This window comes from Grampus griseus (genome assembly GCF_964374135.1).
Source record: "Grampus griseus genome assembly, chromosome: 7".
Lineage (NCBI taxonomy): Eukaryota > Metazoa > Chordata > Mammalia > Artiodactyla > Delphinidae > Grampus > Grampus griseus.
Genome location: NC_139001.1, coordinates 47264476 through 47336564, shown reverse-complemented (window position 1 = coordinate 47336564; position 72089 = coordinate 47264476).

Below are 72089 nucleotides of genomic sequence, written 5' to 3'. Positions count from 1 at the left end.
ACGGATCCAATTTTTGCTCATATAGATAACCAATTTTGCCAGAACCATATATTGTAAAAATCTACCTGCCCTCATCTGTTACAGATATAACCAAATAAGTCTCTATTTATGTCTGTTTTCAAGCTTTCCATTCTGTCCTATGGGTGTATTTGTCTATTTCTTGTGCCAATATCATACCATTTTAATTACAACTGTAGCTTTATAATGAATCTGGATATCTGCTACAGCAAATCCTACCACATTGTTCTTCCAATTCAAGAGAGTTACTTTGCACTTTTATTTAAACCTTACAATCAGCTTACCAAATACTATCACACCCCCCCCCAAAAAAAAATATCAATATTTTGAGTGGATTTTAATGATTCTCTGGCTCAGGGGGAGTGAAATGGATATCAATCCAATATTATGTCTCCCTATCCATGGATAATATTTTTACAATCCATTTATTAATATTTTCACTTTTTGTAGATAATTTGTATTAGGTTTTCAAAATTTTCTCTTAAAAAGAAAAAGTGTTAACGCTTTCTCCTTTTAACCTACAGATATTGTTATATTGCTTTTTGGAGTTAATGTTTCTTCAGATTTATCCACAGATTTACCATTTTACTTGCTGTTCATATATGTTTGGAAACTCATAATTTCTATCAAGTATCACTAACTTCTGTATATATATATAAGCTTCAGAATTTTTATTTTTGAAGGTCTATTGGTAACAAACTCTGTTTTTATATTTCTGTCTTTATTTTGCTCACATTCTTGAAGGATATTTTTTCTTGGTACATAATTGTAGGTTGGCACGTATTTTCATTCAGCACATAAAAGATATAAAGAAAATACTTGTTTCTTGTGAAAATTTAAAAGCATAGAGATGAAATTTGTTAAAAGGCCCCAAATCAAACTGCCCAGCCATCATTACTATTAACATTTTAGGGTTTACCTACCCAAACTTTTCAGGAATAGACAGGTAATTCATTTACAAAAGTTAGATCTTAGTTTTTGAAAACTGAATTTTTTTACTTGACAGTATATCGTTACTTTTCTTTGCATAGTGTAATTTTTAAGAGTCTAGGTTTTGGAGTCAGCCACCTAGGTTCAAACCTGACTCAATTACATACTAATTGTTTAACCTTGGCACTTACTTAGCCTCAGTACCTGAGTTTCTTCATAGGTAATCCAGCTGAGACTTCTGTTGTCTACTTACACAACTCAAAGTGTATCATCCTAGCCAAGCTAAAATCACTTTCACACCTTATATGATTTCTCCTCTACCTCAAATACAACTCAGACACAAATACTAAATAAATATTAAAAGTTGACTACATTATTTCCCTCATCTCTCTGATTTGCCCTATCCTTTGGATCAATGCTAAATTCCTATTCACATGCCTAAGCATCTTTATAAACTACAAATGCTCATCAGTATTTTCAGTCCTCCTCTCCCTTCCTGACACATAGATTGATAGAAGGGCTGGGAGGGTCTTGAACACATCTAATCAGTTTTTTTCTAGTAACAGTGGTCCCAATATTTAAAGAGGCCTCTTAGATTCTGCCTTTGTCTTTGCTACTCCTGGCTAAATATCTCTAGTTTCTTCACTTATTTCACAAGAGAAGTAATTCCCCATTACTTTGCACATTGGTTGTTACCTTATGACCATTTAATTTTGTTTACAACCCTTTTAAAGTATAGCACTAAGCGCTGACTACAGTACTCTAAGTATTTATAAACTGTGGGTCTGAGGGAGAAACATAAGCAAGTATTTATTAGAAGGATGGTCCAAAATACATAAAAGTAAAACAAACTACAGCAATAAATTTTTATTGTGTGCAAAGATTCTAGTGTTGTGGGAAAAAGGAAGAAAGCAAAGTTTAACAAAACTCTGTATAGTTTTATAAATAAGGAAGAAAAAATCAAATATAAAGGGAGTGATCAGATATTAATTAGAAGGTCTGCCATGGGGATGGGCATTTTGGGGATGGAGGGGAGTAATACTCCAGAGAGCTAAACTCCACCCAAAGGAGTTTAGATGATGCTCCAGAGAGCTAAACTCTGCCCGAAGGGTGAAATTTAAAAGGAAGTCTATAATAGCTTAATATTTAGACCAAACTTAATTTTAACTGATGCTTTTCATCAGTGTAAATAGCTGCCTCTGAGGAGATAAAGTAACTGTTAGCTTTATTTTGAAGTCTTTCATAACCTTTCAATAAAAATAAGGCACTCACCTTCTCTGGTTTCCCCTGGGTCTTCATTCACACCTTGATTATTCTATTGTCTCTCTCTGATGGATTGCATAAAATCTGCTCATCTAAGGATAGAAACCTGTGGTGTTTTTAAATCTTGGTACCATCCCTGGTGTCTGACACACTGCTTGACACAAGACAGGCCCTCTGTGACTCTTTGTTGAATGAATGAGTGAATGAATGCTTTAGAAAATATTCATTTATTTGAAAGAAGGCATAAAGCAAATCATCTCCCAGTTTCTTTACAACTCCAAAAAGCCAGGCATCCATAAAGTTATGTTCAGTTTTCAAAGGTACAAAGAGTTTGGAAAGAACTGATGGCAGATGGTCTTTTCAAGAATGTGGAAATATCAGTAAGTCAACTTTATCTGAAAAATAATTTAGGCATATAAAAAAAAATAGAGCCACGGCCAGTGTCTTTGATATATCAGGATTTATCAGGATTATACATTTGAATGTAAAAAAAACAATCTTTGGGGTACAAAATCATGGGCTTCAAAATCATGAAATATTCCTTTCTCTCATGGGTAAGATAATTATGTAAGGGAACATCGTGATTTGAACATATTTAAATGTAGCCAATATCTTCGATTTTCTCATTTATAAAATATATATATACATATACGCATAGAGTTCTATATACACATAAATTAAATTCATATAGAAATAGATTTGCTTGAGAAAAATTTAATCACACAATATGAATACATAATAAAATCTGAAGAAGTATAAATAATTTCAAACCCACCACATACATATGTGTGCATTTATTTTTTGGAAACAACTCTTCTTACAGATAATTAGCTAAACTTTTCTAACCAGAGATTCACGGATTGGTTTTTAATACAAAGCCATGGCTAGAGAGCCCTTCAAGTCCTGGTCCCTGTGTACCCTTCAGATCTCCTCTTCTACACATTGTTCCCATCTCACTACACTCTACCCACACTGACCTTCTTTTCCTCCCTCAAACATGCCAGGCTTGTGTGTCTCTCTGTACCTCTTGTCTGGAAAGCTTTCAACCCACATCTTTGCTTGGCTGTGCTCTGTTGACAGACAATTCTCCATGGGTTTCTCACAGTTATATACATTCATGACTATTTTTTCAAGGATATTTATAAACTGTCTCCCTCCAGGGCAAAGAACAGGTTTATTTACTGTCCAGTATACTAAAGATAATGTCTCCCCCTGGGGAGTTTGGGCAGGCTGGGTTGCAGTCCATTGTAAAAGACTGAAGTGGTCTAAGCTGTGGTTCCTCAGCTGAAATGTAAGCTCACAGCCTGTGTAGCACCCACTGGAGCCCCTCTGCTTCCCCAGCAGGACTCAGGAGTCAAAGAGGACAGACACAAACATGCAATTTATGCTGCTTGTTCTGGTACGAGTAATAAAGTCCTTGTCTCTGACCCATGAAAGTTCCCTTCCTGCACCACGTACTATAAAATTGTGACTTCCCTGAAAAAAACAAGCTATTTGGTGTTCCAAAAAGCTATTTCCAACTCATAACAGGTAATCCATTTATTTGACAACATTCATTGAGCATCTTCGTGAATGAGGTATACTAAACCAGACTGGTAGAAAACAGTAAATTGGAACACAATCCTAGCCTCAAGGCGAAGAGACAGACAAACAAAAAAATTACTAAACAGTGTGATGCACACATTTATAGAGTTATGAACAAGATAGTGAGGACCACAGAGAAGCAGATTAGGTTAATTTAAGCAAATCGAAGTGGAGCTGGCTACCCAGGAACGGAAAGATAAGCATTCCAGCAGAGACAGACAGTAGCAAAGAATTTTGAGAGGGCATGGAGAGTTTGGCAAATGGTGTGACTGAATTAGAGGGTGCTTTAGGTATGGAATTAGAGCTTGATCAGGGCTGCACTTTTCTCATGTTGAAGATGATGAATTATGCCATGTCTCTCCCTCAGAAATTTATTATTTGGGAGGGAAAATTTGATTTAGTTTCATAACACTGCTAGAAAATCCTGGAGAAAAAAAATAGTGGCATATTTGGATGTTTACACATTAAACTCTCTCTTTCAACTCATGAATTTGGCAGAGTTCACATTTTCTTTTGACTATTTTAATTTTTGAATTTTATTTATTTTTTTATACAGCAGGTTCTCATTAGTCATCAATTTTATACACATCAGTGTACACATGTCAATCCCAATCGCCCAATTCATCACACCGCCACCACAACCCCGCTGCCACTTTCCCCACTTGGTGTCCATACGTTTGTTCTCTACATCTGTGTCTCATTTTCTGCCCTGCAAACCGGTTCATCTGTACCATTTTTCTAGGTTCCACATATATGCGTTAATATATGATATTTGTTTTTCTTTTTCTGACTTACTTCACTCTGTATGACAGTCTCCAGATCCATCCACGTCTCTACAAATGACCCAATTTCATTCCTATTTACGGCTGAGTAATATTCCATTGTATATATGTACCACACCTTCTTTATCCACTTGTCTGTCAATGGACATTTAGGTTGCTTCCATGACCTGGATATTGTAAACAGTGCTGCAATGAACATTGGGGTGCATGTTTGACTCTTTATTACCTCTTAGGCATTTATTAAACTATAGTAACTACTGTGGATTGAATCATGTCTCCCCAGAATTCATATGTTGAAAACCTAAACCCCAATGTGATTTTAGAGATAGGTCTTTTAAAGAGGTTATTAAAAGATTGAGTGAGGTCATAAGGGTGTGGCACTAATCCAATAGGACTGGTATCCTTGTAAGAAGAGGAAGTGTACATAGAGAAATGGCAATGTGAGGACACAGCAAGAAGGCAGCCGTATGTAAGCCAAGGAGAGAGGAAGACTTCAGGAGAAACTAAACCTACCAACAACTTGATCTTGGATTTCCAATTTCAGAACTGTGAGAAATTCACTTCTCCTTAAGACATCCAATCTGTAGTATTTTGTTATGACAGCTCTAGCAAACTAACACAGTAACCCATATAATGAAGACTAAGTTGCTTTTTAAATATAATTCAATTTTGGTCAGAGAATGTATACCAGGAAGTGAAAATAGATTTTCATTTATATGAAATTTAATTCAACAGTTATTAAGCACCTGGTTCCAGGAATTATGTTAGAACTTGAAACAACTGCCAATTTTAAAATAATTTATAGTTTACAATATAGTATTTCTGTAATTATCTTCTCACAATTATCTGTAAAGAATTATAGCTTCACATTAAAGATTTTTTTAAATTAAGTCTTAGAGAAGTTAAAGAATGTAGCAAGATCATTAATTTTGGTATGGAAAAGCCAGACCCAAATTCTGGCCCTCTTTAAAAAAACAACCAATCAAACACAAACTCTTACCACCATTCTCGAGTTCAGTCTACCTCACACCAATTAAGGATTTTGTTTTCAAAGCAAAGAGCTAGATTTTAGTCAAGTTTCAGGCTCTAGTCCAAATGTTTATAAGACCAAGCATGTAATATAAATAAGTGGAATACTCAATGCTGAAAAGCTGAAAGCTTTTCCTCTAAAATCAGAAACAAGAGAAGGATGCCCATTACTGTCACTTTTATTCAACATACTACTGGAAGTCCTAGCCACAGCAATCAGACAAGAAAAAGAAATAAAAGGCATCCAAAAAGATGTAAAACAATCACTATTTGCAGATGACATGATACTATATATAGAAAAATCCTAAAGTCTCCACCAAAAAACAGAATAAATGAATTCAGTAAAGTTGTAGGATACAAGCTTAATATACAGAAATCTCTTGCTTTTCTACACACTAATAATGAACTATCAGAAAGACAATTCAAGAATACAAGCCTATTTACAACTGCATCAAAAAGAATAAAACATCTAGGAATAAATTTAATTAAGAAAGTGAAAGACCTATACTCTGAAAACTATGACATTGATAAAGAAAACTAAAGACAATACAAATAAATAGAAAGATATCTCATGTTCATGGATTGAAAAAATTAATATTTTTAAATATCCATACTACCCAAAGCAATCTACAGACTCAATGCAAGCCTAATCAAAATACTCATGACATTTTCCACAAAACTACAACAAATAATTCTCAAATTTATATGGAACCACAAAAGACCCCAAATAGCCAGAGCAATCTTGAGAAAAAAGAACAAAGCTGGAGGTATAACCCTTCCAGACTTCAAACTATACTATAAAGTTATAGTAATCAAAACCGTATGAGACCGGCACAAAAACAAAGATCAATGGAACAAATAGAAAGCCCAGAAATAAATCCACACACCTATGGCCAATTAATCTATGACAAAGGAGGCAAGAATTTACAATGGAGAAAAGACAGTCTCTTCCATAAGTGCTGCTGGGAAAACTGGGCAGCTACATGTAAAAGAATGAAATTAAGAACATTTTCTCTCACCATATACAAAAATAAGCCCCAAATGGATTAAAGACCTAAATGTAAGACCAGAAACCATAAAACCCACAGAAGAAAACATAGGCAGAACACTCTTTTACATAAAGCAATATTTTGGTGGGTCTGTCTCCTAAGGCAAAGGAAACAAAAGCATAATTAAATGAAGGAGACCTAATTAAACTTAAAATCTTTTGCACAGCAAAGGAAATCATTGACAAAACAAAAAAAATCCTAGTGAATGGGAGAAGATATTTACAAATAATATGATCACTAAGGGGTTAATATCCAATACATATAAACAGCCCACACAACTTAATATCAAAAAACAAACAATCCAATTTAAAAGTGGGCAGAAGACCTGAATAGACATTTTTCCAAAGAAGATATACAGATGACCAAAAGGTACATGGAAATATGTTCAACATCACTAATCATCAGAGAAGTACAAATCAAAACCCCAATGAGATATCATTTCACACCTGTCAGAATGGCTATCATCAAAAAAGTCTACAAATAACAAATACTGGTGAGCATGTAGAGAAAAGGTTGATGGGATTGTAAATTTGTGCAACCACTATGGAAAACAGTATGGAGGTTCCTCAAAAAACTAAAACAGGACTACCATATGATCCAGCAATTCCAATCCTGGGTATATACCCAAAAAAAACAAAAACACTAATTTGAAAAGATATATGCACCTCAATGCTCACAGCAGCATTATTTACAACAGCCAGGAAACAGAAGCAACCTAAATGTCATCCATCAACAGATGAATGGAAAAAGAAGATGTGGTATATATATAATGAAATTACTCAGCCACAAAAAAGAATGAAATTTGCAACAACATGGATGGACCTATAGGGTATTATGCTTAGTGAAATGTCAGACAGGACATTTCAAGGGCAAATACTGTACATTATCACTTATATGTGGAATCTAAAAAATAAAACAAACAAATATAACAAAACAGAAACCGACTCAGATGTAGAGAACAAACTAGTGGTTACAAGTGAGGAGAGGGAAGGGGAGAGGAGCAAGATAGGTGCAGGGGAGTAAGAGGCACAAACTACAATGTACAAAATGAATAAGCTGCAAGGATATGTTGTACAGCACAGGGAATGTGGCCAATATCTTATAGTAACTTTAAATGAAGTATAATCTATAAAAATTTTGAATCACTATGCTGTACACTGGACACAAATATAATATTGTAAATCAACTATACTTCAATTTTTAAAAATGAGTGGAAAAGTCTAGATGTAACATAACAGGAGGTGATGTAATCTGTGGTTGAATTGGAGGCTACATGCACAGTCAGAATGCCTTCTTTACAAACTGGGTTTTAAACATTGTGCCAGCAAACAAATCATAACCCGAATGTAAATTCAGGCCTCAAGATGACAATTTGTGCATCTTTCAATAGGGTTAAAGTCAAAGATCATTTTCTTGCTATTCTGTTCTATAATGACAAAGCTAAACTTTTTTTTTTTTTTTTTTTTTTTGCGGTACGCGGGCCTCTCCCTGCTGTGGCCTCTCTCGTTCCGGAGCACAGGCTCCGGACGCGCAGGCTCAGCGGCCATGGCTCACGGGCCTAGACGCTCCACGGCATGTGGGATCTTCCCAGACCGGGGCACGAACCCGTGTCCCCTGCATCGGCAGGCGGACTCTCAACCACTACGCCACCAGGGAAGCCTGACAAAGCTAAACTTTTATAAATGTATTCTATTTTGTGAAATAGGCAAACAGAACATATGTTTTATTTATTTGTTTCCGTGATTTTATTTATTGTTTGCTTAATACACTCATGCACTTCTCTGCATGTGAGAAATCACAAGGTTTTCAGATAAGTAATCTAAAATTTGGAAAGAAATCTAGATTTATTGCCATGCACTCTAGTCTTCTCCTGTAATAAAATATTATTTCCTCCTAAAAACACCATGACAGATATTTTTGAGGAAAAGTTCAACTATATCCCAATTTCAAAAAATTTCTTGTGTGCTATGTATTTGCTGTCCACTGGCCTTGACCCATCTCTATTCCCACCCAACTTATTAGAGTTCATCAGTGTTTTAGCACTGTTTTTACTTTTGCACTTATATTTACATTTTCTTTATGAAACAGACTGTTAAAAATGAAATGAAGAGCAAAGCAGAAGAATAAGTTTACTAACAAAATTTTAGAGGATTTTTAACCTTACACCTAATTTAATTCTTTAAAATATGTTATAAAATTTGATCAAAATATGTGGAGGCAACTTAAACTAGACGAGTTCTGAAATAACCTTAATCACTCATTCATTCAAAAAATATTTTAGTGCCTTGTGGAAGCACACTAGCCCTGGAGGGAAATGTAAAATAAACATGATTCTTACCCTTAAATATCTGGTCTATCAATTATTACGTATCGGTTGGTAAATGCTAGGAATGTACTGGAAACAGACAGGAGGGGTGTGTAAATTATAATGGGAGGTCAAGCCTACCAGAAGCGATATATGAACTGAGCTTCGAAGAATGAACAGACATTAGCTAGTTAACAAGGAAAAGACATTCCAGGTAGAGAAAATAGCATATTAGAACGAGGGAAGGAAATGTGAAGTGGCATTAAGGATTCAGGGATTCCTTAGGACTCAGTATGTCTGGGGGAGAATGTATGCCACAATAAAAAACTGAAGGTAACGTTACAGACATGCACAGGAATCACATCATCAAAGACTATGTTTGAACTTTATCTTGGAAGCAATGGGATTCTTTGGAGGTTCTAATCATGCTGTGATTTCTTTTCTTCAAATTTCACCAGATTTTAGAAGCTTCTCTGTGAAGTAGGGTAGAGCCTAGGTTAGACTTAGTTCTGACAGTGCAGAGAGATGCCAACTACCAAGCTGATTAAGAGCTTGGACACTAATGCATTTACTGATCCAACATGAAATCCTGGGTTTGCCATTTACTTGACAAACTTACTTGTGTGATCTTGGACCAAGTACATAACTTCTTTGAGGCTCAGCTTTTTTATTTTGTACAACAGAAATAGTAATAGTACCTACACCATAAGGTTATCATGAAACTTAAAGGAAATAATACATGTAAAGTTTTCCAAATACAGTTCTTGTTCACTAAATATCATTGTTATTATGAGAGTATTATTAATAATGTGAGCAGCAGGAAGGCAGTGGCAGTGGGAATGGAGCAAGATTAAGAACGTAGAATCAAAATGGCTTGGTGACCCTCTGGATTTGGTTGAATGGGGTTCTGGATTACCATCAGTGTTCTCTCTTGGGTAGTTGGTACATCTCCACATCATTCACCAAGACAGGGAATACAAAGAGATGAGCAAGTTCAGAAGAAGATAATAAGTTCAGTTTGGGATATGAGAAATTTGAGACACCAGAGGGATGATCATATGTAGATATTCAGAAAGCAGCTGGGTGGAGGTCTGCTGTTCTAGATTGCAGACATAAATATAGGACTCAGCATCAAGTAGCAAGTCGCTAGGAGCATGAGTATTCCAAATGAGGCCACACAGGAAGAGTACATGGATTCAAAGGAGCATAATGCCAAGGACAGAGGCCACAAGAATACAGACACTTAAAAGGATGATTTTTGTAAAAGATACAAAGAATACTAAAAAGGAATTATGAGACAAGTATTATTTTAAAAAACAGTTACACAGAGAGTTTAAATGAATTAGTAGTAAAATTTGCCAGCTGTCACAGAATGATCTGGTAAGAAAAGGATGAACACAAATGAACTGCCTTTGGCAGTGTGGAGGTGACTGATGGTCTCCTTAGTGGGAAATAAATTGGTTTACAATATCCATTCTCACATTTGCTCCTCTATAAATTGAAAATTAGAAGTCCTATCTTACAAGTATTTCCCAAGGATTAGAATTTAACAATATATAAATCTGAACTCCTGAGAGACAGTTATTATACAAACAAAATAAATAAATGTATATTTACATCATTTAACAGCATTATTTATTTACTTCTAATTCACAGCCACCTTCCCAAAAGCATTATAAAAATGCCCCCATATTTTTCAAGGTGCAATTAAGCTTTAGCTTAGAGGTAGTTCTTTTAAAATTAGGAATGAGAGAAGCTTATATCTAGTCCATAAATCAAGATCACTGGTAAGGAAAATCATTTAAATGCACTAATTTGACTCAACACAAAAAAGGCACCTTAACACAATACCATATTTTAAGCACAGTCTGTGAAGAAATGTGAGAAATTGACTATTGATGACTTCATGTGTGGAACTGGAAAATCTCCCACTGTATCATCAGGAAACACATGCAGATTGATTTCCATTATCCCACTATTCAGCATGTACAAAAAGGATACACAGAAAATAACAAGAGTAAGACTTCAATTACAAGTAAGATTTCTAAGCTTTCCTCTGTATCCTACCCACATATGTATACCTCTTTTAAATATTCCTCATGACTAAGTAGGAAGTATGTATAAGGCACTTCTACTACACACCAAAGTATAATGTTGGCCTTAAGAGAAAGTACTTGTGTGACTGTTTGAGTTGTGAACTGAATTACTGTTCTTTTCATGGAACAAATAGTAACAAGAGTTATTCTGACTTCAGTATCTGGCAGACATCTTCTCAAAAGTGAACCAAGTAAACCTTCACTTCAAGAAAAACAACAGTATCAGGACTTCCCTGGTGGTTCAGGGGTTAACACTCCATGCTCCCAATGCAGGGGGACTGGGTTCAATCTCTGGTCAGGGAACTAGATCCCACATGCCGCAACTAAGAGCCCGCACGTAGCAACGAAGATACCGCGTGCTGCAACTAAGACCAGGCACAGCCAAGAAAAACAACAGTATTTGTTACCAATAATAAAATGCAGGATTTCAAGAGAAAGTTAGATTCCTAATAATCTGACAAGATTAGTAGTGATAGTAATAAATCAATTTTGGACATCTTATAATTAATAGATGAACATTTGGGTGACCCACATTTTTCGGGTCTCCGTGTACCAATATTTTGCAAGTGATCAATAAATTATGTCACAAAATCATGCACTGGGTAAAAGACCAATTCTAAGTGCAAGATAAATCAATGAATTTTAATAAAATAGAGTACAAAATGTTCTTTAGTATGGTTTCATATTTCACAAAACAACTGATCCTATCTATGAAACAGAAACAGAATCATGGACATAGAGAACAGACTGATAGTTGCCAAGGGGGAGGGGGCTGGGGGAGGGATAGAGTGGGAGGTTGGGGTTAGCAGATGTAAGTGTTTATATATAAAATGGATGAACAACCAGGTCCTACTATATAGCACAGGGAACTATATTCAGTATCCTATAATAAACCATAAAGGAAAAGAATATAAAAAAAGAATGTGTATATATATATATATATATATATATATATATATACACATACATACACAAAATATATATGTATAACTGAATCACTTTGCTGTATAGCAGTAATTAATACAACATTGTAAATCAACTATACTTCAATAAACAATAATATAATGTTGGCCTCAAGAAAAAGTACTTGTGTGACTGTTTGAGCTGTGAGCTGAATTATTGTTCTTTTCATGGAACAAATAGTAACTATAGTTATTCTGACTTCAGAGAACAAGAATGCTCATCTTTTCATTTGAAAATGTTGCTTTTAACAATTATTCATAAGAACACACCTTCAAGCCAAGGTGGGTGGGGTGGGGATTGTGACAATATTTCATTTCATATAGTCAAATTTTAGGAAGATTTTCAAGTGCATCCCCCCAAAAATAACTACCTAAGGCCAATCACAATTACTAAAAGAGATTGAAATTTGTGCCAAATATCTGTGATGTAACAAAAGACAGAGGAAGATGGTCCAAAATTACTTCAAAACGCCAGATACTTTGAGGTATGAACTATCAGTGATATATGACTTAGGTTACCTAAGGATTTTACTAAAATTTTAACAGCTATGAGCTATATATGTTTCAAGGGACTGGAACAGGTGATGTATACCTCTTCTTTTCTAAGGGACTGAGAAAGTTAAAAGGTGAGAAGTTGATGAGAGGTAGGCTATGACAACACTTTTGAAATTAGAGATCAGTTTGTTTTAACTTCAATATCTTTCCTGATATTGGAACAAATCCCCCAGCAAGCAATTTGCAAAGCTCTAGAAAGTACAGGAGGCAGGGTAATAACCAACATGACTTGGTGGACAACAAATCATGTCAGTCCAATTGAATCCCCTTTTACCCAGTGACAGCCTTATAAATGTGGGGGAACAAATGAAGTCATATATCTTGGTTTCACAAGGCTTTGGACTGTAACACTCAGAAGATACACAGGGTAGTAAACTACGGTTTAGAGCATAATCTTGGAGGAGTAATTAGTTATTGCTCATTTTTCAGAGATTACTCTTTGCAGTGATGTATATCAAGGAAATTACCCAGGTATATCCCTAGGAAATATTTTTATTAATGACTTAAATATTAAAATACATGGCATTTTCATAAAATTCATATGTTAAAAAGCAGCATATATAAAGAAAAATTCAAGTTATTACATTTAGAATACTTGTAAGAAGTCATTTCCATTTGGTGCCCCTTAGAGCCTATTTCTGAATCATTCGCATGGGATATAATATTCATAGAATGTGCAGGTTTTCCCATTTTCCATTCTATCTATCTCTATTGCAGTTATACTACCTAGTGAAATTCAAGATAAAGGCACTGTTCTTGGATCAGTGTGAAGCTGTGGAATTGCCTTCCGGGAAAGATCATTTTCCTTTTGTTTTTACATTTCCCTTTTGTGTTATGTCTTCAAGTGCCATGCTTTTATTATGAATCGACCGTAGCTACTGTTAAGAAGGGCACCCCTCAAAATCAAGGTGGATTACATTTCAGAAATGTAAGCAGATGATCTTAAAACTGGAAATCTATTTAATACAGAATAATAAGAAAATAAAATAAGAACTGACATAACCTAAATAGAGGAGAGAAAGTGTAACATTTGGTACTGGCAATTAATTTAAATGTAAAGTTGAACATAATTTGAAAATATTTCATTTAGGACACTTGTGGCTACATTCATAAAACAGTCTACCACTGTTATATGATATCAGCTTTGGACAGCAGGATTATGGTAACATAACATAAATTAAGTGGCTTTGTGAATAGATTATCTGTTTCTATAATAACTCACTAATAAAATCATCTGATTCCATAGTCTTTTTGGAAGTAATATTTTAGTAACTTCAAATTTCACAATTATTAGTCTAAGTTTTCCTTTCCTCTTTTTTTTTTTTTTTTTTGTGGTACACGGGCCTCTCACTGTTGTGGCCTCTCCCGTTGCGGAGCCTCCGGATACGCAGGCTCAGCGGCCATGGCTCACAGGTCCAGCCGCTCCGCTGCATGTGGGATCTTCCCAGACCGGGGCACGAACCCGTGTCCCCTGCATCGGCAGGCGGACTCTGAACCACTGCACCACCAGGGAAGCCCTCCTTTCCTCTTGAATTGATTTTGGCAATATAAATAATCCAAGAACATTTCTCAATTCACCAAGAATTTCAGAGTATTTTTGTTAAATTACACATAATAAAATATGGGTTCTGTTGCCATGACTTATATAAGTAACTACACTTCTTTTTGCCTCATAATCTTCATTATTCAAATAAGCATTAAAATGGTGCTTACTTTATAGTGTTTTTTTAAAAGGCTAAAAGAGTTAAAACACACAAAACTCTTAGAACAGCAAACACAGTATGCACTTAAACTTTGTTATTATTATTGCTATTATTATCCTTTCCTAAGATACAAATGCCTCTGCATTTATCATATCACCTTTCTTATTATTTTTCTCATTTTTTGTTGATCCATTGATTTACATTATGGTTGGTTGATTGACTGACTGATCGATTGATTTTCCCTTGAGTAGCCACAACTATGCCCAACCTTTTATTTCATCCTTTTCGGGTCATTTTTTTAAAGCTGTGTCTATCTATTAGAATGCTTTCTCAGGGCTTCCCTGGTGGCGCAGTGGTTGAGAATCTGCCTGCCAATGCAGGGGACACCGGTTTGAGCCCTGGTCTGGGAAGATCCCACATGCCGTGGAGCAGCTAGGCCCGTGAGCCACAACTACTGAGCCTGTGCATCTGGAGCTTGTGCTCCGCAACAAGAGAGGCCACGACAGTGAGAGGCCCGCGCACCGTGATGAAGACTGGCCCCCGCTCGCCGCAACTAGAGAAAGCCCTCGCACAGAAACAAAGACCCAACACAGCCAAAACTAAATAAATTAATTTTTTTTTAAAAAGTGCTTTCTCTTGCAAGTGTCAGAAAATCTAACCCACACTAGTTTAAACAAATGAGTGGGTTTAGTGGCTCATTTTTGTTCCTGAAATGTTTAGAGATAGGGGAGATTCAGGCAATGTTTGATACGGGCTCCAGCTCCATTTCTCTGTAATTCCTTCAGCTCTACACTTGTCTCTTGGTTGGCTCCCTACTTAGACTGGCTTCCCTAGTGACTGTGAGATGTTTAGGATCACCAAACAAAAGCTCCAAAGAGAAGTATAGCAGATTGTTTCCTACAACAATCAAATAAAAGTACTCAAAGTCACTTTTATTAAACCATCCCTCAACTAGTCACCATGATCAATGGGGAAGCCATGAACTAACTGGCTCAGGCTTAAACCAATCACTGGCAAGGGAGAAAGGCCCTCCTATGAAACCAGGAGTGGGATCAAGCCACCAAATTCGTAGAATTACTGTACAGGCAGGGAGAAAGTAGTTAGCATCGATTGCCAAGCATGTGAGTGAACCATCTTCAATGTTCAAGCCCAGTCAAGCCCCTAGGTGGAGTCAGCCCCAGACAACACACAGGGTGCAGAGTCTAGTCAACAATAGATCACAAGAAATAATAAAATTGTGGTTTTTTTAAGTTACTAAGCTTTGGGAGTGGTTTGTTATACAGCAATACATAACCAAACCAGTTGTCAGTACATTTTCATGTGCACTTGAATGAGGAGACTTCTATTTGTATTCAGGGTTTGCTAATGAACAGTGTGTACATTGTCTCTGGCCCTAATCATTGATAATTTGAGGTATGGTTGAATCATACTTCACAAATCTATAGCAGGATGACAGGATATGCTCAGCTTTCAACCTAAGTCCCACTATCTCTTGGAGCATTCACCGAGAGTGGTGATGTAGCTCTAAACTGGGATCATCTCCTATACCCACCTACTGGTTATCCAGTACTTAGAATAAACATGGCATATACAAAGACACAATTCTAAACCTCAGCTCCCACCTACACCACATTACTTGAGGAGACTTCATCTCCAGTAAGTCTACAAATCACTGCTGCTCTCACACATCCCAATTTCCTGTAGTCTTTCTTGAAACTTCGGTGTCTCTGACAAGATGCAGATTTTTTTTAAAGCATTAATATCAAATGGGGCATCACAGCTTTTAGTTCTCTATCTCAGAAAAATAACATTCATGCAGGAGAAAGAAGTTTTCATTTAATATAAACTTTGGATTTTTCTACCAGAATCAGAAAAAGCATAGTGCCACTCTCCTTTGAAGTGGCAGATTTGCTCTGTCCTGGCAGTAAAGTACAGATAACATGGATAAATTCCACTAGTCATGCCATTAATGACAAGTGTTCCCAAAATCTTGTCATAGGTTTACTGCAAATTTTGTTTTTTCTTTGTATAATATTTAGTATTATCTGTGACTTCTTAAGTTATTTCATTGAAGTTGTGAATAACTATTACACAATTGATCAGATAAAATTTCATCACAGCCTTTACAGATCCATGGCATTTTTAAATTTCCAATTGTCTCTATTCCCCTTTTGTATTCGGCAAAATTAAAAAATAATACATTAACAGAAAAAAAAGTATATGGAAGGAAGGAAGGGCAGACAAGAGGAAGAGGAAAGAGAAGGGAAGGAGGAAGAAAAGAAAAGATAACAGGTAAAAAGGAAGAGAGTTTTGAAAAAAACAAAGGATTCCTATTATCATGAGTACCAAAATTTCATATTTCCTTGTCTTCACTATAGTCACCCCTATATAAGTTACTACTTTACTCTTTCATCAGGCTTGGTTCTGGAAACAAATCTGTAATAGATCTGTTTTCAATAATTTATGGTATTTTTATCTTCCACTCTTCTTTTCAGTTTTCCTGAATCTCTGGAATTATCCTCCTCCCTCAACCATCTTCAACTCCACAATATATTGTACTGGCCCCATCTTAAGTTTCTGACATTCACTCCACCTCCCTTGACTGTCTCCTAGGAAAACCTTGACCTCTCAGAAATGGGAACTAGTGAGCCTGTCGTTCTGTTTTGCTCATGCTAGCACATTAACTAGCTAATCCTGAACATGCATATAATGAAATTACATTTATAAGAATGTACTTTAAAATGATAAGCATATGTACTTTAATATAAACCAATTAATGGTTTAATACAAACCATTTCCTTTTGATGAAATATAAGGAAAAGTTATCTTCTTTGAATTTTATCACTTTTTATTAATAATTCCTAAATTATAAGATACTTGTAAGACATTTAAGATGTTTTTAATAAGTTCTAAATTATAAGATACTCATGAGAGTTTTAAGCAACTTGGAGGGACTGAGGAAGAAGATATTTGAGATTAAAATAGGCGTTTCAGTATTCTTCCTATAATTGGATACTCCATTATACTTGAGGCCAGTTCTAACTGCAGGTGTCAATGACAGAAAAATGAAACTGAAACTGTGATAGTCTTCATATTTCTTTACTCTTCTTATTTTTACTCCTTTCTATTTCACATGTGTGGATACATATATATATATGTATATCAGTACTGAATACATGTGTATATATTTATGAGTATATGGACACATATATAAAATTTTGAAAAGGTTTAAAGAAAATATATTTTGCCAGTAATACACATCACACTTTCTTTCTCACTGAGAAGAAATAAAAATATCTACGGTCCCATCTAATGAGTCAAATACTCCAAAAACAGAACAAATAAGGATAAAATAGTCAGTATCAAAAGAAGTCTACTATTAGAACAAAATCTGAAAGGGGAATAATAAGCAGGAACTAGAGAAACGAATCCATATATATATATATATATATATACACACATAATCTTGAAAAGTAATAAAGTCAGCTTTATTATTTCAGAAATCAAGATAGTTGTCCCCTCCATTCTGGCACTTGCCTGAGACAGAAATACGGCGGGGGCAACAGAATGTTAAGTGATACTTTATCTTTGCTGACTGTTGGCCCTTCAGAGACAGTCATTTTTCAATTTGCCAAAGGCAAGAAGAAGCCTTGAGTCAGATAATGAAAAATATTTTTTTGCAAAGAAAGCCAACAGAACGTCTCATTTCTAAATTGTTCTACTAAATAACAGTCAAAATAAAAAACACCTGGAAAGAGAAATACCAAAACTTTATAGCTTAAATATCTTAGTGTGGGTTTCCAAAAGCAGAGTCTTAGATAGGATGTAAGTTGCAAATGGTTTCTTTGGGAAATGATCCCAATGAACAAGGTATAGGAACGGGCAAGTGAGAAAGACAAAAGAGAAAGTTAATAAAGAATGTTAGTTGCTAATGTGACAACTGGGGCTCAGTTCCTGTGGGGACCTCTCTGAGGGCTATGTAGAATGCACCTCAGAATTTGCCTACTGAGATGCTGAGGCTTTTATTCACCAATTCCCATTCCTCTTTGACTACAGTAACTCCTTATCATGACAACTCCCACCTCCTGGGGAGAAGAATGCAGGAAGCAGCAGTATTTAGCATGTTTGTTTCCCTGTGAACTCTCAGGTGGGCTGAAGGGCTTTGAGCAGGGCACTGACAATTTCTGCTACAAATAGGCTTAATTCATTATGGCTTAAAATAGACCTGTTCTAGAAGATATGCATTCTCTATAATATAACAGAGTTTTCCATTTTGACAATGACTATTTGAATATTTGTGTATTACCAGTGTTTCACACAGGTCTCAGCACATGCTAAATATTTTTAGATAGTTGCTGGACGAATAATGCATCTTTTGATGGAGAGCACAACTTGAATGAAGAATGCCACAATAAACAGGAAAAAAATGGATTTACATTTTTTAAATAGAAGCCAAAGAAACATATCCAGAATGTTGGCTGAAGAGGGGCCTTTGCAGCAATCCTCTCAAGAGTTCAAAAAAAAAGGTGCCATGCACTAAATAGCTCAAAGGAAGCACACAAAATGTTGAATTCCATAAGAACCAACACACAAACAAACATAGTGCAATTAGATAATCCAGCAGAAATAAATATTGCAAAATACTAAAAGAGGAAAAAAAGAGTATGGAGTTAGAATTTGTTTTTATACTTCAACTTTGGGTGAGCCGAGTGGGACTAAGCTCAAATATAACATAAAACATGCTGTCCTACAAACAAATAACATCCTCTTCAGATTCATACATTTAAAAATAATACATGCCCATGATGCCAAGGCACTTTAAGCTGTATGAATCAAAGGAATCTCTCCCTCCCTTCCTCCCTACCCTCCCTCTCTCTGTCTCCCTCTCTCTTTCCCTCTTTATCTCCCTCTCTCTCTCCCTCTCCTCTCTCAATCTCTCTCATCAATTAAAGAAATCTGGTTTCATAATCAAAAAGCACTTATTTCTCTTGGTTTTGAAAGAGGTTTCATTATATTCCCTTCAAATGACTAAGACTCCCAGTTTTAAAATATCAGACCTGTTAAATGTACACATTAAATGTAAGGTCTAAAACAGCCCTAATAGACTTCATTATTATTTGGGGAATGTTGTATACAACATATGGAAATATAAGTTCTAATCTAAACCATTAAAAACCTGAACAGTACAAGAAATGAATGGAGCTCTGTTTTTCTAACCTCATGTGCATTACGATGCCACCAAACTGGGACCAGTTCCTCCCCTCCAAATAAGAAAATGGCCCAGAAATCTCTTGTTCCCATGAAAATTTATGAAAGAGCAGAATACAACTGGATTCTTATTTTGTATCAGTATCTATAACAATTGTGAGGAGAAAAAATCCTTTTAAAGAATTCCAGGACTTCCTTGGTGGTCCAGTGGCTGAGACTCTGTGCTCCCAATGCAAGAGGGCCAGGTTCGACCCCTGGTCAGGGAATTAGATCCCACATGCCGTAACTAAAGAACCCGCATGCCGCAACTAAGACCTGGCACAGCCAAATAAATAAATGCGTGTATTAAAAAAAAAAAAAAAAGGGGGGGGGGAATGTTTTGTCTAGCAACATTGAAGGGACTTCCCTGGTGGCGCAGTGGTTAAGAATCCGCCTGCCAATGCAGGGGACATGGGTTTGATCCCTGGTCTGGGAAGGTCCCACATGCCACAGAACAACCAAGCTCGTGTGCCACAACTACTGAACCTGCGTGCCACAACTACTGAAGCCCACATGCCTAGAGCCCATGCTCCACAACAAAGAGAAGCCACCGCAATGAGAAGCCCACACACTGCAACGAAGAGTAGCCCCCACTCGCCACAACTAGAGAAAGCCTGTGCGCAGCAACGAAGACCCAACACAGCCAAAAATAAATAAATAAATTTAATAAATTAGGAGGAAGTCATTTGATGCCTAAAAAACAAGGTAAATTTAAAAAAAACAAAAAAAAGAATTCCAATTTGTGTCTGTGGCATGTGGTCTGCCATCAAAACTTGATCTAAGATAGGACTAACTGCAAGTGGTTTATTTAGGAAGAGATCTCAGTTAGCAAAGAATAGGAACGGGGAAGTGAGAAAGAGAAAGGAGAAAAGTTAATAAAGCATCAGTTAAACAAAAGAAATATTTTAGAAGTGACAATCCTAGTTTCCCTTTCCATGTTTCTTACCTTTCATGATTCATTATCCTCTTACTTCTTTGCATAATCCATATGTGTTTCTTTTCTTTTTTGCTGTTTTTTTTTTTAAACTAAGCTGAAATGTTGCTTTGTTCTGCTGAGAACAAAGCAGAAAGCATTCTTTTTTCCTTCAATTTTGAAACATTTTCTTTAAGCTAATTGGAGTTTATTCATTTTGCTGATTATAGACGATAGATGATAATCTTCCTCAGCATAAAAAAATTGGCCATATTTGAAAATGCAAACTGACACGGCACAAGAACACATGCACAAGGTTACTCTACTGCAACACTGTTTGACAGTGTGAAATACTGGAAACACACATAAGAGAGTGAACAAGTGGGATGCTATTTTTTGAATCCTAAACACTCCCTTGACTTGACTTTGCTTTTTGCCCCACCTACCACCATTTTTCTGCTCCCTTAAAAGCAAAATTCTTGGAAATATTTGTCTATATTTGCCATCTCAAATTCTTATTTTTCCATCTTCTTTCAAAACAACTCCAATAACTTTCTACCCAACCAGCCACTGAAATTCAATTCAAAGATGCTGGTGATTCCCCATATGGCTAATTCAATTATCTGTTCCCAGTTCCCTTCTTACTTGACCTGTGAGCATCATTTGACAGTTAATCACTCCCTCCTCCTGCAAATACTTTATTCATTTGGGTTCCAGGTCTTCACACTGCCCATGTTCCTCTACATCACTAGATGCTCTTCTCCATATCTATTGTGCCTTCATTCTCTTCTCTCTCTTCTTTACATTACAGTCTTTGGGCTCAGTTCTTGGAGCTCTTCCCTATTTCCCTTTATTGCCTTATGATTTCATTTAGTTTCGTAGCTTCAAATCCTGCCTAAACCCCAACAACTTTTAAGCTTCTGTTTACCCTTCCAGATTCACTCTATACTTTTCTTGCTTTTTCTGTGCCCTAGAAAGCTGATATTTCCTTTTAACCCCCATCAGGGAATCCTCCTCATAAAACCCTTTCTCCAGGTTCTAGTAACCACTCCCCCCTGGTACCTTTAAAGGCTCACTGCTGCTACTAGCTTCAGTATACTGCACCATACGTTGTTGCTTTCTCTAAAAGGTAAATATTTTCTTTATTACATGTTCCTTAATTATCCAGCCTGAGTGTGGCATCTGTCTAAAGCATAATAATAAAACCCATATTACTTTGAAATGCAAGAGGTAAAGAATGAGAAATAAATCTAGCATCCTCATTACTATTGGCCACATGTGTACCAAACACAGTGGTTAGAGGCATACGATACAAGGTAAATAGATTCCTGATACAGAAATCCCAGAATCAAACCTTCAAAATCGCCCCTATTTACGGAAATGTAACATAAGCATGAATAGATGCTCTGGTAGGACCTAGATAATAAATTAAATTCCAAATATATCTGACTGGTTAAATACTAGAAGAAAAGACACTGATATACTAGAGATGGAGTCCATATTTGTAGAAGTGAATAAACAGTAAGACAAAATAATGATCCAAAAATGAGCCAAATACCCATGATGCCAAAGGATGAGCACCCTAAAGATGCTACTTGAGTAACTTTGTACATCTTCCTTGCTATATCTCTGAATGCATTGCTCTGCATGGTTGCCAGAGAATTCCATCTTTATTCCTTTCAAATACAGTTAATTTGAAGATTCCTTAAGTCACAGGGTTCCCTCCTCAATCTGCAACTAGAGGGGAAAAATGCAAAAGGCATAATATTTGATCTCTTGCCTTCATTCAACCAACAACAAACTCTACTTAACATCCATCCACCTACCCCGCTACCCAAGACGACACACATTTAATAGCACAACATAAAATCAATTATGGAAGAATAGCCTACCACTTAGGACTTATAAGCGACAAAACTCAAATCAAGCTGGCTTAAGCAATAAGGGACACATTTTAATTCACATGAACAAAGCTCCAGTAGCAGGTCTGGATTCAGGCTAGTCATGATCTAGTGGCTCAAACAATGTTACCATAAAACCAGTTTCTCTTTCACTCTCTACTCAGCCCTCACTGGTGTCCTTAATCCTTAAGCCACACACTGCCTCTTATCACCCACCAACATAAGCTTCAAATTAATCACTTATGATTGATAACGGCTGCCACTGGTCCAGCCCTCACATACTAACAATTCATCATCCAGGGAAATGGAGTCTCTTTTCTTCCCATACAAGGTCCTGGAATTCACTGCCCCTTAATATCCCTAAATATGTCCAATCCAACCACTGTGCCTAATGGAATAGGATTTAACAATAGGGTAAAGCCAACAGAGACCCACCCTTGAATCAACCCACATAAATGAAAACGAAGGTAGTATGAACTCTTCAAAGGGAAACTGGGGCACTACTGGTGAGAAAGAAGGGAATGAGTCCTGGGAAAGAACAAATACACTGCTCCTACAAAGCATAAAATATGAGAATATGGAAAGAGGTATATGGGAGGATAAAGTCCTTTTCCACCTACACTTCTAAGTTCTCAGCTGGAGCCCCTGTGATGAAAGACTGATTAAAGAGAAAAACAAATGTTTATTAACATGTGCATCTTACATATTCCTAGGAGAAACCAGTGAATGAGCAACTCAAAGAGGTGGTTTAGTACTCCAGAGATAACAGTATCTTCAACAAAGAAGAATACATTTGTACAGAAATGACAGAACAAAGGAAAGTGGTTTTAGGCTTCCGAGGGTGGCAAACTGTGAGAAGGTAAATGTAAGAGAGGAAACTAATGGAGTAAGATTTGTTTGCAAGCTCCTCTGGTGCCTATCTGGGCTGATAAGAGTCTAGAGTCATTCTGCCTTTAGGTAAAAAAGAGGAAGGTAGAGAGAGCTTTTCCTGCATTTGCTACTTCTTAACTACTTTCAGCTCAAAATAAGTTTTAGGTCAAAGAGGTATATTTTAGGGTGACATATTCTGGTTTCCTTCAAGTTCTAAGTTAACTAGCCAGTTATAACCAGAGTAATCAATTAGCTTATCACCCAGACGAGAGTGAAAGTAGATGCTATTAATAATTAGGCTAGCCGAACAGCTGTAAATCAGGACAGTCTCTTTCTGGCCTCTTCCTGGAGTCTGGTGGTTACCAGGAGGCTTGGTGAGTCTTGGTTTGCAACTTCAGCACTTCAGGCTCTGCCTCCATTGTCACATAACATTTTCCCTCAGGTGACTCTTCTCCTCTTCTTATTATGGCACCAGTAACACTGGATTAAGGGCTCATACTATTCCACAGTGACCTCCTCTTAACAACTAATTATGCCTGCAATGACCCTATTCCCAAAAAGGCCCTTTTATGAGATACTGGAATCAGGACTTTGTATATCTTTTGGGGGAACAAAACTTAACCCAGAACACATGCTGTATGTCTTTCAGCCAAGACTCTTTGTACAAGCTGTTCCCTCCACAGGAAACATTCATGCCTCCCGTTTACTTAGTTGATTCTTATTCATCATTCAACGTCAACTCAAATGTCACATCCTTGGGGAAGATTTTCCTGGCACAGACTATCAGTCAATTTTCCCTATGACGCACTCTCTCTATACCACCAATCTTTTCTTCATAAGAATTATCACATTTATACTTTTACTAATTACTTACCATTTTTAAAAAATTTTTATTGGAGTATAGTTGATTTACAATGTTGTGTTAGTTTCAGGTGTACAGTAAAGTGAATCAGTTATACATACACATATATCCACTCTGTTTTAGATTCTATTCCCATATAGGTCATTACAGAGTACTGAGTAGAGTTCCCTGTGCTATATAGCAGGTTCTTGTTAGTTATCTATTTTATATATAGTAGTGTGTATGTGTCAGTCCCAGTCTCCCAGTGTATCCCTTCCCCCACCCCCGACCTTATCCCCTGGTAACCATAAGTTTATTTTCTACATCCATGACTCTACTTCTGTTTTGGAACTTATTTACTTAGTATTTATTATTTATTACTTACCCCATGGCCTAGCAGAGTGCCTGGCACAAAGTAGGAACTCAGTATATTTATCTATCAATTTAATTAATGAAGGAATGAATAAAAATGAGGACTTGCAATTTCTCTGACAATATAAATTAGCCTAGAAAAATTTACATTTTGACACCTTGTAGCTTATTAGTCCTGAACACAGGAATTAGTAAACTCTGGAGTTATTTTAAGTTCCAAATTTTAATATTTCTGGAGCTTTTATTCTTACTCTGTTCCTCTTAACTAATTTCTTAGTACCAGTTGCATGATTAACACTCCAGAGTCTAGATCCTGTGCTCTCTTTTATAACATGATTTTATTTTAGTTTTACATATTTCGGACAAAAAAGATAATGGATATTTGTAACCCTTTTGTAAAATGTATACCCATTAATTGTCAAAATCAACTAAAAATATGAGATTATATGAAGAAAGAACTACCAAAACAATTTGATTTCAATCTATGATTTGCATTTGGTATATCATCACTTTCCTCCCTTGTGCTTAGACTTTATTTTGCCAAGATTCTATTGTCAACACAACTGAGTAATGCAGAGCACATCAGATTGTCTACTGAAAGTACCCAGTAAACATTCATCTTCGTAGTCTTGCATTACCTCAGCATGTTAACAGGACAATTCTACTTATACTAGAATATACCAGCTTTCAGCTTTAGGTTGTCCTATGTATCATTCAAATATTTTACTAGGGATCTTAAGTTGTAGCTCCAAAAATTATCAGCTGAAATTCTTGCCAAATTCTTTTTGGTTTTGTATTAGTGACAACTGACATGAACAATTCAGCTTACTGTAGCAAGATACTTAATATAGGAGAGGAGGCTCAGAAAACCAGGTGGAAGATAGGTAATATATTCTGAAAACCTAAGCCATAATGAAGTTTTTGGACTTAGCTGACACTAAATACTCTACTTCTTCCTAATTTGTTTTCTATATATTCTTTTATTCCTTTCAATTATTTTCTAACAAAACATTCTGCTCTCATTCCTTAACTTTCCTACAATGAGACTATAAATTCATAAATATTACTTGATGATAAAGGACAAGTATATATGTATTCATATGTATAATATATATAATGTACTTTATATAATAAGGGAAAAACATTCTTATATTTATACATTTTCATGGGAATCAACCTGAGATATCAAAGAAAATGTGCCATTTCTTTCAAAGCTCTATTTCAGCTCCATATTATTCTTTTTTTAAATAAATTTATTTATTTATTTTTATTTTTGGCTGCTTTGGGTCTTCGTTGCTGTGCACGGGCTTTCTCTAGTTGCGTTGAGAGGGGGCTACTCTTCGATGCAGTGCACGGGCTTCTCGTTGCGATGGCTTCTCTTGTTGAAGAGCACAGGCTCTAGGTGCGCAGGCTTCTGTAGTTGTGGCATGCAGCCTTAGTAGTTGTGGTGCAGGCTTAGTTGCTCCAGGGCATGTGGGATCTTCCCAGACCAGGGATCGAACCCGTGTCCCCTGCATTGGCAGGTGGATTCTTAACCACTATGCCACCAGAGAAGTCCCTCAGCTCCATATTAAATGATAACGGGTACTTCTGTCATGTCAAGGTAACATAGGCTTAAAAATCGCAAGAGGGAGGAGATATGGGGATATATGTATATGTATAGCTGATTCACTTTGTTATAAAGCAGAAACTGACACACCACTGTAAAGCAATTATACTCCAATAAAGATGTTAAAATAAAATAAAAATTTAAAAATCTGCTGATCTTGTCCCCAGATCTTGATGTGTCTGAAGTTTCTTTACAGTGTCAATTTCAGCATGCTGAAGAGATACCATATCTACCATCATCATGTCTATAACATACTTCAATATTTTATTCTGAAAACTGAACACATCAACACACGTCTATCTTGTTCATTTCTTTCTACCATATTCTGAAAGTTAAACTTTCACCAATCTCTGGACATTTTTCTTTTTCTTATTTTAGAATTATTTTATCTTAACTTGGTAACATATATTATTTTAAAAATTCTAATGCTCAACCTTGAATAAATATATGTTTTTCATTTTTAACGAATAACTCATCTAGAAGCATTACCCTTAAGTTTAGGCATACAGAATGTGCCAGAAAAAATGATTCAACATTAAACATCTCCAGGCATATTTTAAATTTAGGTTTATATAATACCACATATACTTCACAAAAGTAGTTAATTTCCAAATTTTTCCTTTTATACCAATGGTTTTATTTTCTTAGGGAAATAAGCTTCAGTAATTTCTGATAGCCGACCAAGTTAAAGACAAACACCTCTGGCTGTTTCAGAGCTCTATGTACACCCAGCCTACTCCAAGCATATATGGAAGACTAGCAAAGAAGAAACTAAAATGTACTGAGTACCTGTGATCAGGTCTTGAGTACCTGATGTACATGTGCCTTGGTTATGTCACTAAATACTGCTTTGTATCACTATGACTTTATGTGATCTTTCTCTCTTTTACTGTTCCCCACCCCCAAATGCCTGAACGGTCAAAGTCAGGTATATTCCTTAAAGAGACTACAGAGCACTTGGCAATTAAAAAGAATTTGTTGTATTAAATAAATACCATTTGTGCCTTTAAGCTGGAGAGTTATCAGAAAATAACAGTAGGGAAATGACAAGAAGAACAATAAAACTGCAGTGGTGGTTGACAACTGTAAGCTTCTTGCCTCTAGCAATCACTTCTCAGTGCCCTGTTCTCAGTAGGGATGGCAAAGCCCTACTTCCAAACCAGGGGAGTGCTGTGCCAGGGGTGGAGAAAAGTGGCAACATGCGGTGCACCAGTTGTGCTAGGCAAGTCTGCGTTTAGAGTCCTGGAGCCTTGCCATGAGCTCTTTATTCAGAGTGTGTGTGTGTGTGTGTGTTTTTATCTGAAGATGCACTCTGGATTATTTTTTCCAATGTCATTATGCTTGGCCTGAAAGTAAAATGGACATTTCAAGTGTTAGCTCAGCCAATAGGAAGTAGAATAGGTCATGAGATTCTATACATTGTGAGAGCTCTATAGTACTTGCACAAAAGGTCAGTAAAGTGTCTGTTTGCAGTCCTTTGGTAGAGGAGGGTGTTGTCATTTATGATGTTCTAAGTCCACCTTTGTTGTCTAGAGTAAAAATGGAGCAATTTATGTGAATATTAGATTCCATCACCTAGGGGGCTTATTTACTTTATGAGCATCTAGAAATTGTTTTTTGAAAGCCAATAGTATACCTGTAGATGTTCCACAGGAAGTCATAAAGCCCTTGATAACTTAAGATATGCATACTTAAATGCATAAGCTAATACACACATTAAATATAAGGAAGCTAGAACTATTTATCCCCAGCACTAGCATAAGAGGTAGTACATATTAGGTGCTCAAAAAACAATGAGTGAATGAATTAGTGAATGAATGGGTGCTTGGGTTTTGCATTATGTGTCTGACTCATATCTTCTCAACATGGGAGCTTTTCAGGACATTGTTTTTATGATACTATAGGGTTTGAGAAAACAGCTATCCCAACATGTTCCTCTTATGCAGACTCATGGAGGAAGGAAATTTTGTTCATTTCACTTATATTCCTCAAGTCAACATTTTGCTCTCTAAAATCAGGACAAAAATATTCAAAGCTAAGATCATAATCTTGCCCTAGATGACAATCAAACCCCTAAATGAATGGCATTTAGGAGAAAATATACATATATCATATATATAAATACATATATTTCACATATATATCATATAGGTGGTCTCATGATTTAAAGATAGTTATAGATACATTTTACATAACATATTTTTTAAATATGTATATATATATATATATCTTTAAAAACATGAGAATGCCTTTATGATAAATGTTATAACCAAATAAAACTGCTTTCTTCCTGTCAGTAATGATCCTGGCATCCCTAATGTGTGACTTACATTTAACTGGCAACATTCTGGGTTACTCATATTAACTGCAACAGTCTGAACAGCTTGAACTTCAATAAAATGTGCATTAAGTGACTGAGTTAATTTAACCTCATTAATCCTCAACCCAATAGAACCATCTGAAGCCTTCCAAGCAGCCTGTGCTTCATTTACAACATAAACATGCCCCTGTAGGAAATCAACACCCAGAATGTGCTGAAGCTCTAGCTCCCAAGTTGTCACTGAGGGGTAAATGGCTGCATAATTGCCAGGACCAGGCGCCAACTGCATTCTATGATTCACTCTTTCATTATTCCTGTTAACAGTGAGATGAGTTCTCTAAAAATAAATTTCTCTCTGAACTTTTTCTTGGAACTGTCTCTGGACTAAATGCTCTAATTCATCAAAGAGTAGGATTCTCGTTCAAGATAGTTTTTTGCCTTGTAACTTAAGAAACATATTTATGGCAAATAAAGGACGGTGTTCAATTAAAAGGAAACTTTGACCCATCTGCCTCCATCTTCCCCATTTAGGATTAATTACAGAACCAGTAACAGCAGTTAATCCTCAAATTTTACTCATAAAGGGCTGAAACTTCAAACTAGGAAAGGTTATCAACACAATTTCAATATTAAGTCAAATGTTTGTGGCTATACCCAAGACATTTTAATTTTATGTAATAGGGTGGGACTTTTATGTAACTTGATCAACTTAAAAATGAGTCTTAAATTAATATATGATTTGTACTGCATTGCTCTTTCCACTATTTAATGACATTAAACGCATCTTTTACTTTGGGGAGTTTTTAGTTCATTTTTTATTTACATTACTCTCAAGCCAAGAAAATAAGTAGTACTTTACCTGAATGTGCCTTCATTCCTTGTTAAGAGACAGTGACCTCTAGGAAAAGAGTACTACATCTGAACCCAAGACACTGGATTTGCTCCAGTTTTATGAACCCAAATTTGTGGATAGACTAGTTAATTGTTCCTTTTTCAGCTTGTGGGAACATAGTGCCCACCACCTCAATAAGTTTTTGTAATGATCAAATCATATAATTTATTCAGACAACTTTACTTACTATAATGTCTACAAATACAGCTATTTTTATTTCTTCATAAGCACAAGTTGGTAGTAATAATATATACATCAAAAGGTGGGTGAGGGCCTCCCTGGTGGCGCAGTGGTTGAGAGTCTGCCTGCCGATTCAGGGGACACAGGTTCGTGCCCCAGTCTGGGAAGATCCCACATGCCGCGGAACGGCTGGGCCTGTGAGCGTCCGGAGTCTGTGCTCCGCAACGGGAGAGGCCGCAACAGTGAGAGGCCCGCATACCACAAAAGAAAAAAAAAAAAAAGGTGGGTGAAACAGAACTCAAAATAGACTATATTCATAGATTATAGGTTATATTCCTCACCGGCTCTCCACAGTATTTCTAAAAAGGTCCGGAGTTTTGAAAATAATTTCATAACTTCATTACCAAAAAATATACTAAAATATAGCAGAGATAATATATGAAAAAAATATTATCTAAATTTTTAAACACCTGTATGGTCCAATACTTCTCAAAGTCGAATCATAAATGTTTCCACTTGGTAAAAACATGTTTTCTTTAGTCAAATAATTTCATTAAATGTCCTCAATACATTAGTTATAGAAATGGATACTTTGTTTTCTGACTTTGTTATATACAGGTAACAACTCTGTACCATTATTTTACCAACTTTGTTAAGATGGCAGTCTCCAGAGTATTATATTTGGGGTTTTCCTGACTTAAAAAAAAAATCAATTAATGTATAATTTCAACAAGTTGGTACATCTGTCCTTCCCAATTTTCATCAGTTATAGGGAATTAAATGGACCCAAACTCCATAGAGTTATAAAGCAAGCAAGTGACTCAAACTTTGAAGAAGGGAGTATAGAAAAGAAATATTCCTAAAAGAGAAAAACAAATTTTTGTAGCTGTAATGAAATAGAAATTAAAACACCTTCCTGCTTGGCTAGTTCCAATATTTTTCTTACCAGGTAAGCGCTCTACTGGCAAGCAGTTTAAACAGTTATTTCATTTAGAACTGCCAGTTTCAGAAATATGATAGTCCTCAAGTAAAACACACTTTAAAAAATATGTCATGCCAGTACAGTTCTGTTATAGTCTTGGAAGACAGATTTTAAATTACTATTTAACCGAGTACAATTTTACCCCAAGAAACAATTTATGAAAATAACATAAATCAGATGTGATAAAATCAGTAATAAATATTGTGAATGAAAGATTTTTGAAAAGATAAGCTCTCTTTAGAGAAGACAGAACAATTTACAATTCCAAACCACAGTGCATAACATCCTTTAAATCACATCCAAGATGTTGAAAAATATAAATATATGCACATCCCTGGTATTAGAGCCAGAATATATCTCTTGATAGCTGCCTACCCTTACACACGTGTGCATGCTTTTACAGAAGCCTGTCTCCCTTTTTTAAATATATTTTTGCAATGTATTTATAAAGTAAAACAAAATTGCAACATATTTCTAGAACTATCTTAAATGTAACATACTTGCTATTTTCAAATTGTGACTTTTGCTATTTATAGAAAATAAATTACTTTTTCTGGATAACAATTTTAAAAATATATTTTTAAGCCATGATAATTTCCTGATGAAACAGAATAGTGAAAATGACCATCCAGGACATTTCAAGTTACCCCATCAGCACCTTTAATATGTTCCCCACATCTGTTTTATTGCTCTAATGATCTTCCCTCCAGACTCAGTGCCATTCTTAAATGAACACATATTCCTCATCATGTTGTGGCATTCCTAACATCTGCCCAAGGTTCACTTCAAAAATTGGTGCCCTGTACTTTCAAAATTTGTTACAGAAAACAAGCTACTTTTCTGTAGTTTATTTATAATGAAACAAAAACAATCTTTTTAATCTCTCAGGCATGATTGCCACCATAAATTTACCAAACACTAATGTAACAGTAAAGTATTAAAAGTCATAGATCCTAGTAAAACTTTACTTCATGCCCATATTATCGCATATTTCTTACCAAGAATGTATTCAAAATAAGCATCAGAACAAAGTGTGATTGCAAGACAAAACTGAATTATGTATGTTTATTAGCACATGGATTGGTTAGGCAAGGAAAAGAGATCCACTTTATTTCAACTAAAGGGAATTTGTTGTAATGATACAGGAACTGGCCCAGAATCAGCTTTAAGGGCTGGCTAACCTCTCTCTCCATCAATAGCTAAATTAGCTTTCTTAGTGTCACTGTTCTCTCTCCTTACCTACATCATTCATCTTTGCTATGTGGTTTCCTCTGTTTATCCAGTTTTTGCTCCCTCATAACTTCAGTTTGTACATGACTTCGATGCGGCAACTACCTAAAAGCATCCTTTCAGCTGCTATGCCTATTGCTAACAGACTTTGTGCTTTCCAGTTTAAATTCCCAAGGGTGAGAATCTGATTGACCTAATGCACCTGTTTACAGCAGAACAAGTCACAGGCTTCTATTAAGCCAATCTATTGGCTGTAACTTTTCTTACCATCAATTCTCATTCCTAGTCCACTTAACTGTAGCCAAGAGATAGGATCTTGAGGTATAAAAATGGCCACCAAGGAAGAAGGGACTGTATGAAATATGTTTTAGGTAGAAATATGTGAGCAAATATTAACTGACATCCTTACTGTAACATATATAAATACATTTATTTTGAATGACTATTTTAATAAGGCATTCCATAACAAAACTTGTCTAGGAATGAATTCAAGTGAGTTTTTGCAATAACAATTCAAATCTTACAAATCTGACTGAGCAATCAACTTTGAATTTGGATATGTGAGTATCAGGAAAATGTACTGTAACTTTCCCAAACTTATCATTTAAGAAAAGAGAGAGACTATGTCTCCAATGACACTGGCATAGTATTTCCACCTGGAATTAAATTTGTAGTGCTGTCTAAATAGTGGTAGACCAATTAGAGCTAAGAACTCAGAAGATAGTCTCTTTAAACACTTGCAGCTATTTTAGCAGAAGTCCAGGTTTGACTGAGTTTAGTGAGCAATTTTAGTATGTCTTCATATAGTTTTATGCCACTTAAGATGATCAGACTATCATATTTTGGTAAAGTATTTCAAACTTAATCTATCTGAACAACAACAGGTGCACGCAGCATTCTAATGAATATAATTTCACTATTTTCAACATAATGTACAAGGTTTCCACTTTTTAGTTGAATATTGAAATTGAATCCTCATCAATAATAAACATACCCAACATTTATGTAATGTTAAGTTGGAACATGTTTTCACACAGAGTACCTTATATATCATGTATCACAGCACTTATTTTGTAAAGAAGGAAACCTGGACTTAAGAGGTTTAAATAACATAGCTTGTAAAGGGCAGAGCCAGGACTCAAACCAATGACCATTTGTGAACGATTACCACAGTACTCCTCCACTAGAGAGGCATGCTTGGATCAGTGGAGTAAGCAAAAAGAAGAGAGTAAAGTACATAAAGTCTAAAATCCAAAGTATCTGAGGCTGAAATCATGAGGATAAAATCCAGACCCAGGAAAGAGAAGGCATACTAAAGTGACCTCAAAGGAGGTGATCTTAATTTCTTTTGAATTTTGTCTCTTTAGCTTGGACCTAAGACCAAATTCATTTTCATTTTGTACACAAACTTCAAAAAATTGGGACTAGATTCTTGAACACTTGGTGGAAAAGAATTCTGAGGTCACATTTAAGCCCGGTGAGAAAGAGTGCCAAGGTGGATTAGCAATGTCTGCCATGGGTGTGGGAGTTGAGAATGGAAGCATGGCTGCTGCATAACTGCCAACACTGACTTGGACCACTGTTTGGTTGATATATATACATAGCTCTCCTGGCATGAAGTACTGCCTGGTGTATAGGACTAGAAGCCATAAGGATCCAAAAGACCAATTGACAAATCATCAGCAAATGTTTGGAGATGTCTGCAAGTGGTAAGGTAGCCCCTCCATTCTATAACTTGGTCAGAGGATCATCATGAAAAGTTATTGAGAGTAACATAAAGTCAAATATTACAATCAACTCTGTAGCCACTATGTTTCTAGCATGGAAAATTGCCATGAAGACATGTCATCAATTCTTTGCAAAATCTGTTCCCAGTAAATACTACCCTTTATCTTTGCTGAGGTTGGAGTCTGGTGGAGGAAGATATGGATGGGAAGGTAAGAGAAAACAGCAACTCAGAAATACTTTCCAGATGTTTCCAAGTGGTATAATTTTAACATACACTTTTGCCTCTTCTCAAACACACTCTACTAACTCTTCAAAAGGAACATCCCTAGAAAAGGCTGAAGTGATTGGACCTTGGTCACCAGTCCATTGCCCACACATGGGCCCCCAAACAGGAAACCAGAATATCCTGGATAACTTCACAGTTTTCTCTGTGGATTCCTGGAATTCCCAATCAATGGGGGGATGCACAGGTAGCATAACTACCTCCTTTGCTGTTCACTCTCAGCTCTGAATTTTTCATCCCCCTCAAGAGCTCAAGTCTTCAGTAAAATGAAAGGTAGTTCTTCTGCACAAAAATATAGAGACATCCTTGTTCAAATTGTAGAATTCTGTCATTGCTCACATATCTAATGATTTTTTACTAATCCATAGTATCATAATTTCACCAAATTGTAATTCACACATTTCACCAAAAACAGCACAGTTTTAGTAAGATCTCATAATGTTAAGACAGTAAGTTTTAAATATTCACATTCAGTAGTTTGTTATTAAACAAATTCATAAAGGATTAAAATTAAAATATGCTTGTCAAAATAAGAGATAAATTAGAGGATCAGAGACAAAATTTATTAGCATTTCTTTTACTCATTAGGGTGTAACATTTCGATAACTAACAAGAGTTTTATGGATATGGCTATGAAATCAGATTCTATAATGTGAACTATTTTATTGCCCTCTACAGAATTCATTACTACCTATAATTCAAAAAACTATGAAATCAAATTACAGAATATTATGTATGGTGTTATCCTTTAATATTAACGTAAACAAATTTATACATAGATCTTTTATATGGATAAAACTTCTGGAAGGAAAGGTTCCACACTGCAAATAATCATCCATATTGTTGGAATTTTTATAAGAAAGCATTAATTTTATTATTGGCAGAAATAATAAAGATAATCTGAGGAAATAAAAAGGAATTTTGGTCACCTGTATATTTTGAAATATATTGCAACTAGTCTCACTTCTCCATAGCTTTAGTCCATGAAAATAAAATATTTTAAACTAGTAATACTCTTATAAAATTTCTGCATAAAAAATGTAATTTTTAAGATATTTTCCTACCTAGTATACACAATAGTCACATAATCCTCAGAAAGAGTTTACATATGAATGCAGTTTGGCTTTTGTTTTACCAAGTACAAAAGCCATATTTATTTATTTATTTATTTATTTATTTATTTAATTTATTTATATCTCCTTAATATGACTAATATAATATGATGTTTAGAAGGACATAAAGTTAGAATAGCATATATTTTCAAAATGAATTAACCTAATGCCCTACTTTAGAGACATTTAGTAACTTATCCAATGTCTTATTGTTTATGGCAATCTTTATGACTTTCAATCTAATACTCCTTTAGAGCAGATTAAGTGTTATGATTTGAAGCATTCAGATAATAATCTGGACCAGCAGAACAATAATATGCCTATTTTGAGAATAACTCCTGAAATACTATTTAAAGATCCATTATTTTACATTAACAATGTGTTATCCATAATCTATTAAACGGGTAAATTATATTATGATTCAGAATCCATAATTTATGAGGAAGGACACCAAAGAACGATAGAGAGAAAATATCCAGAACATGAAACTCTGAGTCATAAAGTAGAGGAGAAGCTTTTTAGGCAAAGGTGGAACTTCAGGGATGAGTCAAGGCATGCTATCTTTGTTTGGAATTAGGATAATGAAAACAAATTTCATCTATTTCCCAAGTTTGCTTCAGGCTGGCCATACGTAATTCCATGACAGAAAGCTGTTTATTTCTCTAATTCATTTTATTATGAATATAAATATTTCAAGGGATAAATTCAGACAATAGAAATGGGAGGAAAGAAGCTTTTCTCAAGGATCTTTTTAATAACAAATTAGCAACTGGCAAAATCCAAAGTCAAATAATAAATAATCATGATTGTCCCTCAGCAAACATTTTGAAGTATTATTCCAGAAATTACTTATATGAATACATTTAAATTCCTTTACCATTTCAGGTTGGATATAATAAAAATTTGATTTGTTATTATGTCTGATGGCCACAACATAATTCAAGAAAATACTTTATGATGGTCTACTTTCTAATTAAATTTCAATTTCAAACATGTTCTCCTTTTTATCCTCACAAATATTATTCCAAATGCTTTTTTAAAAGCCCAAAGTACAAACTCCATCTTCACTAAAACCAAGAGAGGAACCCCAAATATATACATAAAATTGGAGAATAAATGAAAAAAGTTGAACATGACTTAGAACAGGAATTGAAAATCTAGCTTCCTACAGAGAAGGACACTGACAAAAAGCTAGTCAATTTACCCACAGAAGACTGGAAAGACTCAGGGATCTGAGCCATGGAAGGCAGAAGTGAGAAATGGGGCAGGAAACATAAGGATTATTTGAAAGTCTCTAGAGAGAAAACTAGATTATCTTCTCTGTTCTATCCATAGGAAATGTGGTATTTATTCCCTTGCTATTTATTCAAAATGTTCTATGAGGACCAGCAGCATCAACATCACTCAGAAGCTTAACAGAAATATAGACTCTCCAGCCTAACTTTAAACCTAATAAATCTGAACTTGCATTTTCATAATATCCCCAGGTATTTCACATGCACATTAGTTTGAGAAACACTGTTATCAAGAAATTTACCTACAGGAGCATAGGATTTTGGAATATCAAGCAGGAGAGGGTAAAGGTGAGACACTAAGTGAGGATCTCTGTATTAAATGGTACAACCCTCAGCTACCTTCCCCTACCCAGCTCTAGAACACCAGCAGACTGATTTCCTGCCTTATCCTCAACTCCTGCTAAAAATCTGGAGAACCATCTCTAAAGAAAATGAACCCCTAAAAGTAATGTTCTCAGACAAGGATCAGCAAACTACAGCCTTCAGGCCAAATTTAGCTCACTACATTTTTGGAACACAACCACACCCATTCATTAACATATTGCCTGTGGCTCTTTTCACTCACTATAAGGGCAGAGTTGAGTACAGATCTTCCTCAACTTACAACCGGTCACTTCCCAATAACACCATCATAAGCTGAAAATACTGAAAGTCAAAAATGCATTTAATACACCTAACCTACCAAACATCATAGCTTAGCCTAGCCTACATTAAATGTGCTCAAAATAACTTACATTAGCCTACAGTTGGGCAAAATCATCTAACACAAAGCCTATGTTATAATTAAGTGCTGAATATCTCATGTAATTTATTGAATACTGCACTGAAAGTGAAAAACAATGGTTGTTTGGGTACAGAATGGTTGTCAGTGTATGGATTGCTTACCCTCATGATCGTGTGAATGACTGGTAGCTGTGGCTGTCTGCTGCTGCCCAGGATCAGAGGAGATTATTGTACTGCATATCATAGCTCCAGAAAAGATCAAAATTCAAAATTTGAAGTACAGGTTCTACTAAATGCATATCACTTTCACACTGTCATAAAGTCAAAAAATCGTAAGTTAAACATCGTAAGTTGGGGACCATCTGCAGTTGTGATGATGACTGTACATAAAGTCTGAAATATGTACTGGTCCTTTATAGAAAAAACTAGTCAATCCCTGGTTTTATATACTGACATTTGAAGGTCAAGAGTTTTTTTTAAAAAAAGACTATTGATTGGTTACCTGATGATCCTCAAGAAAAACCCATGATTTAAACATGCCCACCAATGTACTGGGTTAGCCAAAAAAGTTCGTTCAGGTTTCTCCATAAGATCTTAAGGAAAAACTCGAACGAACTTTTTGGCCAACCCGATATATAACTTCCACTAGTGTTTTAGGGACTCGTTCTAAAATGAATGGAAAGACAAGAAACACCAAACATACAAGCAAAATCTCCATATGGAAATACATACCAAATCAACAAGAAGAAAACAAAGAAATTCAGATGACACAGACAATGGCAGGTACAGAAGAAACTTTAAACTATGAATAATATTCTCAGTGACATAAAAAATGATAATGCATCTATTAAAGACAAAATACTACAAGGATCAAAATGAACATTTACAGAGCAAGATAAAGTTCTCAGGTTTTAAAAATATGGCAGAGGGGCTTCCCTGGTGGCGCAGTGGTTGAGGGTACGCCTGCCGATGCAGGGGACACGGGTTTGTGCCCCGTCCGGGAGGATGCCACGTGCCGCGGAGAGGCTGGGCCCGTGAGCCATGGCCGCTGAGCCTGCGCGTCCGGAGCCTGTGCTCCGCAACGGGAGAGGCCGTGGCAGTGAGAGGCCTGCGTACCACAAAAAAAAAAAAAAAAATGGCAGATGAAGTTGTTTTTTTTTTCCATGAGTAAAGAAAGGTTAGATGATAAAATCAAATATATCTCCCAGAATGTATTGAGAGAGAAAATGATGGCCAGAAAGAGAAGAAAGGCAGGAAGACAGGAAGGGATGGAGGCAAGAGAAAGAGAGAGAACAAGCGGAAAAGAGGGAAGGGGAGGAGCAGGAAGGGAAGAGGATGGGAGAGAAAATAAAGAAAAGAATGAAGGAATTATGGATGGCACAAGGAATCCCAAAGGTGAATTAAAAAATGTCCAGAAATTCTCTTGTGGTAATATTTCACAATATATAGATATGTCAAATTTATCATGTTGTACACCTTAAACTTACACAAAGACATATGTCAATTATATCTCAATTAAGCTGGGAGGAAGAAGCACTCCTGGAAAAAAAGAACAGAGAAAGTGGAAGAAAGGAAATAATTTTAAACAAAAACTACACGAAGATTTTCTAGAACAGAAGGAAATGAGTCTCCTTTGAAGAGTGCCCAGCAAAATGGATGTAAAAAGATCTACACCAAGGCACATCCTTATACAATTTGAGAACAACAGGAAAAAAGAGATGATCCTAGAAGGATTAGGTCACACAAAAAGAATGAGAAATAACATTATCAATCTGTCTAAAAGTCACACCAACATGAAGGTTAGAAGGCAGTGGAACATGACCTTCTTATTTCTAGGGCCAAATTATTTCTGGCCTAATGTGTATCTCAATCCAAATTATTAGTCAAAAAATAGGGTAGAGAAAAAAACATTTTCTAACATTAAGCATATCAAAATTTTACCTCTCATGATTTCAGTATCATGAAGCTACCAGAGGAAATACAGCAAGGAAGAGGGAAGACATGGAATTTGGAAAACTAGAGATCCAAGGGGAGAGGAAAAAGGAATTCCCAAAATAGCATTTCTGCAGATCTTAGCAAGCAGCTATAGCTGAGGAGACCGGAATTGTGTCAGATTTATGAGCAATTTACCAAAGACAAACAAAACTGGAGCAGATATAGTAACTGATAAGACTTGACTCCGTGGAAAACTGTAATGAAAGGCATTTTATCGAGCTCCTGGAGAGGATAAAAGAACCAAGATATCATAGATTAAAGAAAATTAAGCAGATGAAAGAAAAAAAAAACAAAAGGAAAAGAAAATTAGGTAATTCTCAAAGCAGAAAAAATATGATTCTTAGCTGAAAAACAAAACGTTGTACAAGAACAGAAATGTAAACAAGGCACACTACTTGGCTTGGCAGTTAACCTTTCTCACGTAATCATACTATGGAAAGAATGACCATGGATTTAACAGAAACTTTTAATATCACCATACACAGTTAAAGAAACAGAAAAGGGGGACATAAAAGAGGTAAAATCGGGGCTTCCCTGGTGGCGCAGTGGTTGAGAGTCCGCCTGCTGATGCAGGGGACACGTGTTCGTGCCCCTGTCTGGGAGGATCCCACATGCCGCAGAGCGGCTGGGCCCGTGAGCCATGGCCGCTGGGCCTGCGCGTCCGGAGCCTGTGCTCCGCAACGCGAAAGGCCACAACGGTGAGAGGCCCGCATACTGCAAAAATAAAAATAATAATCATGCAGTATTTAATTGGTTAGATACATGGAAGTAAATGCCAGAAGTAATAAACAAAACACTGTAAGATAGTGTTGGGGAGGTGGCAGGCATTACCATTTTTAATAATGTTTAGCATTATTGGACATTTTAAACCATGATTATGTATTTAATTTAAAATATTTTTAAATTATAAAGGTAAATGTAACACTCCTACAGGAAACTCACCACTGTTATATGAACAACTCTCCACAACTTTTTTTTTTTTTTTTTTGCGGTACGTGGGCCTCTCACTGTTGTGGCCTCTCCCGTTGCGGAGCACAGACTCCAGACGCTCACAGGCCCAGCCGCTCCGCGGCATGTGGGATCTTCCCAGACTGGGGCACGAACCCGTGTCCCCTGCATCGGCAGGCGGACTCTCAACCACTGCACCACCAGGGAAGCCCCACAACTTATATTTTTTAAAAAGACTACTCATCTCTTGAGAACTGTGATGACAGATATAGCCCTGGAGGCCTTTGAGAATTTGTGAAAATACAGACTAAAATAAAATTCAGAAAACTCTTTCATATATTCCCTTTAATGAGCTCCTGTGCTATATAACTAATTCTATCATTTGAGACTCCCAGGTTATCTTGATGGCAACATTTAGAATTTTTTGTATTGCAAAAAAAGTGGAGACTGCTATGTTAATAAGTCCCACGTGTGTTGAAACCCAGAGTTTCATTTTACATTGCTTCTTGGCCCTTTTAATTCAATTTTGTGACTCAGAATGCCTCAAGATTTGATCTGTGTGTGGTCCAAATGCTGTCAGTAGCCTAGTGAAAGATTTGATATTTTTATTGTCAAATATGTCTCCAAAAGTTTTAACCTCCTTAATCTCTCCATTACTCCTTTGTAAAGCAGGCTAATGCAATATTGGCGTCACAGTGAGTCAATGAAGAAGCAACTCAAAATACAAGGAAGGAAACTTGTCAGTTGTTGGAGGCTTAGCGGGATATCTTAACTACTTTTCCAAACTCTTAAGGATAGTAAGTTTGTTGGCTGTAGGACTGTTACTTGGGTTTTTTAAAAAAACACTTGTAAACCAGATTCTTTTATGGGAATTTATTTACTGTGTCTAATTTGTTGGAGCTTAAATTTTACTTTTAAAGTAATTAGAAAAAAGAACTAGTAATTAAGGGAACTGAGATCCTAGTCCCAGTTCTATCAATCATTCAATATATTCAACAAACACTTAATGAACACCTCAAAGCCCTGTCCCAAGATATTACAGATGTGTTAAGTGGATGGTGAACAAGATCACTCCCTAGGAAGAAAGATCAAATTATCTACACTACAAGTTTACAGGTTTTCCAGATAATTTTAAACCCTTGATGATAAGGTGATGTCAGACCTTTAGAAACTCCCTTTCAGGAAAATGACTCACATTTAGAGGATGATTATTGCAAAGTATAGACTCTACTTCATCTCAAGCCTTGATTTTAATTATTACACATAACCACAGTGTCCCTGAGAAATGCAGGGAAACAAAGCAATTAGTGTTCCACAGGGTTAGAGCTGACCTTAGCTACCTGAATTTTATAAAGTAAACATTTGGAATGTTAACTCCTATTTTGCTATTGCAGGAGGGAGAGGTGTTGATAAGCCAACAGAGCCTGCTTTGAAACACTTTCATATTAAAAGGAAAGGATTTTGTTTGTATATCCAACCCTCATGGGCATCTTCCTATACTAATTCCTTGACTAGTCCCTTACTCCTTGGTCTCTGCATCATTACATACCTCTTAAGGCATTTCTCTAAGTATTTCAAATGGTATTGAGTATGAAAATAGTAAAAGAAATAAATATGCTAAGAAAGCAGGAACTTTAAGGTCTATAAGGAAAATCACCTAATATAGCTCTCTTTGTATCTATTAACAAAGACATAGAGAACAAGGAAACAAGTCATCTATTCATTAGCTCCTGGATATCCCTGAGACATTTTTATTCTAGTCTGAAATTTTGCTCAGTTGAGGAGCATTGTGAAAGCTATTAAGGTTTAAAAACTCTGACATTCATAGTAAGTAAGGGGGTGAATTCAGTTGCTTAATTATAGACATTTGAGTTAGGGAAATGGATAGCATCACAGTGCTTACTGTTATTTAAGACAGAAATTATAGTGTACAAAAATTCAGTTCAACTCTTCTGGTATAATCTCTCCCCAACCCAGCTAAAATAATTACTCCATTAGAGTAGCCATTAAGTCTTGAATGTTCCTTCTATGTGAAAAGAGTGTGCTTTTCTCTCAAATTTAAATCGCTCAATATCTTTCTAATGTCTTTTGCATGTGTATTGAATCCACAGTAATCAATAATCACTCATTCGATTCTACCAAGATTTTCATTCCTAATAGTCAAATATTCTTTTCCTATATTTTACCCCTTTTCACAATGTTTTCTCAAAGCCCACTTCACATTTTCTTCTGCCCACCAGTCCAAACACCAGCGCTCAATGGCATAACCACTGCAGGCAAAATGTGAATTTTATTTCTCCCCTCACTGAAGCTTATCTAGTCCCATTTCTCCCCAAGTTGTTCTACAGATTCAACCGAATTCCAAATAAAACCCCAGCAGGCTTTTATATAAAAATTGTCAAGCTGATTCTAAAATTCATATGGAAATGGAAAAGACCTACAATAGGCAAAACAATCTTGATAAAGAACAAAATTGAAAGACTAACACCCCCTGATTTCAATATCTAATGCAACGTTACAATGTGGTATCAAGATCAACAAATAGATCAATGGAACAGAATAGAGAATCCAGAAATGAACCCATACATATATGGATAATTACTTTTTACAAAGGTAAAGAAATTTCAGTGTAGAAATGATGGTCTTTTCAAAGAGTTCTCAGATAAAACAGCAAAGGCATGATTTATAAAAAGCAAAACGATAAACTGGACATCATCAAGATCAAAAAACTTTTCTTCTGCAAAAGGAAAACGAAAAGCTATATAGGGTGGGGAAAAATACTTTGCATATCCAACAAAGGACTTATATCCAATATATACAAAGAACTCTCAAAACTCAGCAGTAAAAAATAAATAACCCCATTTTTTAAGTGGGCAAAATATTTGAACAAATACCTCACCAAAGACGACATGCAGAAGATGTACAACTAATAAGCATATGAAAAAAGTCCCAAACTTATTAGCCATTAGGGAAATGCAAATTAAAACACTGAAATAGTACTAGACACACCTAATAATATGGGAAAAAAATTTAAGGCTGAGAACTGACACCACCCAGTGCTTGTCAAGATCGTGGATAAACTGGAACTCACATATTTTGCTGGAGGAAACACGAAATGGTACAGCTATTCTCAAAAACAGTTTAGCAGTTTTTTTACTGAGTGAAATATATACTCACCAACGATGCCACATTCCTCCTAAATTTTCAATCACTCCTTCTCAGTTACCCTCACCTGCATCTGGTGTTTTACCTAGACTATACTGATATCTCTAAAGGCTCAGTTATTGTCCCTCTTCTATTCTTATACTCTACTTTCTTATACTGTGTTTTCTACCCAGGCAATCTAATCTACATCTATGACTTCTATAAACATCCAATCACTGATAAGTCCCAATTTTATATCATTATTTTTGACCTGTTCTACAGCTTTAGATCTACATATCTGCAAGATCTCCTGGATGTATCAAATGGATCAAAGTTGCCTCAAACTCAACATGTCCAGAAGTTCTTTCCTCCTAAGCTAGTTTACTTTGATGTTTCCTTGTTCACTGAATGGTACAATATATTCAGTTCCTCAAGACTGAACAAGAATCAACACTGACAAGTCTCTCTTCTTTACCACCCCTTCCTCTATGCGCTATTAATCACCAGTCTAATGATGTTTTCTTTAACTGTCTGTGAATTCCATCCTTTCTTTTCATCTCAACCTTATTAGAAGCTACCATCATATTTCCCCAGGACCACACCTAGACCCACCCAGCTTATGCCATTCTCCTTTCATCTACACTGTCTCCCTTCCCTAGTTCATTCTCAAAACAGTACATGAGCTGACCTTTTAAAAATACAAATCTGATTTTATCATTTTTCTGCTTTAACCTTTTTTCATATTGCTTTTAAGATGAAATTTCAAATTCTTATATGGCCAAGTCCCTCTGTAATCTCCATCTCTAGCCTCGAGTCACACCATTATCGCTCTTTTATCTAAAGTCAGGTCCTTGAAAGTGCTGGCCCTTTGCACATGCTGTTTCCTGTTCGTAAAATGAATTTTTTTTCCCTTCCTTGCTCTTACCATTTTACAAAGTATCTATATTCATTACTCCAATCTCAAATCAAACATAACTTCTTCAGAGAAAACTTCACTATTCAATCTAAATTAGGCTCTCATATTATGATCTTTCATAGTTCACAATACTGTCCTTCACAACAGTTTGCCAATTTGAAATAATAGGTTTATTCGTGGATATTCTTAATGCATCTCCCTCTCTATGCTCTAAGCTCCATTAAATCAATAACCATAGCTGTTTTGCTGGGTACTGTAACCCTAGCACTTATTCCGCGTCTGGTACATAATAAAGACTTAATAAATATTTAAGGTAGAAATACATCTGTATATTATAGATACAGAAACTGTAACTTAGAAGGATAATAAAACTTGCTTCTAAGTCACACTGCAATAAGGAGGAAGCAGAATTCAAATCCAAGTATGTAGAATTCTAATGTCAATTCACTTATTCAGCTGAACCCCTCCCTTTATTTTAACTGTCTCAGCTAATCAGATATACAGAGAAACTTATGACAGGTTTGCCCATCCTTTCCCTTGAGTTTAAATAGCTTTGATGAACAGTTTCAAACAGCAATTATTATCTCAGCACAGTGCCAACTGCCTGAGCCTACAGTACCCACTCCACTTATGCAGTAGCAAATTCTAGATGACCAATGAGAATGACAGCCAGTCTATATGACTGACATGTAAGCATAACTAGTGAATCAAAATGTTTTTTACGAGTTAAATTTATCCTCCATTTTGTCCAGCAGCTGGCAAAGCTATAATTGGCAACTGTGAGGAAACTGTTTGCCACATGCAGGTGGTAGAAGAGAATTAAATTACAAACACATGAAAATGTGGTTTTCAGCTGTTCCACAGTGCTACTTTGTTGGCCAAGAAATCAGTGGAATTTCTACTGGCTTGAATTTCCTGAGATTTTATATTTGAGTCAAATGAGTTCCAATTAAGGGCAAGACTTCCCAAACAACAACAACAACAACAAAAACACGTGGCTTTTCCTTTTGTGTCTCTACTATTTCATATCGAGCCTAAGTTGGAATTATTGAGTTATAATGCTGGCTGACTTGGCTAACGTTAACTGCTGACATTGACATTTTTTCTCTATTATTAAATGATTGTCCAACACAGTTTAATAACTTTCTTTTGAAATTCTCCTCATAAATTTTGACAAAAGTTTTGTCAGAATTTTGAAAATAAAAAAAAAAAAGCTGAAGTGGTATCTTCTATCACCCAATTGGCAGGAATATCTGTTTCTTATAAATATAGAAAATTATTATGTCTGTAAATAAGGGAAAGTTGATGTTTAATATGATAGGTTCCTCTGATAAAAATGTGGGGGGTTTTTTGTCTTCCTTTTCTGTTACTTTCCATTTCCTATATTTATATTATCAGATTTTGGATAGTGTTTGCTCAGTAACTTTCGTTAAAAGTCTATCATTGTTCTTCCTGTTCACTCTCACCCTGTGTTGCTGAAAAGAGAAAAATCCATTTTAAAAAAACAGAATTGAACAAGAAGAGGTAATATATATCAAACTGCAAGGTAATATATATAATACAATTAATATAACAGTGTAACATAATACAAATGAAATGTGTGAAGGTACAATTTTGCTAGGTGGTGTGTGGTTACAGGTATTCCTTAACTGTAAGAATTCAGAGAAAACAGAAGAAGCTTATCCAAATCTATCCCAACGAAGTCACAAAGATTTAATGAAATTATCCGTCTTAAAACAATGTTTTAAAGAGCAACTCCAACTTCCCCTTGCCCCCAAGTCTCTCATTCTTCATTATGTCAGAGCATTCTCTTGTGGTATTTCCTACCCTAAAATGAATACTACATTAAAATAGTGATTCCTCTGAGATCGTGACTGCCTGTTCCTGGGGCCTAGCTTCTCTTGCTTCCGCAGGAGGTGGAACCCAAAGAGTTGGATCAGGCATCAGCCTGATAATTCAAACAATATATACACCCCTTCACCAAGACTCATCCAACCCTAGTGATGCCCCTCTCCTGCCACCAAAATCTGGGGTCTAATTCTATGAGACACCCAAGATTGTTACATCAAGTAAGGTTTTCCCCTCTCCGCTAGCCATGGACACATTCAGCACTTGATGTTTTCTCTAACAGGTTTCCTACCATCAGCTTCTTCCTTCCCTTCTAGTAAATTCTATTCATTCAATAAACATTTACAGAACACCTACTCTTTTCCAGGCTCAGTGCCAGGCATCTCTCTGACAATGAACAAGACAGAGACCGTCCCTCTTCTGGCAGAGATTAGACAACTAATATGAACATCGACATGAGTAACAAATTTGATGTTATTGGTCTCTCCCTTATTGTTCACAACTCACATGCATGATTCCCCCACATGGACTTCCTCAAAACAATATTTCAATAACTAGATTTTTTAAGTTTCTTTAAAGGAACAATAACTTTTAGAGGTACATATAGCTGATATTTTTACAACACCTCCTGGTATGCCACAAAATGAAGAAAAACAGTAATTCTCTATTAGTATTAGTATGATTCAGAGAAAAGAGTCCCCAGTTTCCTCCCGTTCTGGTTTTAAAATAATGAAGCTTAGACGGGGCGAGGTGCATCATAGTTAAATTTCAGTATTTTTGGTTTGGTTCCCCATTAATGCCTGTAGTTTTACAACAGATGATATAAAGCAGTTAATCTCGTAGTTTTTGCTCCTCACTAAAAAATGACAGGAAAGAGTTTTGTGGACAAGTCGTGTAATATTGTGGTTCTCAGCCCTCATGAGATCACCAGAATCACTTGGAGAGCAAAATAAACCAAGACAAAACAAACCTTGTTCAGGCACCTCATTGGCGCTGGTATTTTTTTTTTTAAAGTACTCCAAGTAATTCTCATGTGCAGCCAGAATTAAGTTGTAACCTGCAAATCCAACATAACCATTTGCTTATGGACTTCTGCACTCTCTGCCAGAGTCTCCTTCCCAACTTTTTATTCACTGCCCCATGTCCAGAGTTTCATGTAGATCTTTTTATTGATAGAGTATACGTTATTTGATCATTTCAATTTGCCCTCTGCAGCATGCTTACAGAGATACTTTTCATTTTTGCTGACTGTCAGGTAACTGATTTCTCAGTTTTTCCCATTCTAGTATCCAAACTGCCTAGAAAGTCCTACCTAGATCATTCCAACCTTTGCAACAAAGCATATCATTGCTGCCTTTACTTACAAAATGTTATGCCAGAGCCTACTGAAAAGCATTACAGGTTTCATTTCGATGATTTCTAGCAATCTGAAGGAAAGTGTTTCTACTGATGCAACACTATTGCTCACAGATTTTTCCATAGCTCATGACAAATGGCAGCACATTTTCTGTCAGGAAGAAAATAACTAGCCATTTTTAGTAGTATCAAACAGATAGGGAAAGTATTTTTCTACAGAAAATCATCGTAAGGATTTTTTTTTCAGGGACACATATAAAAGCACATTTACTTATGTGTTTTTCGTGTACATAATGAAAGCATTTATTTATCTCATTTATTTTTAGTTAAGTAAATAAAAATCTCTAAATGTCTACTTAAGTTTCATATTATGATCAGTAGAGCAGAGGTAATGGTAAAAAGAAAAAGACAGTAGAACAGAAAAAGAATGAGAAAGGGAAGAAAAAAGAATAAGAGGAGAAAAGAAAGATATCTCAGGAGATTAAAGGAAGGGAAGACACGTGCATCAAGAGGAGTTTAGAACCACCTCATCTCATCAGGTGGTGCAGGATGTGCCCTACTCAGGGCCTCTAGAGAGTGGGGACTGGAGATGAACCTCAGATTTACTCACTTGTCTCCTGCATCTTGGTACAGGGTTGCATACTTCAAGGAAAGGACATCTTTTTTAAAAATTTGTACAAAGTTACCTATGGGTTTGCAGAAGTCTAGAGGAAGGCATTAGAGAGAAAAGAAATTGAAGAGCAAAGCATATGCCAGAGAGAAAGGGGGAGAGGAAAGAAGAGCATGAATGAGAAGGAAAAGGAGAAAAAAAATGAGAAGAGTGATGGGCAAAATAATACCAGTGTGTCTTTGCAATGCCTTTCCTCTTAGCTGGAATGACCTTAAGACCCCTCGTTCAACTTGTAAACCCTTTCATGAAGTGTCAACTCAAACACCTTCTCTGATGGGAAGCCATTTGTGAATCTCCAGGCAGAATTGATCACTTCTGTACACACACATACATATACATATACATGCACATACACAGACACATACACTATGTATACAGATACACAGATACATATATATACTACACTAATTTATCAATAGCCCCCACATATTTGTCATATTCTTCCACATACTATGAGTCCCTTAACAATAGAAACAAAGCTATGTTTGAGACCCCAATGCCTGATACACTTAAATTTAGCTAATGATTGTTTGATGGATAATTGAATATGTGAAACACTAAGAATATTTGTAAACACTATGGCATAAGCTATAAAGCAGTGTGTGTAGAAAAAGGAGCCTGGGTTTCTGTCAGGTTTAGATCGAATGACTTCTTCACCATCTCCAAGATGTGATCTTGAGTATATCAGTTAATCAATTAATCCTACATTTCCTCATCTCTAAAATGGTGATAATGACTACTTACAATGATAAGATTACCAAAAATCATATAAATATGGTTTGAGAAACTTCCTCAGATAAAACAGCTCTATAATAAATATCATTCCCATTACCAATAAAAGAATGTTGTAATCTATAGAGATGGAAAGCAGGTTAGTGGTTGCAGAGGGCTCAGGGTGGGTGGGAAAGAGAGTAAAGGAAAATGGGTACAAGGAATCTCTTTGGTGTGATTAAAAATGTTCTACAACTGGTGTGGTGATATTTGTACAACTCTGTAAACTTACTAAAAGATACTGAGTTTTACACTAAAAATGGTTATGATTATGATTCAGTAAAGCTGTTTTGCTTTTAGCGTTCCAGAGAGTTAAAGAAGGGAGTAGGTGGAAATTAAATGAAACAGCCATAATTGCTTAGACTGAGTTTTGGGCGTCAGGGGTTTATTAAGCAATTGTCTTTAATTTTGCATATATTTCAGAATTTCCATAATGAAAAATAATTTGAAAAAAGAATGTGTAGTTAATGACAATTAAGTTTTATAATTTTAACATTGTTAAATTTACCTAGTTCCTTAAACTAGATATAAGGTCTCATTTCTTAACAAATATAATGCTAGTAAAAAAATAAGAATAAAGGATGACTGGAAGGCATGGGCCAAAATCTTTCCAGCTGTCACTGAGAAGCATAGGTTAGTTGGAGGTTATTCTTAGACTGTTGCAATTATTATTTATATTACCATAGATATCATTTGTCTTTGCTCAATTGTAAAGATGAAATTTCCTCTTTTAGTGAAAATTCAACATAAATTTAAAGCAAGTAGTAGAGGGTTCTGAAACACAAAGCATCAAGAATCAGAACATTTACACTCAATGTGTTCAAAACTAACGTTTGCCAACCCACTCACACCAGTTTTCTAACAATGTCTAATCCTTTATTTGGATTTCTCTGCATATCAGTGTACAATCAATCACACACAAAAACAGTTGTAACTATCTACCTCCCCTTCTCTTCCTCATTTTCCACATCCTATTGCTGAGCATTTTCTAATTATACCACTTGACATTTTCATATGCATCCCCAAATTTCCATCCACAAAAACGATTCCTTAGTTCGGGTCACATCAACCTTCGTGAAGATAACAGATCTCCAGCTGGTATTCCTACTTGCCTCTCTATGCTCTCTCCATTAGTCACTCTCAATCTGCTTTTCTTCTGAGAAGTGTAATGAAATGTAATGAAAGATGTTGACAAGTATACAACCAGGTTTTAATGAAACTGCAAAAAAAGCATGTATGAATAGTAGTAATTTATTCATGGCCATAACTATCAATAGTACCTCAATTTCAAAGGTCCAAGTAGTTAAAAGACAGGCCAGGGGTACTGTGTAATTCCAAGCCAAGGGCACTGCTCTTTCTTCTCCAGTAAGGAAAATCAATCAACAAATAAATAGCATTATTAATAAAGAACATCTCCCAATACAATGACCAAATCACTTTCAACTTAAATTTTTCTATGGTTCCTTACTGTCTACAGAATAGAGTATGCATTCTTTAATGAAGTATATAAGTTCTCCCTCCCCATAACCTGACTCCCTTAATGGGGCCCTGCCCATAGCTTCAACCTTGACTCTTGCCATATTCCTAATCTATGTTCGAGCCATAAGGAACCACTTGAACTTCTCTGAATTCTCGACTGTCTCTCCTATTTTAGAACCCCAAGAGTAGTTGTAAACGTACAGGTTTTAAAATGAGGGCACTAAAATTGACACAGTGCAAGCCATTGGTGAACAAAGAACATTCTCTGCAAGATATTGTAACAAAATAATGGAATTCAGAGGCCTCGTGCTCATCCACCTTATCTTAATCTTAGTTATCTTTACCACAGCTAATATTTTGTATTTCTGCTCCTCATTCCCAAATTTGCCACTGGATCTGGAATCTGTACCTTCTTAACTTTATCACACATTAAACTGCCTCATCCATAAGAATAAAATAACTATAAAATTAATATTACACCATATCATGTTGAGTATATGATACACTAACTAACTAGTCATAGTTACTGAGCAAGTAGTTACATTTTTAAAGAAATTCACATGATTTTATTTGTATTTTACTTCAAAACTCTGAATTTCAGAATATTTTAAAAGTACTTAAAATACAAATATCTTTATAGAATTATTTGTATAAGAAAAAGTAAAATAAATAAGATGAAGAAAAAGAAGTGGAGGAGGAAAAGGAAGAAGAAAAAAGAACAGGTGCACTTATTAATTTTCTAATTGCTAGATCTAGATATTTGGTTTTGACAATAATTTATGAAAAAAATGAGAATTATTTTATTTTAAAAACTTGTATAATGGAAAGAAAATAATGCTATTTACGGCATTTCTTTCTACGTATAAATGAAATACACCATTCTTCTGAGCTTCTTCGTGAGTTTGCATATGCAGTATTTTGAGTTTAGGAGCTGGAAAGACATGAATTTATTCCTCTTCAAAAATTGAGAATAAGTTGGGATTACTTGGGGCAAGAGAGGAAAAGGGGATAAGGTAAAAAAATTAGGAAAATGACAAGAGGAAAAGAATTTAGCAAACTAGTTTCAGGCAAAAGTGCTATATGAGGTGAGATGCCCATTAATAACCCCCTGTTGTAGGGTAGCCAAAGAACTTTTAAGACAGAAATATCTGATTATAAGTTGGTTATGCTGTGAGAATGTTAAACACCCAAACTCATTCAGTCACACACCTCTCTCCTAAGCTTAGGCAGGCATATGGCTTGAGTAACAGTTTTGTTTGTTTGTTTGTTTGTTCACTTGATGTAAGTCACAGAACAGAGATGAATTCCAGGTCTGAGCCAACCTTTAGAGGAGGTGAGATAATCTATAACCTGAACCAAGTCAACAGAACCAGAGGCTAAAAGCAAGAGGTTACTGAAGAATGAAAGTCCTAAGGGAATTTACACAAGTGCTGAAGAGGGCTGTGAACCTCTAAAGGGTCTGAAATGGAGGCTCAAGCTAAACATACCGACTTCTGAAGCAGCAGGGAGACCCCAGCTGATAATCAGACTACCTTAGCTTTCCAAAATTTCTCACAGCTACCAAATGCTAATTGGCCCAAGTGGGTATTTGCTTCATATCAAAAAAGGATCCATCATTTGGTATTTATCTAAGAGGAGCCACAGTGGGAATAGAATCTGATGGCTTACAGGCAAAATCCCATGGATTTGATGCTGATTACCAGCCCACTCAAAGCAGAAATATATAAAGAGTTCTGTTATACACAAATGAACCTATCTATGAGACAGAAACAGAATCATGGACATAGAGAACAGACTGGTTGTTGCCGAGGGGGAGGGGGAGGGCTGGAGTGGGAGGTTGGGGTTAGCAGATGTAAGCTTTAATATACAGAATGGATAAACAACCAGGTCCTACTGTATAGCACAGAGAACTATATTCAATATCCTATGGTAAACCATAATGGAAAAGAATATAAAAAAGAGTGTATATATATGTATAACTGAATCACTTTGCTGTACAGCAGTAATTAACACAACATTGTAAATCAACTATACTTCAATAAAAAAAAGAATTGTCATAAAGTACCATAATTATCAAGTTATTCATATTACAATCCTAAAAATCTATGCCCACTTTTAATAAAGAAATATGGCAATATTCATACTTCATTTATAAGGATATTGAAAAGAAACACCAAGCATTAACATGATTTTCTCTGGATAGTAAGACCGTGAGAAATGTTTGCCTCCCTTCTCCCCATCCATATGGAATTTTTTTCAGAATATTTTTATTTTGTACTAGAAAACAAATTATAATTTTTAATTATATATTATATATATATAATATATATAATTATTTTGTACTAGAAAACAAATCATCATTTTTAATTATATATTTTTAATTATATATTATATATAATTTTTAATTATATAAATTTTAAATTATATATTATATATATATTTTGTACTATTTTGTACTAGAAAACAAATTATAATTTTTAATTATATATTATATATATAATATATATTATATATATAATTAAAATTATATAATTTTTAATTGCTTAATTATATGGATGTAGTTGGAGATAAATGCATATCTACAATAGTTCCATGATTATTCTAATTACTAAGGCTACGCTCCTGTGAGATTTCCAAATAAGAATCAGTATATATCAGTCTTCTTATTAGTTTTACATTTTCTTACAACTAGAAAGAGACTTTCAAAAGATAATCTGTTTAACTTTCAGTTTACAGTTTATACAGTTTAACTTTCTCCCAGACTAAAGATACTTTAGTCTTCCACTGAAAATGTTATTGCTTTTTAGCTGAATCCATTGAAACTGGATATTCCTTACCTTAGGTGATTCACATTTTTAAATGCTTAAGTCTACCAGGCTGCTGCCATATTTACCCTCACATCCGTGTCAGCAACAGCCTAGGCGTCGCATTTATTTGTAATTGTTTTGTTAAGGATAAAGATAAGTGAAAATAAGAGAAAACTGCAGCTGCTCTGCTGGATGAAGTCTACATTCTAACCCTTTAGGGCTGTCCAATAAAGACCAAATTATTTTGTTCAGTAGAAACAGTGGAAAAAATAGAGGTGTCATTTCTCAGTAACTTAGGAACCTGAAACATATCTTTTCTCAGGTAACGTGTGTGTGTGTGTGTGTGCGTGTGTGTAAAATTGAGAGAGCGAGAGAGAGTTGTCAAAACTACAGGACTTATTTTTTTTAAGAAGACATTCTGCTTCGAAACTTTAATATCAATTACTTTTCTTTCTCAGCTATATAATGCTCTCATAAACCTTTAGAATATCACCCACTAATTCTTCACCCTGAATGCCAACCCTCGCTTTAGCAGTTGAAAAACTTTTACTCATTCTAGAACATTTAGTACAAACTCTACCTTTTCTGTATCTTCATAAACTGCTTAGGCAGACTCATACTCACACTTTTATTCAACCAGATTACCCCTATAAAACAATTATCTTTTATTGAAACAAACTGTACTGTTCTTGAGGATAAAGACAACATATTTCCATCGTTGTATTCCAAGGACCAAGAAAATTAAATATTCTTGAAAAACAGATCTTCAGAGTATGGCTGCCTGATTCTAATACTCCAACACTTACTGATTTGGGGACATAGCAAAAAAGTGAAACTTTCTAAGTCTCCATTTCTTTTTTTTTTTTTAATTAAGATTTTTTTTTTAAGTCTTTATTGAATTTGTTGCAGTATTGCTTCTGGTTTTTATATTTTGGTGTTTTGGCCACGAGGCATGTGGGATCTAAGCTCCCCGACCAGGGATCGAACCCACACCCCCCGCACTGGAAGGCAAAGTCTTAACCACTGGACTACCAGGGAAGTCCCTAAGTCTCCACTTCTTTATCCTAACATTGGAATGATGATGAATCCTATCTCATAGAAATGTTGTGAGGATTAACTCAGATAATATTTATACAACTTCTGGGACAGGGCCTGGCACATAATAAACACTCAGGAAATACTAGCTCTTGTTCTTGTCAACTGAAAGAAAACATACAATGTAAGATCAATGGGTTTCAGTTTTATGTGGGGACCTTAATGAGGACTATAGCTGGGGAAACAGCCTCTCAGTTCTGAGGAACAGCTCTGAAGAGACAGGGGACAAGCAAATATATATATAGATACTTTTTTGGCTGTGAAATACATGTAGTCAAGCATAAAAAGATTACTGCTAGTCACAAAGAGCGGATATCTCAAGTTAATGATTTTAGTGCTTTTCTGTGTATGCACAAATCTGGGGTCATTGAAATTTTCCTTAGATACGCAACTTAATTATCTAGGTACCCAAATATCCAAAACACAGAATGCTTCATCCTGTTTTTTCCATCCTGAATTCCCCTCAGGGCACACTGTTGGTGGGTTGTAACATAACCTTTTGTACAAGGGGATGATGAGCAACACTCTTTGTTCTTTTTGTTTACATTTTAATAACTAATAATAGCTCTGCTTTGTGTATAAATAATCTCATTTATTTAAAAATAAAAGAGAAAATTCAACACACATTTTATATTAGCATTATCATTTATCGTACTCATTCCATACCATTTGGGTTAAAATGGAAAATCATTTTTATCAAGAAACTTTTATATTATGAATAAACTGTATTTCATTTACTTTTTGTCATTTTATGAATATCCTTTCTTTAAAAACTAATTGAAAAAAACTATATCTCATCATATTTCTGATGAGAAAACATAGACATGACACATTCTTAAGTTTTCCTTCTTCACTATCAAACATTTTACCTGAGATTTCCATTTGATATAAGAAAGTTGTTTTCTGAACTAGAAAAATTTAGGTTCCTAGTAAATTCCTCCAAGAGGTGATTAAAGTCACTGTCACAGATGACTGGGTTTATAGGTCTTTAATTTGACTTTTAAGTTACCAGTGGATCATTAGAGGCTACACATGCCATTCTTTTAAGTGTAGTCAATCTAGCTGAAATCCAAGTCATTAAATAGTAGCCCAACTGGGATGAATTTAGGCTGTGTTTACATCAAGAAAATTGTTTCCAAACATTTTGATACAATTATTTCTTAAAGCTACAAAATAAAAGTGCTAAGGTAATACAGATAATTTATGACCTTAAAATGTATGTGATGCATGTAGGAAATTTGGAAGTAGATCAAAGAAGTAGTAATCATTAAAAGATTGAAAAATAAATCCTTTGAGAACAGCACAGCACTTACATACCTTCTAAATCCTGTAGATGCTATTCCCCTGACCAAAATTCAATTTAGTGGTTTTAAGAAGATACTTGAGTGAATTAAGCCACTTAGGACTATTTCCTCCACCTCTAAACTATCATTAAATTAAGGAAAGAAAAGTAAAGAAGATTTTTATCTGTTATCTACTATCTGTAAAACACACACATGCATGTGCACACGTGCACCCACACACACATATATACACAGCAAGGATTCACCTCAATCAACCACAGGGTTTCAGGAATTTCAGGAATATGAGAGATGTAAGGGATTGATAGTTGGATGAATCAGCCTAAGATTCAACACAGGCAAAAGAGAACAGTGCCTAGAATACAATGGGTAGATTTCTCCCATTGAGCACCTCAGAAGTCCCAGAATCAGAGAAACAGAAACTGGGAACAATAGAGAGCAATTTGGATGCAAACAAAAACAAATTACTTAAGAGTGAGGTCACCATGAGGGCAAAGTAGGAAACCCTCACCCCTGTGCCTCCACAAGGATCAACAATTATACAGCTATCCATGGACAAAACAGCTCTGGGAGAGTTCTGAAGTCCACTTAAGAAACTTCAACAGAGAAGGAACTTGACAATAACCACACAAAAAGGGAAGAAAGAACAGCTTCATTTTGGCTGCATCAACCCATTCCCCAAGCCGGCATTCCTCACAGCCAAGAGGAAACTCCCCAACTAGAAAGAATTTCCCTTCCTGGGAAAGGAAAAGCAAGACAAGTGACCAGCTTCCCCAGCCTTTCAGGGCACTATATGAAGGAACAGCTTTGGCTTCACCCCACCCAGAGACAAAGCTGAGATGTATAGAGAAGGTTAAGAACAAGGAAGAAGAGCCAGGACTACCAGTATCAGCCATGCAGTAGAAGCAACCATGGTTTCCAGCGGCCAGTTCTGAAGAGGGCCCCAACAGTTACACCACTGAAGAAATCAATGGCCAGTACAGACCCTGTGGACCTCCTGCAGAGTTTACCAGTTTTCACCCTACAAGTCTTCATGTTTGCCAGCTGCCTGACTCCTCAACAATCCCTCCCCTACCTTACCCCTGCCAGAGCCCAGGACCCACACCAGCAGCCAAACAAGGCCTCTACAGCTTCATGAGTACTAGACACCAGCCTCAGCCTCCACTCTGACCCCCACCACTGTATGCATACTTGGAGCTAGGCTCTCAAGCTGTGCACTTGCACGGTGCTGACCTGATGCCTGTCAACAGCCTTCAAGATCCTGCAGCCACAGATGTGTTCACCAAGAGCCAAGGTCCTCACAGCTCCTTGTGAGCCCCAATTCGACCCATTCTCTTACCACTGGGCTCACTTGCAGCGAGCTCCCTGAGCTGTGCAACTGAATGCCCCCAGCCTGACTCCCATCAACAGTATTCACTGCCATGCACCCATAGCAAGACTCAGCACCCACAGTAGTGTACAGCCAGGGCCACTGCAACTGCTAGTGTTCCTGCATTTGACCCCAGCCTTTGCTGCTTGCACTAGATCCCACCATTATTTGTGTGTTTGCAACCAGCACTACCCCTACTGAGGCACTTGCAGTTGGCCCTCTCAGCTAAGTGTGTGTATACCACTGGCTCTGGCCACCACTGCTGTCTGCCCTGATCCCTAACCACTGAACCTGGGACTTACAGGACCCCATTAAGAAAAACAATCTATGTATCACTGGGGTCCGAAAAGATGAGAGGGAGAAAGGGACAGAAAGTTTATTTTAAAACATGATGGCTGACTCTCACCCTTAATTCAACATAGTACTGGAAGTCATAGCCAGAGAAATTAGGCAAGAAAAAATAAAAGACATCCAAATTGGAAAGGAAAAAGTAAAACTGTCACTACTTTCAGATGACGGATATTATACAGAGAAAACACTAAAAACTCCACCAAAAAAAAGCCTGTTAGAATTAATAAACATATTCGGTAAAGTTGCAGAATACAAAATCAATATACAAAAATCTTTTGCTTTTCTATACACTGATAACAAACTATCAGAAAGAGAAATTAAGAAAACAATTCCATTTACAACTACATCAAAAAGAATAAAACACCTAAGCAAGGAGGTAAGGTATTTGCCCAAATGAATCGAATTGAACTGAAAATGAATTTCTGTCCATACAAAACCTGCACACAGATGTTTATAGCAGCTTTATTCATAATTGCCAAAGCTTGGAAGCAACCAAGATGTCCTTCAGTAGGTGAATGGATAAATAAGCTGTGGTATATCCAGACAATGGAATATTACTCAGTGCAAAAAAGAAACGAGCTAATAAGCCATGAAAAAAACATGGAAGAAACTTAAATGCATATAACTAAGTGAAAGAGGCCAATCTGAAAATTCTACATATGACTCCAACTGTATGACATTCTGGAAAAGGCAAAGCTATGGAGACAGTAAAAAGATCGGGGCTTAAGGGGTGAAGCACAGACGATGTTTAGGGCTGTGTGATACCATAATGATGGATGCATGCAATTATACATTTGTCCAAACACACAGAATGTACATCACCAAGCGTGAATCATAATGTAAACTTTGGGTGATTATGATGTGTCAATGTAGGATCATGAGTTGTAAGAAATGTACCACAATGTGGGGAAGGGATGTTGATAATGGGGGAGGCTGTGCATGTTTAGGGGCAGGAAGTATATGAGAAATCTCTGTACTTTCTTTTCAAATTTTGCTGTCAACCTAAAACTTTTCTAAAAAAAACTGTCTTTTAAAAAAGACAGAGGCATTTAAATTTGTTAGAAATCTAGAAATGTAGGTTCCTAACAGATGCATCTAAATTTTCACCAAAAACTGAAATAAACAAATGGTCTGAGATATACTAAATAAAGCCTTATTAGAAACAGAAGGAAAGGAATGATGAGCATATATGAATTGAGTTCACAACATTAGGCGTATAAGAAATTTTTAAATGTTCCTTACTTTTTTGTATAAATTTATTCATTTTTAACCCCAAGCCTACATTCTGCCAAGCTGGAATGAAATTCAGACATCAGCCATTCTTGGGATTCCTATTTAGGGTTAAATTAAGGTCTTGGGTTCCTAGTCAATACTAGGATATTGGGGGGTGGACTACTTTAGTCATCATTTGTTTATACTGAATATCATTTAGTCTTCCATTAGTCCAGCCCACATGGACCTTTCAGATCTATTGTTCACTCTCTCACTTCTGTGGTTCACACTGGGTACCAAGTCTTTAATGAAGTTAGGATTTCCTGGACTAAAATCAGTTTCCCTGATGTACCTAGTGGCCATTCCCTCTGAGGACTTCCACATCTGAGATTCATTACCAGGGAACAGGGAGTAGATTTCTGTGGTACATGAAACCCACAGATCTTTCCCTCCTATCCCCAGCAGAAAAGGAAATTCTTTGCAATCTGTGGGAAATCCCTCTCTGTAAGCTCTCTTTCACTGGACCCTATTCTCTTCAGTGGGCTGAAGCTTTTGGAAACAAAATCCAGGAAATAAGTCTGGTGTACAACTTCTACTCCTACACGGCCAGAAAATGTCCAGGAGAAAAATTACAAAATTGACTGCCTGCTTGAGTAGGATGAGGAAAATGGGAAATTAGCAAAAGAAAACACATATGAATGTGTCAAACATTTTTGTGCCACAGTATACTGCTGAGGTTGCTGAGCAATGTGACCAGAGAATCTTATTTCACAAAAGTATATGTGCACCTGCAGTTTCTATGGGGGTAACTTGGATAAGACATGACACATTTAAAAGAAACCACCCTGAATTTTTAATGAGAAAACCTAGGTGTAAAGGTTTTATTATTTTCATGGGTCTAAGAAAAGTACTTCATTTCTCTGAGCCCGCAATTTCCTCATTAGTAAAATAAAGATTCCTTATAGAAATATTGGGGAATCAGAAACATGTAGAGTAATAATATTATTATGATTTCTTCTACACTCTCCAGCCTATAAATAGAATGTATTCATTTATATCCTAAGAGAGTAAAGCTATAACTAGATGACCTTGCTCTTCAACATTTCTCCACTCTTTTCTCTTACCATAGAAAAGAAGGAAATTTGGTTAAGTGTCAGAATTATTCCTGAGGGTCTTTTTAAAACTGGAGTGTGCTATACTCCTACTGAGTCACCTGCTTACAAAGTTCAGGAGTCCCCAAAACTAATATCATCTTGACACCAACACAAAATTCAGCAGTCCCCAAAACAACACTTACTTTTGACACCAATTGCAAGTCCCCAAGACCATCTTCAAGTTCCATAATCTACTAGAAAGATTCAGAGAATTCACCAAAAGCTGTTACATTTATGGTTATGGTTTCTTACAGTAGAAGGATACAAATTAAAATCAACAAGGGAAGAAGCACAAGGGACAGAGTCCAAGATAGTTCCACATCTGAAACTTCCAGCTGTCCTCTCCCAGTGGAGTTGTAGACAGTGCTAACTTCTCCAGGCAATGATGTGTGACAGTATTCATGGAATATTGCCAACCAGGGAAGTTCACCCAAGCCTTGGTATTCAGAGTCCTCATCGGGGTTTACGCACATAGACATGGTTGACCACCCACATGACTGACCCTAAGTTTGCAGCCCCTCTGGAAGCTGAGCTGACACTGTTGGCCAAAAGCCCATACCATAAATCATAGTGTTAGATTACACAGTGTGGCCCAAGATCCCAGGTAAACAAAGACACTCTTATCAGGCAGATCAATCCAAGGGCTTAGAGGTATCTCCCAAGAACAAAGGTCAGATCTCTCTGTGAGTAACGTTAATCTATACTACACAGCACTTTTCAAATGATAGAGTATAAAACACAGAGTTGTCAATGGTGTTGTTGTTGACTGACAACTCCTTGAAAAACCATCAGAAAACAAACAAAGCTAAGTTGTTTAGACCTACTGTAATAAGGGAAAACATCACCATCAACAAAGTCATAATAGTGTCTCAAAAAGAAGAGGACAGGGCTTCCCTGGTGGCGCAGTGGTTGAGAGTCCGCCTGCCGATGCAGGGGACACGGGTTCATGCCCCAGTCCAGGAAGATTCCACATGCCGCGGAGAAGCTAGGCCTGTGAGCCATGGCCACTGAGCCTGCGCGTCCGGAGCCTGTGCTCCGCAACGGGAGAGGCCACAACAGTGAGAGGCCCGCATACTGCAAAAAAAAAAAAAAAAAAGGGAGACAAGAGAGAATACTATTTATAGAGTTTGGGGGTCTAGGCTAAAGTGGTTTACGGCTGGTCTTTCAAGGCAGGATACTAATTTGGATTGGGCAAAGTTCATGATATAGTAGTTTAGGATTGGTAGGCACATGAGGAGCACATTGTGTTCTTTCTTCACAAGAAGATGAAACACATCTTCATAAGTGAACTGACATTGATACATTTGCTATTTGCCCAGGTGAGCAATCTCTTCCTGGGTAAGAATTTCCTGAAACAAATATTTAGGCATGTTGACACAGGCAATCTCAGTTCTCACCCCTAATTGTTTAGTAACGTGGACGTAAGTGGTCTCAACTCTCAATGGTAAGAATAGAATTCTAAAGCTCATTTGGAAGTCTTACAAAAACAGAAAACTAGTACTACAAAAGATGGCGTTAGGCTGCAGGTTTCTATGAAGTATTTGAGTCCTTTCAGACAGTTGAGGGATTTTCCTAAAAATTTTGGCTCATCTATTAAAGAATAAATAATTAAAACCTTAAATCCTCCTGAGACTCGATCTCTCTATCTTTAACATGGAAATAGTACCTCCATTTAGGTATTGAGCAAGATTGAATAGCTATTAAATGAAAAAGGTGGGATACAAACCCAGTCTGTTGGACTTCCAAGCCTTCCACCATACCACCTTGCCTATTCTCATTCTTATGCTGCAGTAACTGAAAATTACGTAAAATATGTGAAAGCACTTTCTAGAACTTGGTGCATGGTGGGTATCAGTAAATATTAATTTCCTTCCTTAATTTTTGAAGATTATTGCTCTCCATTTAAGTTCAATGACAAAGAGAAAAGGGTCTAAATAAAGGAAAGTAGTTAAGACACAACACACACCAAAAACTTTCTGAACATGTACAATAAAGTTCCTTCCCTGTTCCTTGTAAATGAAATAATATGCATCTATTTCTCTGGACTGAAGGTAGAGGGAGTAGAGAGGTGACAGTGGCAGGTAAGGGGTAATGATATAAAATGGTTTTGGGGATTGAGGGTCATAAAAGGAAGAATTTAAGAACTTCTGCACACATCTTTAATGTTTAAATGTTTGATAACCTGTGAACAGAGTTTTTGTGTTTGAAATAGTTGATTCTTTTTCCTTTAACACTCACAGTCCCAAAAAGATTCTCCGTCGCCTGTAAAGGAATTGTATTCTTTTTCAATCAATATGCAAGTCAAACTCAAAGTTCCATTTTAAAATAACAGTAAGAGCATTTGTCCTTGGACCTTTCATATTGGGTGACAACAAGAGAGCATGGAAGGAGGACATAAAGTGAAACTGAAGACAAGCAGGGTTGCTAATATCAAATGGATGGATACTGGCATTTTTATTTATTTCAGTGGCAACAGCCCAATGTGTTTGCAATGCCATGCCTTCCATAGAAAAAGTTTGGAAAGGTTGCTGTTAATAGGGTTAGTCAGATTGTCTTTTAAACATGCATGTTTCTAAACAAACATTCCTAAACTCAACTACTAAACTCAGATCTTCTTGCAGCAATACCTCACAGTTTTGCCAACTCACTGTCAAGACTGGGAAAGTTGGAGCATTTTCTTTCCTGGAGAATATTAAAAGCATCATCCTCAATAAATTTGCTTAGCCTTCAGATAAATTCTATTCTTTCAAATATTGATATTTTGAAATGGCAATCATATATATGGAAACCTCAAGTTCAGTCTGGTACCTGATGCTTCGCTAAAAATTCAGATAAAATCAGTTAAGACTGCAGTCAGCTGCATTCAGTAGAAACCGTACCACAATGTGGTTCATATGTAACAAAAGGTCCATTGGTGAGCAATCCAGAACCCATAGGGCTGATGGAACAATTATCTAGGACTCACTTTCCTTCTAACTTACTGTTGTGTCATCTTTAGGGTCTCATTCTCATGATTATATGATGGCTACTCCATCTTGAGACACTGTATCTGCATTATAAGCAGGAATAAGCAGGAGGATGGAAAGCAGAAGGTACCTGCCAGCTGAGTTTGGCCTATTTCCAAATGTTCCCTGAAGTTCCTTTCAACAATTTTTCCTTGCACTCATAGTTCCCAAACCATGTGCCAAACTACTTCATGGTATCATAACAAATTCACTGGGGCATAACAGAATATTTTAAATTTTTGAGGAAAGCATAGTAATGTTCAACACCTATCAGACACTGACTGAACTACTAACTTGAGCAAATTCAGTTTCAACATTTATCATGCTATACTGAACTGACCTATCTTTGAAAAGCTGGGAGTTTGACAATACTATTGTTTAAAGAAATATAAGTACCATACGAAAATCAATGTGGAACAGGAAATGAAGACAACTGGGTCCAATCTGATTTCAAAATTTGAAAAGTTGTGTAGCATTCAAGGCACAAGCCCCCCATTAATATGTAATCTTGGTTGGTCAAGAATGGAATAAAAATAGTTTTTCTTTTAATTTATATGTATTATTTTTTCAAATAGGTATTACCTTGTTAGAACATAGATATTTACTAAGTTGTTTAAATGGAACCACTTAACAAAACTGTTAGGCGTTTCTTTTGGCTTCAGGGCAGTGTGGAAAAATTACTGAGGCCCAAGAGCTCAGTGACTAAGAAAGTTTGCTAATCTCTGCCTTAGGCCTTTATCCATCTCTAGCTGCAGAGGAATATGGGAAGATTTGAACTTTTGTTAGACACGCAACCAGAGTTCTACTAGTAAAGAAAAAGGAGAGAGTAAACACTGAGCAGACAGCAAGAAGTTTCTGCCCCACAGACAGATCAAGAATTTTAGTCCTACTCCTATTTCTTTTGCTTTTTGTAATTTTATTTTCAAGTCCAAGCAAAGGACAATGTAATAATTGGAAAAATTATGATAAATTACCAGTCAATACTCAGGCTTACTAATTACATTCTTAGATATCATCTTTGTGGATTTTGTAAAACTCACATCACTTTATTAGTTCAAATTATTATATATTCATTCATATATCATAAATTTAAAGTTATGTTAAGTGTCATTGTCGGTTATAAAGAATCTAACAACCACCAGGTATCTGATGAAGTTTCACTAACATTTACCGAAATGGTATTCCAACAGTTAAGAGAATTAGTTCAGCCTTCTAAACCCAACAGAGGAAGTAATTTAGAAATTTTGGATTCAATATCTAGTAATGAAAAAACTTTTAAGCATTTACTAAAAGAGCTTCAAACTGGCATTCTATACATTAAACCCATTCCAAGTCAGTAACCTAGGGCTGTATTGAATTAAAAGAAGCAATAATTATCAGAGAACAGTGTTCTTTAAGTCTCTGTTTTACCACATCATATATATTGTATGACGACAATTCTAATGCAAGTACATAAAAGAGATGACCAAACAGTACTTAAGGAACTAAAATACCCGTCTTAAACTTTACTTCGGCAAGTTGATACTCATTTAGATTACAGACCATTGGTATAATGTCTTTCCTACTAATCACTCCCAGAATCACTTAACCTTTAAAATACACAGTGCCTCCATCAGCCTGAAGATTAGAAGCACAAAATATAAGGAGCAACTGACATCTTTTTTAAAAAAAAACACAACATCCTTGGTAAATCTGACAGACATTTTAATTCAAGCCAAAAATTGCCACCTGATTCTATAGAAACTGGTATAAGTATAGTACATCTTATGAATTGAGCCCACCCCTCTAAAAATAACAATAGAAGAAGCCAAAAAACATAAATTCTAATTAAAAGGCCTACATCTGGAAGTCTCTACTGTCTACTGTATTGTCCCTACTGTAATCCATATATTTCAGTTCTATTAAGAGGCCATCTCATGTCTTCCAGGGAAGTTTATCAAACATCCATAATACAATAAAATTTTTTCAAAGAAAATATTTATTAAATCCTTTTGTTGACAAATAATTTCATCAACATGAGACTTAAAATACATCCACATAAGTTATACATGGCTAATCAAAAACAAATTTTAAAATTAATATTTAAAGTGAAAAACAATAGATTGGGGACTTCCCTAGTGGCACAGTGGATAAGAATCCACCTGCCAGTGCAGGGGACACAGGTTCAACCCATGGTCCATGAAGATCCCACATGCTGCAGAGCAACTAAGCCCGTGCACCACAACCACTGAGCCTGCACTCTAGAGCCCACGTGCCACAACTACTGAACCCGCACGCCTAGAGCCCGTGCTCCGCAACAAGAGAAGCTCCCATTAGACTAGAGAAAGCCCGTGTGCAGCAAGGAAGATCCAATGCAGCCAAAAATAAAAATTAAATTAAATCTTAAAAAAAAAATAGATTGATATATTAAACATTTTCTGAAGCTAAATTGTCATTAATGGGTTTAGTTGTAAATAGATAGTATTAAACTGACTTTGATTTTGAGCATAATGGGATTTCATTCAACATTAGTGTTATCATAGCTTTTTTTTGAACTTAAACCACTAAAGCATTATTTTGATAGGCTACTCTACTTAACAGTGGATACCAAAAAACATTAACATTAAAACAATCATTTAAAAATAATTTCTTATTATGTATTTTTTTAAACATTTACTACTAATGAATTGATTCAAGTCATTAAATATAAAGACAGAACCTTTGAGCAACATCTATCCACAATAAAATATGGTAAACACATGCACATGCACACTATATAGTTGATTCTTTTGAATATGGAAAGCCATGATAAATTTATTCTCCCAAAACTTTTCTTTATTTGAACTATTGTGAGATGTTTAAATGAGATTGAGATGAAAATTGACCATCTCTTAAGAAACATCATTTATACATTAACTTCTGCCAGTATTCTTTTCTCAGTACTGTAAAATAACTAAAGTAGCAAATTTCTCCAATATTCCATGTTTCTTTCTTGTCAGTTTAAAGCCACAGTTTATTAAACAACTTAAAGAATTCTTGTATTAAAATGCCATGTGACTTGATTGCTTACTGCAAAACATAATTTTTTTCTTAATAATGGCTAAAAATTCAACATGAGTACAAGAGCAGAAATGGGATAACTTGTGTTATTTTGACACTAGAAAATGTCATCTTAAGGGTCAGACATTTTTACCAACACTCTGAAAGTCAAATAACATTAGATGTCATTTGATACAATGCAATTTTGGACACAAATATCAGGCACAGAAACAGCATGACTTACAGGTGAGGTTCAGCTAATGCAGAATCTGCACTGATTAAAAATTTCACCATCATAGACAATTTACAAACTGTCCTAGAGGATGCAAAATCACTTGTGCTAATTCCTCCTAGTAATCTTAGGCAGCAAGTACTATTATTATTTCCTCTTAAATATATACTAACAAAATTAAGTATAAACTCCTAATCAAAGCAAAGTTAAAAATTAATATTAAAACTAAACTAAAAACATTAAATTTCACTTCAAGTTAACATATAGAAATTTTTAAGATAAATTCTGAATGTAAATTGATGAAGCAAATAACATCAAAACACCTAAAATAATGATTCCATGCACAAATACCAGTAACTATGTACTTTGTTCTTGGGGTGATCATATAATTTATCATCCTGATGGGACATTTTCAGAGTAAAGAGAACTGTTATTAATAATTATACTGAGGAGGGCGGAGTCAAGATGGCAGTGTGGGAAGACCCTGAGTTAGCATCTCCCCACAACTAGGGTGCCTGCCGGCCACTGGTGAAGAACACTGACACCCAAGGAGATGGGAGGGACATGATGGGGGACAGAGGGGAGGAGGAGAAGTGGAGGCCAGACAGGATCTGAGTCTCTGAGGCCAGGGAGATCAGGAGAGGTAGGTGGGAGGGGCAGGAGAGGAGAGGAGGGCGTTTGCCCCACCCACTTGAGCCCAGGAAGGCTGCTGGGCTCCCAGGTGAGGTACCCCGCCCTCTGACACCAGGTATGGGGGGCACGTCTGGGCCCCTTCTGTTCCTTGAGCCTAAGCCCCTACCCCCACAGCCCCAAGGAGCTTTTCCAGCCCTGTGGGTCCTTAGCATAGGCTCCGCCCACCACCCAAACCTCTCCCTTGCTTAGGCCCCACCCTCCACAGTGAAGGCCATACCCCCCCCTTTTTTTTTTACCTTTTTCCCTCCTCCTCTTTTTTACTATTATGGTACTGTTATAACTTCCAGTTGTTGAATCATCTATATTTTTATATTCTTTCTAACATATGTTAGTTTTCTAGTCTAATTTTACTTTTTACTTTGTCATTTTTTTTTAATTTATTTATTTTACCTATTTATTTCTGGTGGCATTGGGTCTTCGTTGCTGTGTGTGGGCTTTTCTCTAGTTGCAGCAAGCGGCGGCTACTCTTCGCTGCGGTGCACAGGCTTCTCATTGCGGTGGCTTCTCTTGATGCAGAGCATGGGCTCTAGGTACTCAGGCTTCAGTAGTTGTGGCTCACAGGCTCTAGAGCGCAGACTCAGTAGTTGTGGTGCACGGGCTAAGGTGCTCCGCGGCATGTGGGATCTTCCCAGACCAGGGCTCGAACCCATGTCCCCTGCATTGGCAGGTGGATTCTTAAACACTGCACCACTAGGGAAGCACTTTACTTTGTTATTGTTCTCTCTTTTTTTTTTTTTTGCCACCCCACGTGGCTTGCAGGATCTTGATTCACGAGCCGGGTGTCAAGCTGAAGCTCCTACGATGGGAGCTCCGTGTCAGAACCACTGGACTAACAGAGAACCTCAGACCACAGGGAATACTCATTAGAGTGAGGTCTCACAGAGGTCTTCATCTCAGCACCAAGACCCAGCTCTATCCAACAGCCTACAGACTTCAGTGTTGGAAGCCTCAGGCCAAACAACCAGTAAGAAAGGAACATAATCCCACTCATTAAAAAAAAGAAAAAGAATGAGAGGGCAAAAAAATATGTCACATATGAAGGAGCAAGGTAAAAACCTACAAGACCAAATAAATGAAGAGGAAATAGGCAATCTACCTGGAAAAGAATTCAGATTAATGATAGTAAAGATGATCCAGAATCTCAGAAATAGAATGCAGGCAAAGACTGAGAAAATACAAGAAAAGTTTAAGAAAGATCTAGAAGAACTAAAGGACAAACAAACAGAGATGAGCAACACAATAACTGAAATGAAAAATACACAAGAAGGAATCAATAACAGAATAACTGAGGCAGAAGAACGAATAAGTGAACTGGAAGACAAAATGGTGGAAATAACTGCTGAGGAGCAGAATAAAGAAAAAAGAATGAAAAGAATTGAAGACAATCGCAGAGACCTCTGGGAAAACACGAAATGCACCAATATTCGAATTATAGGGGTCCCAGAAGAAGAGAAAAAGAAAGGGACTGAGAAAATATTTTAAGAGATTATACTCGAAAACTACCCTAACATGGGAAAGGAAATAATCACCGAAGTCCAGGAAGCACATAGAGTCCCATACAGGACGAACCCTAGAAAAAACACACCAAGACATATATTAATCCAACTAAAAAAAGATTAAATTCAAAGAAAATATTAAAAGCATCAAGGGAAAAACAAAAATTAACGTACAAAGGAACCCACATAAGGTTATCAGCTGATTTTTCAGCAGAAACTCTGCAAGCCAGAACAGAGTGGCAGGATGTACTTAAAGTGATGAAAGAGATAAACCTAAAATCAAGATTACTCTACCCAGCAAGGATCTCATTCAGATTCGATGGAGATATCAAAAATTTTTCAGTCAAGCGAAAGCTAAAAGAATTCAGCACCACAAAACCAGATTTACAAAAAATGTTAAAGAAACTTCTCCAGGTGGGAAACACAAAAGAAAAAGACCAACAAAAACAAACCCAAAATAACTAAGAAAATGGTAATAGGAACATACAAATTGATAATAACCTTGAATGTAAATGGATTAAATGCCCCCAAAAAAAGACACAGACTGGCTGAATGGATACAAAACAAGACCCATATATATGCTGTCTATAAGAGACCCACTTCAGACCTAGGAACATATACAGACTGAAGTTGAAGGGATGGCAAAAGATATTCCAAGCAAATGTAAATCAAAAGAAAGCTGGAGTAACAATACTCATATCAATAAAATAGACTTTAAAATAAAAACTCTTACATGAGATAAGGACGCACACTGCCTAATGATCAAACTATCAATCCAAGAAGATATAACAATTATAAATATTTATGCACCCCACATAAAAGCACCTCAATACATAAGGCAAATGTTAACAACCATGAAAGGAGGAATCAACAGTAACACAATAATAGTAGGGGACTTTAACAAGCCACTTACACAAATGGACAGATCATCCAAACAGAAAATAGAAAATAAATAAGGAAACACAGCTTTAAATGACACAATATATCAGATAGATTTAATTGATATTTATAGAATGTTCCACCCAAAAGCAGCAGAATACACTTTCTTCTCAAGTGCACACAGAACATTCTCCAGGATAAATCACATTTTGGGTCACAAATCAAACCTCAGAAAATTTAAGAAAATTGAAATCATATAAAGCATCTTTTCTAACCACAACAATGAGATTGGAAATCAACTACAGGAAAAAAACTGTAATAAACACAAATACATGAAGGCTAAACAGTGAACTATTAAATAACCAAGAGACCACTGAAGAAATCAAAGAAGAAATAAAGAAATACACAGAAACAAAAGACAATGAAAACACGATGACCCAAAACCTATGAGATGCAGCAAAAGCAGTTCTAAGGAGGAAAGTTTATAGCAATTTAATCTCACCACAAGAAACAAGAAAAATCTCAAATAAACAATCTAACCCTATATTTAAAATTACTAGAGAAAGAAGAACAAAGAAAACCCAAAGTCAGTAGAAGGAAACACATCATAAAAATCAGAGCAGAAATATATGAAATAGAAATGAAGAAAACGATAGCAAAGATCAATAAAACTAAAAGCTGGTTCTTAGAGAAGATAAACAAAATTGATAAACCATTAGCCAGACTCATCAGGAAGAAAAGGGAGAGGATGCAAATCAATTAACTTAGAATTGAAAAAAGAGAAATCACAACTGACACCACAGAAATACTAAGGATTATAAGAGACTACTACAAACAACTATATGCCAATAAAATGGACAACCACGAAGAAATGGAAAATTTTGGGGAAGGTACAATTTTCCAAGACTGAACCAGGAAGAATTAGAAAATATAAACAGACCTATCATAAGTAATGAAATTGAAACCATAATTAAAAATCTTCCAACAAACAGAAGTCCAGGACCAGATGGTTTCACAGGTGAATTCTATGAAACACTTAAAGAAGAGGTAACACCAATCCTTCTCAAACTCTTCTAAAAAATTGCAGAGGGAAAAACACTCCCAAATTCATTCTATGAAGTCACCATCACCCTGACACCAAATCCAGGAAAAGATATCACAAAAAAAGAAAATTATAGACCAGCATCACTGATCAAGATAGATGCAAAAATCCTGAACACAATACGAGCAAACAGAATCCAACAGCACATTAAAAGGATCATACACCATGATCAAGTGGGATTTATCCCAGGGATGCAAGGATTCTTCAATATACACAAATCAATCAATGTGATACACCACATTAACAAATTAAGGAATAAATACCGTATGATCACCTCAATAGATGCAGAAAAAGCTTATGAAAAAATTCAACACCCACTTATGATAAAAATTCTCCAGAAAATGGGCATAGAGGGAACATACCTCAACATAATAAAGGCCATATATGACAAACTCACAGCAAGCATCATACTCAATGGTGAAAAACTGAAAGCATTTCCAGTAAGTTCAGGAACAAGACAAAGATGTCCACTCTTGCCACTCTCACTCAACATAGTTTTGGAAGTCCTAGCCACGGCAATCAGAGAATAAAACAAAATAAAAGGAATACAAATTGGAAAAGAAGAAATAAAACTGTCACTGTTTGCCAATGACATGATACTATACATAGAAAATCCTAAATATGCCACCAGAAAACTACTAGAACTAATCAACGAATTTGGTAAGGTTGCAGGAAACAAAATTAATGCACAGAAATCTCTGGCATTCCCATACACCAACAATGAAAAATCAGAAAGAGAAATTAAGGAAACAATCCCATTTACCACTGCAACAAAAAGAATGAAATACCTAGGAAAAAACCTGCCTAGGGAGGTGAAAGACTTGTACTCAGAAAATTATAAAACACTGATGAAAGAAATCAAAGATGACATAAACAGATGGAGAAATACACCATGTTCTTGGATTGGAAGAACCAACATTGTGAAAATGACTATACTACCCAAAGCAACCTATAGATTCAATGCAATCCCTATCAAACTACCAGTGATATTCTTCACAGAATTAGAACAAAAAATTTTACAACTCGTATGGAAACACAAAAGACCCCAAAAAGCCAAAGCAATCATGAGAAAGAAAAACGAAGTTGGAGGAATCAGGCTCCCTGACTTCAAACAATACTACAAAGCTACAGTAATCAAGACAGTGTGGTACTGGCACAATAACAGACATATAGATCAATGGTACAGGATAGAATGCCAAGAGGTAAACCCATACACATATGGCCACCTAATTTATGACAAAGGAGGTAAGAACATACAATGGAGAAAAGACAGCCTCTTCAATAAGTGGTGCTGGGAAAACTGGACAGCTACATGTAAAAGAATGAAATTAGAACACTACCTAACACCATACACAAAAATAAACTCCAAATGGATTAAAGACCTAAATGTAAGTCCAGACACTATAAAACTCTTAGAGAAAAACATAGGAAAACCACTCTTTGACATAAACCACAGCAAGGTCTTTTTTGACCTAGAGTAACGGAAATAAAAACAAAAATAAACAAATGGGACTTATTTAAACTTAAAAGCTTTTGCACAGCAAAGGAAACCATAAATAAGACAAAAAGACAACCCTCAGAATGGGAGAAAATATTTGCAAATGAAACAACAGACAAAGGATTAATCCCCAAAATATACAAACAGCTCATGGAGCTCAATATCAAAAAAACAAACAATCCAATTAAAAAATGGGCAGAAGACCTAAATAGACATTTACCAAGGAAGACATACAGATGGCCAAGAGGCACATGAAAAGATGCTCAACATCACTAATTATTAGAGAAATGCAAATCAAAACTACATTAAGGTATCACCTCATGCCAGTCAGAATGGCTATTATCAAAAAATCTAGAAACAATAAATGCTGGAAAGGGTGTGGTGAAAAGGGAACCCTCCTGCACTGTTGGTGGGAATGTAAATTGATACAACCACTATTGAAAACAGTATAGAGGTTCCTTAAAAAACTAAAAATAGAACTACCGTATGACCCAGCAATCCCACTACTGGGCATATACCCTGAGAAAACCATAATTCAAAAAGAGACATGTACCACAATGTTCACTGCAGCACTGTTTACAATAGCCAGGACATGGAACCAACCTAAATGTCCATCAACAGATGAATGGATAAAGAAGATGTGGCACATATATACAATGGAATATTACTCAGCCATAAAAAGAAACAAAATTGAGTTATTTGTAGTGAGGTGGATGGACCTAGAGTCTGTCATATGGAGTGAAGTAAGTCAAAAAGAAAAAAGCAAATAGCTTATCCTAACACATATATATGGAATCTAAAAAAAAAAAAAAAAAGATACTGTTTAACCTAGTTGCAGGGCAGGAATAAAGATGCAGACATATACAGAATGGACTTGGGGACACGGGGTGCGAGGGGGAAGCTGGGGTGAAGTGACAGTAGCATCGACATATATACACTACCAAATGTAAAAGAGTTATCTAGTGGGAAGCAGCAC